The 69,736-nt window shown below is 45.4% G+C and overlaps 25 non-coding genes across 25 annotated transcripts; 3 read left to right on the top strand and 22 right to left on the bottom strand.

The window, feature by feature from the left end:
* Window positions 1-12,461: 12,461 nt before the first annotated feature.
* trnal-cag (transfer RNA leucine (anticodon CAG)) lies at window positions 12,462-12,544 on the bottom strand. The gene has a single exon. It is a non-coding gene; the product is annotated as a tRNA-Leu (tRNA).
* A 1,741-nt stretch (window positions 12,545-14,285) lies between these two features.
* Window positions 14,286-14,368, bottom strand: trnal-cag (transfer RNA leucine (anticodon CAG)). Its single transcript has one exon. It is a non-coding gene; the product is annotated as a tRNA-Leu (tRNA).
* A 580-nt stretch (window positions 14,369-14,948) lies between these two features.
* trnam-cau (transfer RNA methionine (anticodon CAU)) lies at window positions 14,949-15,020 on the bottom strand. The gene has a single exon. It is a non-coding gene; the product is annotated as a tRNA-Met (tRNA).
* Window positions 15,021-16,109: 1,089 nt separating this feature from the next.
* Window positions 16,110-16,192, bottom strand: trnal-cag (transfer RNA leucine (anticodon CAG)). Its single transcript has one exon. It is a non-coding gene; the product is annotated as a tRNA-Leu (tRNA).
* Window positions 16,193-16,772: 580 nt separating this feature from the next.
* On the bottom strand, window positions 16,773-16,844 carry trnam-cau (transfer RNA methionine (anticodon CAU)). The gene has a single exon. It is a non-coding gene; the product is annotated as a tRNA-Met (tRNA).
* A 1,089-nt stretch (window positions 16,845-17,933) lies between these two features.
* Window positions 17,934-18,016, bottom strand: trnal-cag (transfer RNA leucine (anticodon CAG)). The gene has a single exon. It is a non-coding gene; the product is annotated as a tRNA-Leu (tRNA).
* Window positions 18,017-18,596: 580 nt separating this feature from the next.
* On the bottom strand, window positions 18,597-18,668 carry trnam-cau (transfer RNA methionine (anticodon CAU)). Its single transcript has one exon. It is a non-coding gene; the product is annotated as a tRNA-Met (tRNA).
* A 1,089-nt stretch (window positions 18,669-19,757) lies between these two features.
* trnal-cag (transfer RNA leucine (anticodon CAG)) lies at window positions 19,758-19,840 on the bottom strand. The gene has a single exon. It is a non-coding gene; the product is annotated as a tRNA-Leu (tRNA).
* A 580-nt stretch (window positions 19,841-20,420) lies between these two features.
* trnam-cau (transfer RNA methionine (anticodon CAU)) lies at window positions 20,421-20,492 on the bottom strand. Its single transcript has one exon. It is a non-coding gene; the product is annotated as a tRNA-Met (tRNA).
* Window positions 20,493-21,581: 1,089 nt separating this feature from the next.
* On the bottom strand, window positions 21,582-21,664 carry trnal-cag (transfer RNA leucine (anticodon CAG)). Its single transcript has one exon. It is a non-coding gene; the product is annotated as a tRNA-Leu (tRNA).
* Window positions 21,665-22,244: 580 nt separating this feature from the next.
* Window positions 22,245-22,316, bottom strand: trnam-cau (transfer RNA methionine (anticodon CAU)). The gene has a single exon. It is a non-coding gene; the product is annotated as a tRNA-Met (tRNA).
* Window positions 22,317-23,405: 1,089 nt separating this feature from the next.
* On the bottom strand, window positions 23,406-23,488 carry trnal-cag (transfer RNA leucine (anticodon CAG)). The gene has a single exon. It is a non-coding gene; the product is annotated as a tRNA-Leu (tRNA).
* A 580-nt stretch (window positions 23,489-24,068) lies between these two features.
* Window positions 24,069-24,140, bottom strand: trnam-cau (transfer RNA methionine (anticodon CAU)). The gene has a single exon. It is a non-coding gene; the product is annotated as a tRNA-Met (tRNA).
* Window positions 24,141-25,229: 1,089 nt separating this feature from the next.
* trnal-cag (transfer RNA leucine (anticodon CAG)) lies at window positions 25,230-25,312 on the bottom strand. The gene has a single exon. It is a non-coding gene; the product is annotated as a tRNA-Leu (tRNA).
* Window positions 25,313-25,892: 580 nt separating this feature from the next.
* Window positions 25,893-25,964, bottom strand: trnam-cau (transfer RNA methionine (anticodon CAU)). Its single transcript has one exon. It is a non-coding gene; the product is annotated as a tRNA-Met (tRNA).
* A 1,089-nt stretch (window positions 25,965-27,053) lies between these two features.
* trnal-cag (transfer RNA leucine (anticodon CAG)) lies at window positions 27,054-27,136 on the bottom strand. The gene has a single exon. It is a non-coding gene; the product is annotated as a tRNA-Leu (tRNA).
* Window positions 27,137-27,716: 580 nt separating this feature from the next.
* Window positions 27,717-27,788, bottom strand: trnam-cau (transfer RNA methionine (anticodon CAU)). Its single transcript has one exon. It is a non-coding gene; the product is annotated as a tRNA-Met (tRNA).
* A 1,089-nt stretch (window positions 27,789-28,877) lies between these two features.
* Window positions 28,878-28,960, bottom strand: trnal-cag (transfer RNA leucine (anticodon CAG)). Its single transcript has one exon. It is a non-coding gene; the product is annotated as a tRNA-Leu (tRNA).
* Window positions 28,961-29,540: 580 nt separating this feature from the next.
* Window positions 29,541-29,612, bottom strand: trnam-cau (transfer RNA methionine (anticodon CAU)). Its single transcript has one exon. It is a non-coding gene; the product is annotated as a tRNA-Met (tRNA).
* A 1,089-nt stretch (window positions 29,613-30,701) lies between these two features.
* trnal-cag (transfer RNA leucine (anticodon CAG)) lies at window positions 30,702-30,784 on the bottom strand. The gene has a single exon. It is a non-coding gene; the product is annotated as a tRNA-Leu (tRNA).
* A 580-nt stretch (window positions 30,785-31,364) lies between these two features.
* On the bottom strand, window positions 31,365-31,436 carry trnam-cau (transfer RNA methionine (anticodon CAU)). The gene has a single exon. It is a non-coding gene; the product is annotated as a tRNA-Met (tRNA).
* Window positions 31,437-32,525: 1,089 nt separating this feature from the next.
* trnal-cag (transfer RNA leucine (anticodon CAG)) lies at window positions 32,526-32,608 on the bottom strand. The gene has a single exon. It is a non-coding gene; the product is annotated as a tRNA-Leu (tRNA).
* A 7,096-nt stretch (window positions 32,609-39,704) lies between these two features.
* On the top strand, window positions 39,705-39,777 carry trnak-cuu (transfer RNA lysine (anticodon CUU)). Its single transcript has one exon. It is a non-coding gene; the product is annotated as a tRNA-Lys (tRNA).
* Window positions 39,778-56,332: 16,555 nt separating this feature from the next.
* trnar-ucu (transfer RNA arginine (anticodon UCU)) lies at window positions 56,333-56,416 on the top strand. Its single transcript is given in 2 exon segments — window positions 56,333-56,369; window positions 56,381-56,416. It is a non-coding gene; the product is annotated as a tRNA-Arg (tRNA).
* A 2,685-nt stretch (window positions 56,417-59,101) lies between these two features.
* trnag-ucc (transfer RNA glycine (anticodon UCC)) lies at window positions 59,102-59,173 on the top strand. Its single transcript has one exon. It is a non-coding gene; the product is annotated as a tRNA-Gly (tRNA).
* Window positions 59,174-69,736: the final 10,563 nt, after the last annotated feature.

The following is a 69,736-nucleotide window of genomic DNA, read 5'->3' on the forward strand; positions in this document are numbered from 1 at the left end:
CTTCAGGACTGCCTTGACAATCTTTCTTCTTTAACATTTGGTTTTCTCCTGATGGAGTCGCTGTTCTGCTCGGTTTCCGTGTTCAGTCCTTTCCATGACCGAGGGCAGCTATGAGAGCTGACTCGCTGGATGCTGAATTATTACCATTCATAGAGCCCGTTGCGCAGCCTAAGTTTCTACATGACCTTTATTGAAATGTAACTGTTGCTTGCCGACTGTAGCTAATGTAAGCTCCCAGTCTTATTTTGCTTGACAGGTAATACATTTGTTTGGCAGCTAATAAATTTATTTGTTGCTTGGTCAGCAATTTTTCTGATATCTGCCTCTAGTGATGTTTTTCTCAGTGTCAATACTGGGTATGAACTCGTGTTCAACGAAGCAGTTCGCCTCTGCACTTTTACGGTTCAGCTGGTGTCGAAGCCCTCTGTAATTCTAACCTTATCTGTCTTGGACCTATACCCTATGGGCTGATTACTTTCTAAAAGGTTTTTAACGTCAAAAATGTGTAAATTATGTTATAAACGTGCCACCTCATGTGTTTCTTTTGCTGGAAAGCAGTTGTCTCATATTTAACTGGCGTCAGCAGGGTTTCACGCCTAACCTGTATCCCTCAATTTAAACCTAAGATCCTGGCTGTTCCTTTTTGAATTGTTCTATAAAATAATGCACTTCTAAAGAAGTGTGAAGTACTGTTCCCTTTTATATAACTTAAACATTTAAATTGATTGAATGTCTTTTTAACTTGAAAAACAGGATGAGTTGGCTCTCGCTCTGTTCTTTAATGCCTGTGAAGCTATCTGTATTTCAAACAAGTTGCGGCTGTTAACCCTTTGTGGGACCTTTCGCTTTCTTTTAAAATCTCAGGCTTTTCCAGGCTTACTTTCATGGTTCAAATGACATATTGTTCAACTTTTGCATTACACCCCCTCTTGGCATTTGAAACATGGCCCCATTCTTTTAATTCTTATCCCCTACTCATTTTATACCATCGTATCCCATACCTGTGCTTTCAATATTCAATTTTCCTGTTTTCAAATCGTGTCCCAACCCCATCGTGTGATTTTATCCATCGCTTATACCACAGGTGACAGACAGGTCATTCTTTAATTATAATCACCGTGGACTATAGTGGCAGCTGTTCATAAAGGTAACCCAATAGCTATTTTTCGTGTGTTCCACTATCTCCAAAGCATTTTATCTCCTTGGGATAGCAACACCGTACAAGCTGCCTCGTGTCCCTTAGGATCAGTAAGCCACTCAATACATCAGTAACCAAAAAGTTTGTTTACCTGTCACTGGCAGTCGAGTGTCCCATTCCTGTTGCATCCAAATTGCCTTATGTTCCTCATTGGTATCGTAAACGACTTTATCATGTATTAACCACTTACTCCCGTGCATCATCAATTTAAAAGGTGTCTTTGACCCCACTTCCAACCCTGATTTTCTCTCATGGGTAACTAAAATGTCCCTGAACCAAGTACGTCCGGAACCATTTGATATACATGCTATTGTAACTGACTGCCATGTCTCTTCAAGATCCCTTTCCTCCGTTTTCATCTCTTGAAACACATGACGCGTATATTTGCCCTTATAACAGTCGCCACATAACCAACCAAAAATGGTTGACAACCCTGTTTCTATTGCAAGGAGCGATACATTTAATACATCCAACTGGTGGGGGTCCAACTCAATTGAGCCCACTTTCTTCACATCGAATCATCACTTTATCGTCTTCCATATAAACATTATTCCTCCCTGTTGTCAAGTACAAAGTTACAAAAGTAAGCCTTATCTTAACACTTTGCTATGCAACTAATCACACAAACAGTTTGTGTGTTACATCTTCACATATTTTTTAGCAATCACAATCTGTACGACAAAATTTAATATCAACACATCGTTTCCTGGTCTTAACAGAGTGATTTTTAAGCCAGAACATGTGCCCAATAATGAGTGTATATAAATCACACATGGTATTAACAACATCAATATTCCCCGTGATATGATATGTGCTGGTACTTTGGTAAATTACCCACGAGATTACCCTTACTACACTTTAAGTGAACCCTTGTTTAACCCCTTTGTATTAAAACAGTCCCATTTTACAGAAAACTCACACCCTTTGTGGATGTTGAGTAAACAAAATTTGTTCAAACTGTTGCGCAGCTTTAGCTCCGTCATCATCAGACAGACTGAGATTCCCTGCTGGTTTTCGCTATTGTATGACAAGTTGTGCTCCTGTCTCAAGTTCTAATTAACTCTGTCAGATTCTGTGCTGTTGCGTTTAGTTCTAAGCATGTCAATTGTATCTGTAGATGTCACTTGTTCTTTAGAATAATTCATGCTTTTGACAGCATCCAATGCTATCCTAGTTCCAATTGTTCTATTGCCCAGCTATCTGCCGCCCATTGTAGTTTAGTGCGGAAGGCTCCCTCTAACTAAAATCAACTACCAAAATCCTGCATTTGTTCCTTGTCAGTTGGCATCTGTTATCTCAAGCCATGTCAAATTCTTTTTCATACATACATAACAATTCTTAAAAAGATGCACGACATTTTTAAAAAATAATTATCATAATGCCTCAAGGAAACTTCGTTTAAAACATTGGTTGTAAATTTCGCACTGCAACATCAAGCTCAAACAAACAAAAATGTCTTAATACTATTGTCTCGTAAACTGTGGGGGTTCCTCGTCAGTCGCTGCTGTCTGTCGCGACCCTTAAAAAATCCATCATGTAGTACACGTCCCGTGGAGAACTCAGATCATCCATCAGCTGGTGTCCAGGCCACATGTCCAGTCAGAGAAGTGTGACCGAAGGTTTCACTGCTCAGTAATCATTTGATACTTCGGTTTATTCCCAACTCGAAAAGATTTCTTCCTGGCTTTGTCAGTTACGTTCCTCAAATATGTAACCAATTATATCATTTTTCTCTCTTTCCGTTGAGCAATTTTATTTCAACATTTGCAACATAGGTTTTGACATAATTTAAAATTTCCCAATTTCCACAGCAATGCTGCGGCAATTACCCCTCCCGCAATTGATACAAACAAGTACCAATTGTTTTGAACCAAGGTTAACGTAGTCCAAAACCATTTAAATGGACTTGCTATAATTTTAATTGCTGTTTTAAATGTTTCTTTAATTTTTAAGCCCACGTCTATCAAATCGTTTCCCAAATTACTCCTACTTGTGGTTTTGTTTTGCAACGCATTTCTTATCTTAACTTGCCCTTTCTCGGGGTCCCAGTTAGTATCATTAGTTTTCCCCGAATACTGTCTAAAAATCTTTAACCGATCTGATAATTTTAGTACGTATTCCAGGCTGCTTGCATGTGCTCCCAACATTCTACTGAATATGTTATTACTGACACTGTTGCTTGATTCTAACAGACTGCTGTTGAGCCTATGTCCTGGATGATTTGGAAATTAATGATTTCTTCCGTTATATTTAAACATTTGCTTATTCTTATTTTTATTATGTGTTTTATCTGACTGAAGCTGGTATCTATTTTTCCATATCCCATTACTTGACCTGAATCCCCTAATGCAATTAGAATACTAATATTCCGAAACTAATCACGGCAATCCCCATTAACATTGTTGCCCCCCATTTTAACCAATCTAGCTTACTCCTCGTCCTAGCTTCTTCCATTCCTTCTTTAAACCCGATCCTTGTATCCCTCTTGATTGTAGTCCTTTTTCTCCTTCCAAACAAATGTGTCTGTATCATTCTATCTATCTGAAAAATCAAACGAACAGGCCAAGGTTGGAGAGGGCCCTATTTGTTCATTTGTATGTTCTATTCTTGTTTGGATACTCCAGAAGTGCCCTCTCCAGGACCTCCGGATGTCCTTTTTGTTTCTTTTTGGGTTTTTTGCTGGCTTGATTTTTGCTCAATCATGTACATCATACAATTAAGGCCGGTTAAGCCTTCTCCTTCTATCATTGCACCCCTGAGTGAGATTCGAAGAATCTCAAACTCCTCCTCTTTTGCTCGCTCAGTGGTCCAATCTGGTTGAAACTTACCCTGATACATTTCGGATATTGATACTGACTTAACTCCAATTTCTTTTTTTCTGATTATGACAGGATTTTTATGAAAGGTAAGTTCTGAACATGACATTTTATCTTCATCATCTGTCCTATCAATGCTGCTAACAGGTTTTAATTCACTGTCATCCCACTCTACTTCATCACATAATACTAGTGAGTGCAGTAATTCATTGACACTCATAACTAAACATTCCTTTCCTCTAAAGCCTGTCCATTGTCTGGGGGTTTCAATTTATCCACATAAACCCCTTCCCTGTATCGGGAAAGTTTTGGTTCATATTTTTTCCAAATCCATATCCCGGGTCAATCATTAATTTCGTACAACATTCCTTTTCTCCTTGTCCAACCGGTTTGGGGGTATGGTCTACCCTCTGGCACGGCACCATTGCGGTGATACAGTTTCTGAACACTGTTAGGCTAATTTTATGTCCCCGGGTCATCCCAACATCTTTTAAACTATATACTCCCTCACTAATTGGGATAATAAGTTTGTCACTTCTCCACAATCCTGCACATCATTTCAGAATTACATCATCGTTAGCTAGGTTTTCTCTGCAGTAATGACATTTTGTCACTTTCATACCATCCCATATACAATCCTTGCTGATTACGTTTCTTCTTTGCTGCCGAAAGGTTGCCTATGGATTATCATAATCCCTTGGTTATTATTTAGCTGGGTCAGATGTTTCAGTTCTGATATAATTCTTTTTGCTCCAGACGCCATGGTTCTCTAATTCAACTATATGTTCACCCAAATTCTGAACGATCTTTTCTTTACCTTTTACCTAGTTTTAGTTGGTAGCTTCACCCAAACTGCCTCTGTGCTATCGATTGGTATTTAATATCCTAATTTTTCCTGCATCGAATTTTATTGAATATTTCCCTGCCATCAGATTCTCATTTCCTGATACTGAAAGTAATTCTCCTAATCTAACTTCTGGTCTAATATCTTTATTCCCTAAAGCTCCTTCTACCATGTATTTAACATTCTAAACATCATTTTTCCTGCTCCTGACTATCTTTTGAGTCTTCGGGCACTAGGAACCTGCTGGAGCTGTGCCGTGTCAATTTCAACGGGTTAGTTTCAAAGTACTTTCCTGCACAGAGCTCTGACTGCTCCCGAGTAAAACCTCTTTTTGTGTTTATGCTGTGACCAATTTAGTTCTGAACATACTGATTTACTACCTCATAATATTGGTCACATTTCTACCTGCCGTTTATAACTTCTAATTGATGTGAAACTCGGTTTTGCAAAATACAACATTTTAAAAACTTGAAACACCAAAGGGAAATTCACAAATCCTTATTAAACACACACACACTCATTTATCCACCGAGACCTTGGATGTCTATTCCATCTGGTTTTAGGTACTCTAACAAAAATGAGACCCCTCCGTTCTGATAAGCCTCCCTTATCAAGGAGTTTTTTTTGCCTCTTTTAATCTCTTCCACTCTCGCCCCGTACGCTCGCCCCGTTGCTTCACGTCTCTTGACCGTGTTTCAGAGCAAGAGGATTACCCTAATTGCCATTTTCTGGATTCTAAATTTCTGTTCCTGGTTGTCCCTTTCAGGTGCACTCCGACATTCAGGATATGCACCCTATCTGGGACCTATCCAGGGGTACTGAGGCACTGTCTTCTTGTTTTAGTTAAAGGTCGATTGATCTTGGTTTCTAAAGTTTTCTCGGCGTCCCTATTTCTCTAGGCTTTCCCTCACAATCTGCTTGACTCCAAGGAAGATTTATTTTTGTCCTCCTTCTACCAGTAATGGATGCAAGAATCCCAGTACCTTTACTAAGATGTCTTGCAGACCTTTACTCAGGGTCAGTATCTTCTAGTCTTCTGACGCTCGCACCCAACTAAGTTTTAGGTCCCCCCGATCCACAGAATATCCTTCCAAAAGTCAATCACACATCACTTTCCGCATTAAACTCGGCAGGTAAAGTTCGCCTCACACATATACTAGAAACTTCTAATATTCTAGCCTTTGTGCCAGTTAGAAACTTCTAATATTCTAACAATTATTTGGGAACTAGAATCGTCTAATATTCCATTCCCTGTGTAGGTTAGAAACTTCTAATATTCAAACCTCCACCTGCTTAACTAGAAACTTCTAATATTCTAACCTCGCTTTTCCCAGAAACTTCCAACATTCTAGCCCTCCACGTTGCGCGACATGAAGTTAAAACCTTACCACTATTCTTAGAATTCCCCCTGTACCAGAAAAGGGTCAAGATATTCTCAATGATGAACAGGGATTCTCACTCCCTGACTCCTATGCAGACTTAGGTGGGCGCTATTCGGGTCAAACCAGTGTTTCATGTTATCCCACGGCATAACCCATGTCTTCAGAGAAGATTCTGTTTACTTTCCACTCAGGTGCTTCACTCACGGGTCCGGCTTTTCTAAGTAGAGTGAAGTAAACTTTCGAAAAACACTCTTTCAGGTTATCTATTTAAGTTAGTTTAAATTTCAAATTAAAAGATGTAATCGTTTTTACAGAAAAGTAATAAGATATTTTCTTTGCATCTTCCTGGTCAGTTGTTAGACCTTCAAGTCTGCCTTGACAATTATCTCCTGTAACTTTTGTTTTTTCCCTGATGGATTCGCTGTTCTGCTCGGCTTCCGTGTTCAGTCCTTCCCATGACCGAGGGCAGCTATGAGAGCTGGCTGCTGAATTATTAGGTATTATATAGCCCTTTGCGCAGACTTAGTTTCTACATGGCATTTATTGAAATGTAGCTGTTGCTTGCTGACTGTAGCTAATGCAATCTCCCTGTCGTTGAACTAGCTTATTCTGCTTGACATGTAATACTTTTGTTTGGCAGGTAATACATTTATTTGTTGCTTCGCCAGCAACTTTTCTGATATCTGTCTTTACTGATGTGTTTTCTCAGTCTCAATACTAAATATGAACTCGTGTTCAACGAAGCAGTTCGCCTCAGCACTTCTACTGGTCAGCTGGTGTCAACGGCAGGTCGCCCCCTATATTTCTAACCTTATCTGGCTTGGACCTATAACCTATGACCTGATTATTTGCTAAAAGATTTTTAACGTCAAAAATGTGTAAATTATGGTAGAAACGTGCCACTTCATGTGTTTCTTAGCTGGAAAGCAGTTGTCTCATATTTAAGTGGCGTCAGCAAGGTTTCCCGCGTAACCTTCTCCCCCAATTTAAATCTAAGATCCTGGTTGTTCCTTTTTTAATTGTTCAGTAAAATAATGCACTTCTCAGGAAGTGTGAAATACTGTTCCCGTTTATATAACTTAAGATTTTAAATTGATTGAATGTCTTTTTAACTTTAAAACCAGGTTGATTTGTCCATATCTGTTTTCTTTAACGCCTGCGAAGCTATCTGTATTTGAAACAACCTGCGGCTGTTAACCCTTTGTGGGACCTTTCCATTTCATTTCAAATCTCAGTCTTTTCCAGGTTCACATTCATGGTTCAAATGATATATTTTTTCATTATAACCTGTTCCTCACACGAAGGTATTGAGAGACGAAGATCTGAGCGACGTGAAGTATCCAATTGGAGAGATGCATCCTGGCGACTGGAATCTCTCTCCACAGCTGCTTCCGGTGCTGCTTTCACAGCCGAAGAACCCCTCCAGTGTCCAAACAGGTGAAAGTTCATCCAGTAGAGGCGGCAGAAGGGAGTTCTCGGAGAAGTCAACTTAGTCACCTCGACTATACTGTGGGTAGCTGAAGAACAGGTGTCAAGGAGCAGATCATACTGAAAGGAAAATGTTGATACTAATAAAGAAAAAGGCAGATGTGCTGCTGGGAGATAGCGCCTTGTTTGCTTTTGGTGTGAGTGAGAATACAAATAGCAGACGATGGTTTTGTTCCAGCGACTGCTGGGCTATGGGCCCACCACGCTCCCGCTGCGCCAGTCCGCTCGTGGTTGAGCTATTCGCGGTCGGACATAAGACAAAGTTTGAAGTATTCGGTAACAGCTTGATCAACGTTCCCAGGGAGGTGAAACTTCCGCCCCGAACTTCTTTATGTAAAAGTGATGCCAGTCACTCCCCACTTTCCCATCAGAGCAACGTCACAGAAGAAATCACATCACCTTCACAGAACAACCATGCAGCACGAAAGCAAAATATACATTCTTCCTCACGCCAAAAGTAAACATAACGCACGATCCTGTTTGCTTTGCAGCAAATTTCTATTGTAGTCAGAATCTCTATTGTAGTCTCATCCCGACATTAGTCCCAGGAATGAAGGAGACAGCATGACAAATTACAACATTGTAAATGTCACAAATAGGGAACCACAGAGAAAATGCTTTAAAATCTCAGCAAGTCTCCCAGCATCTGTAGGGGGAGAAAAGAGCTAATGTTTCGAGTCCAGGAGAACCTTTGTCAAAGCTGGACTGCAAACGTCATCCAGTAGTACCACACAGAGGGGCAATATAGAGATATAACGATATCCAGTAATACCTCACAGGGGGGCAAAACGTTAATAAAGTATTAACTAGAAATAAATCACAATAGATACCGTGTTCCCAACTTCCCGTCTCGGACGGATGTGAACAAACCAACCAGCCAGACCGATGTACAACAAAAGAAGATTAATTTTAGCCGGAGTCCTGTGATCCATTTGAATTCCTCAACCAGAGTCATTAAGCAGATTATCGAGTCGTTACATGGGCTACTGCCTGGAGGGTATTGCTGAGCGTATTTAAGCAGGAATCGCATGTCCTGAGACCAACACTTTTCCGTTGAATGGGAGGGATTGGATCTTCCTGAGGTTGAAATATTGCGGGGGAAATTTAACCTCGTGGAGGAAAAGTCAATATCAGGAATGGGATTCAAACCCACGCCTCCAGCAGAGACTGCGACCTCAACGCAGACCGCTCGGCCATCCTAATGCGTTGTCTTCGAAGCGAAGATCCGTGCACAAATCGACTTAAAGTCTATCTTCATCGTTATTTCATTTCAAACAAGATATGCTTTTCCTACTTTTGAACACCTGCCAGAGTCCTGTGTCTGAGTGCCATCCTTGTCCAAACCGCTGGAAGTTTAAGGAGCTTCCCATTGCTGTATTGATCAGTTTGCTGTCATCAACAAGGCCCGAATTCCCGCTCTACCTGTTCCTCACACGAAGGTATTGAAAGTCTAAGATCTTAGCGAATGAAGTATCTAATTGGAGAGTTGCGCTCTGGCGACTGCAATTCTCTCCACAGCTTCTTCCGGTTCTGCTTTCACAGACAATTAGCCGAAGAATCCCTCCAGTGCCCAATCAGGTGAACGTTAATCCAGTAGAGGCGGCAGAAGAGTGTGCTGGGAGAGGTCAACTTGGTCACCTCGACTGTACTGTGGTTAGCTGAAGAACAGGTGTCAAAGAGCGGATCAGACTGAAAGCAAAACTTTGATACTAATAAAAAAATTGGCATCTGTGCTGCTGACAAGTAGCATCTTTTTCCGTTTGGTGTGAGTGAGAATACGAATATCAAAGGATGGTTTCGATCCATCGACATCTGGGTTTTGAGCCCAGCACGCTCCCGCGGTGCCATTCGGCTCGTAGCAAATAATTTTCGTGGTCGGACTTGAGGCAACGTTTGAGGAAATCTGTAATAACGTGATCAATGTCCCCAGAGAGGCGAAACTGCCGCCCCGAACTTCAGTTTATGAAGGTGATTCCAGTCACTCCCCACTTTCCCATCAGAACAACGTCCCAGAAGAAATCACATCACCATCACAGAACAACCATTCAGCACGAAAGTAAAGTATCTGAACTATGCTGACCAGAATCAGTGTGCTCAAACGTGTGTTCTTGTTGAAAGAAAAAAATGAGGAAGTGAATAGTTGTGTGGCTACCGCAGGGCAGTAATGTTGTAGCTCCTGGTTTAAGGAGCAGAGTGCCGCAGCGGAAGCGTGCTGGGCCATTAGCCCGAGGTCGAGGATATTCTCTGCTTTGAGCATTCTCCCTCACACCAAAAGTTAACAAAACACACGTTCCTATTTGCTTTGCAGAAAATAGCTATCAGAAACTTTCTTGCAGTCTCATCCCGACATTAGTCCCAAGAATGAAAGAGACAGCATGACACATTACAACATTGTAAAGCTCACACATAGGGAACCACAGAGAAAATGCTTTAAAGTCTCAGCAGATCTGACAGCATCTGGAGAGAGAGAAATGAGCTGACGTTTCGTGTCCAGGTGACTCTTAGTCAAAGTTGCTCGGGAAACGTTATCCAGCAGTACCCCACAGAGGGGCAATATAGATATATAACGATATCCAGTAATAACTCACAGGGGGTCAATAAGGAAATAAAGCTTTATCGAGCAATGAATCACAATAGAAACCGAGTCCCCAACTTCCCCTCTTGGACGGATGTGAACAATCCAACCTGCCAGACTATTTACAAGAGAAGACGAATTTTACCCTTCTCTTGCGATCAATATTAATTCCTCAACCAGAGTCACTGAAGCAGATTATCGAGTCATGAACTGGGCTTCTGCCGGTGGGGTCTTGCTGTGCATATTTAAGCTGGAATCTCATGTCCTGAGACCAACGCTTTTCCATTGAAAGGGAGGTATTGGACCTTCCTGAGGATGAAAATCTTGATGGAGAAATTTAACCTCGTGGAGTAAAAGGCAATATCAGGAGTGGGATTCGAACCCACGCCTCCAGAAGAGACCGCTCGGGTACCCTGATGCGTTGAAACCGAAGCTAATATCCGTGCACAAATCGACTTAAAGTCTGTCTTCATCTTTATTTCATTTCAAACAAGATATGCTTTCCCTACTTTTGAACGACAGCCAGTGTCCTGTATCTGAGTGCCATTCTTGTCCAAACCGCTGATGGTTAAGGAGCTTCTCATTGCTGCATTGTTCAGTTTGCTCGAATCAACAAGGTCCGATATCCGCTCTACCTGTTCCTCAGTCGAAGGTATTGAAAGTCTAAGATCTGAGGACGTGAAGAATCCAATTGGAGAGTTGCATTCTGGCAACTGCAATATGTCTCCACAGCTGCTTCCGGTGCTGCTTTCACAGACAAGTAGCCGAAGAACCCCTTCAGTGTCCAATCAGGTGAACGTTCATCCAGTCCAGGCGGCAGAAGAGTGTTCTGGGAGAAATCAACTTAGTCACCTCGACTGTACTGTGGTTAGCTGAAGACCAGGTGTGAAAGAGCGGATCAGACTGAAAGCAAAACTTTGATACTAATAAAGAAAAAGGCCGATGTGCTGCTGACAAACAGCAACTTGTTTCCGTTTGCTGTGAGTGAGAATACGAATAGCAGAGAATGGTTTCGATCGATCGACCTCTGGGTTATGGGCACAGAACACTCCCGCTATGCTGCGCGGATCGTGGCTCATTCTTTCCGTGGTCGGTATTGAGGCAAAGTTTGAAGAAATCTCTAACAGTGTGATCAATATTCCCAGAGAGGCGAATCCACCGCCCCGAACTTCATTCTATGAAGATGATTCCAGTCACTCCACACTTTCCCATCAGAACAACGTCACAGAAGAAATCACATCACCTTCACATAACAACCATTCCGCACGAAAGTAAAGTATCTGAACTATGCTAACCAGAATCAGTGAGCTCAAACGTGTGTTATTGTTGAAAGAAAAAAATAAGGAAGTGAATAGTTGTGTGGTTACTGCAGGGCAGTAATGTTGTAGCTCCTGGTTTAAGGAGCAGAGTGCGCAGCGGAAGCGTGCTGGGTCATTAGCCCGAGGTCGAGGAATCGAGGGTAATCTCTGCTATTTACATTCTCCCTCACAGCAAAAGTAAACATAACACACGTTCCTGTTTGCTTTGCAGAAAATAGCTATCAGAAACTTTCTTGCAGTCTCATCCCGGCATTAGTCCCAAGAATGAAAGAGACAGCATGACACATTACAACATTGTAAAGCTCACACATAGGGAACCACAGAGAAAATGCTTTAAAGTCTCAGCAGATCTGACAGCATCTGGAGGGAGAGAAATGAGCTGACGTTTCGTGTCCAGGTGACCCTTAGTCAAAGCTGCTCGGGAAACGTTATCCAGTCGTACCCCACAGAGGGGAAATATAGATATATAACGATATCCAGTAATAACTCACAGGGGGCCAATAAGGAAATAAAGCTTTATCGAGCAATGAATCACAATAGAAGCCGAGTCCCCAACTTCCCCTCTTGGACGGATGTGAACAATCCAACCTGCCAGACTATTTACAAGAGAAGACGAATTTTACCCTTCTCTTGGGATCAATATGAATTCCTCAACCAGACTCACCGAAGCAGATTTTCGAGTCATGAGCTGGGCTTTTGCCGGTGGGGTCTTGCTGTGCGTATTTAAGCGGGAATCTCATGTACTGAGACCAACGCTTTTCCATTGAAAGGGAGGGATTGGATCTTCCTGAGGTTGAAAATCTTGCTGGAGGAATTTAACCTCGTGGAGTAAAAGGCAATATCAGGAGTGGGATTCGAACCTACGCCTCCAGAAGAGACTGCGACCTGAACGCAGCGCCTTAGACCGCTCGGCCATCCTGATGCGTTGACGCAAAAACTAAGATCCGTGCACAAATCGACTTAAAGTCTGTCTTCATCTTCATTACATTTCAAACAAGACATGCTTTCCCTACTTTTGAACCCCAGCCAGAATCCTGTATCTGATTGCCATCCTTGTCCAAACCGCTGGTGGTTAAGGAGCTTCTCATTGCTGCATTGATCAGTTTCCTCTAATCAGCAAGGTCCGATATACCGCTCTACCTGTTCCTCAGACGAAGGTTTTGAAAGTCTAAGATCTGAGGGCGTGAAGTATCTAATTGGAGAGTTGCATTCTGGCGACTGCAATCTCTCTCCACAGCTGCTTCCGGTGCTGCTCTCACAGACAAGTAGCCGAAGAACCCCTCCAGTGTCCAATCAGGTGAACGTTCATCCAGTTGAGGCGGCAGAAGAGTGTTCTGGGAGAAGTCAACTTAGTCACCTCGACTGTACTGTGGCTAGCTGAACAACAGGTGTCAAAGAGTGGATAACACTGAAAGCAAAACTTTGGTACCAATAAAGAAAAAGGCAGATGTGCTGCTGACAAATAGCAACTTGTTTCCGTTTGGTGTGATTGAGAGTACGAATCGCAGAGGATGGTTTCAATCCATCGACCTCTGGGTTATAGGCCCAGCACGCTTCCGCTGCGCCACTCTGCTCGGTGCTCCTTTTTTTTGTGGTCGGACTTGAGGCAAAGTTTGAGGAAGTCTGTAACAGCGTGATCAATGTTCCCAGAGAGATGAAACTGCTGCCCCGAACTTCATTTTATAAAGGTGATTCCAGTCACTCCCCACTTTCCCATCAGAACAACGTCACAGAAGAAATCACATCACCTTCCACAGAACAACCATTCCGCACGAAAGTTAATTATCTGAACTGTGCTGACCAGTATCAGTGTGCTCAAACGTCTGTTCTTGTTGAAAGAAAAATTGAGGAAGTGAATAATTGTGTGGTTACCGCAGGGCAGTAATGTTGTAGCTCCTGGTTTAAGGAGCAGAGTGCGCAGCGGAAGCGTGCAGGGCTATTAGCCCTTGGTCGAGGAATCGAGGGTATTCTCTGCTATTTGCATTTTCCCTCACAACAAAAGTAAACATAACACGCGTTCCTGTTTGCTTTGCAGAAAATAGCTATCAGAAACTTTCTTGCAGTCTCATCCCGGCATTAGTCCCAAGAATGAAAGAGACAGCATGACACATTACAACATTGTAAAGCTCACACAGAGGGAACCACAGAGAAAATGCTTTAAAGTCTCAGCAGATCTGACAGCATCTGGAGGGAGAGAAATGAGCTGACGTTTCGTGTCCAGGTGACCCTTAGTCAAAGCTGCTCGGGAAACGTTATCCAATCGTACCCCACAGAGGGGCAATATAGATATATAACGGTATCCAGTAATAACTCACAGGGGGGCAATAAGGAAATAAAGCTTTATCGAGCAATGAATCACAATAGAAACCGAGTCCCCAACTTCCCCTCTTGGACGGATGTGAACAATCCAACCTGCCAGACTATTTACAAGAGAAGACGAATTTTACCCTTCTCTTGGGATCAATATGAATTCCTCAACCAGACTCACCGAAGCAGATTGTCGAGTCATGAGCTGGGCTTTTGCCGGTGAGGTCTTGCTGTGCGTATTTAAGCGGGAATCTCATGTACTGAGACCAACGCTTTTCCATTGAAAGGGAGGTATTGGATCTTCCTGAGGTTGAAAATCGTGCTGGAGAAATTTAACCTCGTGGAGTAAAAGGCAATATCAGGAGTGGGATTCGAACCCACGCCTCCAGAAGAGACTGCGACCTGAACGCAGCGCCTTAGACCGCTCGGCCATCCTGATGCGTTGACGCAAAAACTAAGATCCGTGCACAAATCGACTTAAAGTCTTTCTTCATCTTTATTACATTTCAAACAAGACATGCTTTCCCTACTTTTGAACCCCAGCCAGAGTCCTGTATCTGAGTGCCATCCTTGTCCAAACCGCTGGTGGTTAAGGAGCTTCTCATTGCTGCATTGATCAGTTTCCTCTAATCAGCAAGGTCCGATATACCGCTCTACCTGTTCCTCAGACGAAGGTTTTGAAAGTCTAAGATCTGAGGGCGTGAAGTATCTAATTGGAGAGTTGCATTCTGGCGACTGCAATCTCTCTCCACAGCTGCTTCCGGTGCTGCTCTCACAGACAAGTAGCCGAAGAACCCCTCCAGTGTCCAATCAGGTGAACGTTCATCCAGTTGAGGCGGCAGAAGAGTGTTCTGGGAGAAGTCAACTTAATCACCTCGACTGTACTGTGGCTAGCTGAAGAACAGGTGTCAAAGAGTGGATAAGACTGACAGCAAAACTTTGGTACCAATAAAGAAAAAGGCAGATGTGCTGCTGATAAATAGCAACTTTTTTCCGTTTGGTGTGATTGAGAGCACGAATAGCAGAGGATGGTTTCGATCCATCGACCTCTGGGTTATGGGCCCAGCACGCTCCCGCTGCGCCACTCTGCTCGGTGCTCATTTTTTTTGTGGTCGGACTTGAGGCAAAGTTTGAGGAAGTCTGTAACAGCGTGATCAATGTTCCCAGAGAGATGAAACTGCTGCCCCGAACTTCATTTTATAAAGGTGATTCCAGTCACTCCCCACTTTCCCATCAGAACAACGTCACAGAAGAAATCACATCACCTTCCACAGAACAACCATTCCGCACGAAAGTTAATTATCTGAACTGTGCTGACCAGTATCAGTGTGCTCAAACGTCTGTTCTTGTTGAAAGAAAAATTGAGGAAGTGAATAATTGTGTGGTTACCGCAGGGCAGTAATGTTGTAGCTCCTGGTTTAAGGAGCAGAGTGCGCAGCGGAAGCGTGCAGGGCTATTAGCCCTTGGTCGAGGAATCGAGGGTATTCTCTGCTATTTGCATTTTCCCTCACAACAAAAGTAAACATAACACGCGTTCCTGTTTGCTTTGCAGAAAATAGCTATCAGAAACTTTCTTGCAGTCTCATCCCGACATTAGTCCCAAGAATGAAAGAGACAGCATGACACATTACAACATTGTAAAGCTCACACATAGGGAACCACAGAGAAAATGCTTTAAAGTCTCAGCAGATCTGACAGCATCTGGAGGGAGAGAAATGAGCTGACGTTTCGTGTCCAGGTGACCCTTAGTCAAAGCTGCTCGGGAAACGTTATCCAATCGTACCCCACAGAGGGGCAATATAGATATATAACGGTATCCAGTAATAACTCACAGGGGGCCAATAAGGAAATAAAGCTTTATCGAGCAATGAATCACAATAGAAACCGAGTCCCCAACTTCCCCTCTTGGACGGATGTGAACAATCCAACCTGCCAGACTATTTACAAGAGAAGACGAATTTTACCCTTCTCTTGGGATCAATATGAATTCCTCAACCAGACTCACCGAAGCAGATTGTCGAGTCATGAGCTGGGCTTTTGCCGGTGAGGTCTTGCTGTGCGTATTTAAGTGGGAATCTCATGTACTGAGACCAACGCTTTTCCATTGAAAGGGAGGTATTGGATCTTCCTGAGGTTGAAAATCGTGCTGGAGAAATTTAACCTCGTGGAGTAAAAGGCAATATCAGGAGTGGGATTCGAACCCACGCCTCCAGAAGAGACTGCGACCTGAACGCAGCGCCTTAGACCGCTCGGCCATCCTGATGCGTTGACGCAAAAACTAAGATCCGTGCACAAATCGACTTAAAGTCTTTCTTCATCTTTATTACATTTCAAACAAGACATGCTTTCCCTACTTTTGAACCCCAGCCAGAGTCCTGTATCTGAGTGCCATCCTTGTCCAAACCGCTGGTGGTTAAGGAGCTTCTCATTGCTGCATTGATCAGTTTCCTCTAATCAGCAAGGTCCGATATACCGCTCTACCTGTTCCTCAGACGAAGGTTTTGAAAGTCTAAGATCTGAGGGCGTGAAGTATCTAATTGGAGAGTTGCATTCTGGCGACTGCAATCTCTCTCCACAGCTGCTTCCGGTGCTGCTCTCACAGACAAGTAGCCGAAGAACCCCTCCAGTGTCCAATCAGGTGAACGTTCATCCAGTTGAGGCGGCAGAAGAGTGTTCTGGGAGAAGTCAACTTAATCACCTCGACTGTACTGTGGCTAGCTGAAGAACAGGTGTCAAAGAGTGGATAAGACTGACAGCAAAACTTTGGTACCAATAAAGAAAAAGGCAGATGTGCTGCTGATAAATAGCAACTTTTTTCCGTTTGGAGTGATTGAGAGCACGAATAGCAGAGGATGGTTTCGATCCATCGACCTCTGGGTTATGGGCCCAGCACGCTCCCGCTGCGCCACTCTGCTCGGTGCTCATTTTTTTTGTGGTCGGACTTGAGGCAAAGTTTGAGGAAGTCTGTAACAGCGTGATCAATGTTCCCAGAGAGATGAAACTGCTGCCCCGAACTTCATTTTATAAAGGTGATTCCAGTCACTCCCCACTTTCCCATCAGAACAACGTCACAGAAGAAATCACATCACCTTCCACAGAACAACCATTCCGCACGAAAGTAAATTATCTGAACTGTGCTGACCAGTATCAGTGTGCTCAAACGTCTGTTCTTGTTGAAAGAAAAATTGAGGAAGTGAATAATTGTGTGGTTACCGCAGGGCAGTAATGTTGTAGCTCCTGGTTTAAGGAGCAGAGTGCGCAGCGGAAGCGTGCAGGGCTATTAGCCCTTGGTCGAGGAATCGAGGGTATTCTCTGCTATTTGCATTTTCCCTCACAACAAAAGTAAACATAACACGCGTTCCTGTTTGCTTTGCAGAAAATAGCTATCAGAAACTTTCTTGCAGTCTCATCCCGGCATTAGTCCCAAGAATGAAAGAGACAGCATGACACATTACAACATTGTAAAGCTCACACATAGGGAACCACAGAGAAAATGCTTTAAAGTCTCAGCAGATCTGACAGCATCTGGAGGGAGAGAAATGAGCTGACGTTTCGTGTCCAGGTGACCCTTAGTCAAAGCTGCTCGGGAAACGTTATCCAATCGTACCCCACAGAGGGGCAATATAGATATATAACGGTATCCAGTAATAACTCACAGGGGGGCAATAAGGAAATAAAGCTTTATCGAGCAATGAATCACAATAGAAACCGAGTCCCCAACTTCCCCTCTTGGACGGATGTGAACAATCCAACCTGCCAGACTATTTACAAGAGAAGACGAATTTTACCCTTCTCTTGGGATCAATATGAATTCCTCAACCAGACTCACCGAAGCAGATTGTCGAGTCATGAGCTGGGCTTTTGCCGGTGAGGTCTTGCTGTGCGTATTTAAGCGGGAATCTCATGTACTGAGACCAACGCTTTTCCATTGAAAGGGAGGTATTGGATCTTCCTGAGGTTGAAAATCGTGCTGGAGAAATTTAACCTCGTGGAGTAAAAGGCAATATCAGGAGTGGGATTCGAACCCACGCCTCCAGAAGAGACTGCGACCTGAACGCAGCGCCTTAGACCGCTCGGCCATCCTGATGCGTTGACGCAAAAACTAAGATCCGTGCACAAATCGACTTAAAGTCTTTCTTCATCTTTATTACATTTCAAACAAGACATGCTTTCCCTACTTTTGAACCCCAGCCAGAGTCCTGTATCTGAGTGCCATCCTTGTCCAAACCGCTGGTGGTTAAGGAGCTTCTCATTGCTGCATTGATCAGTTTCCTCTAATCAGCAAGGTTCGATATACCGCTCTACCTGTTCCTCAGACGAAGGTTTTGAAAGTCTAAGATCTGAGGGCGTGAAGTATCTAATTGGAGAGTTGCATTCTGGCGACTGCAATCTCTCTCCACAGCTGCTTCCGGTGCTGCTCTCACAGACAAGTAGCCGAAGAACCCCTCCAGTGTCCAATCAGGTGAACGTTCATCCAGTTGAGGCGGCAGAAGAGTGTTCTGGGAGAAGTCAACTTAATCACCTCGACTGTACTGTGGCTAGCTGAAGAACAGGTGTCAAAGAGTGGATAAGACTGACAGCAAAACTTTGGTACCAATAAAGAAAAAGGCAGATGTGCTGCTGATAAATAGCAACTTTTTTCCGTTTGGTGTGATTGCGAGCACGAATAGCAGAGGATGGTTTCGATCCATCGACCTCTGGGTTATGGGCCCAGCACGCTCCCGCTGCGCCACTCTGCTCGGTGCTCATTTTTTTTGTGGTCGGACTTGAGGCAAAGTTTGAGGAAGTCTGTAACAGCGTGATCAATGTTCCCAGAGAGATGAAACTGCTGCCCCGAACTTCATTTTATAAAGGTGATTCCAGTCACTCCCCACTTTCCCATCAGAACAACGTCACAGAAGAAATCACATCACCTTCCACAGAACAACCATTCCGCACGAAAGTTAATTATCTGAACTGTGCTGACCAGTATCAGTGTGCTCAAACGTCTGTTCTTGTTGAAAGAAAAATTGAGGAAGTGAATAATTGTGTGGTTACCGCAGGGCAGTAATGTTGTAGCTCCTGGTTTAAGGAGCAGAGTGCGCAGCGGAAGCGTGCAGGGCTATTAGCCCTTGGTCGAGGAATCGAGGGTATTCTCTGCTATTTGCATTTTCCCTCACAACAAAAGTAAACATAACACGCGTTCCTGTTTGCTTTGCAGAAAATAGCTATCAGAAACTTTCTTGCAGTCTCATCCCGGCATTAGTCCCAAGAATGAAAGAGACAGCATGACACATTACAACATTGTAAAGCTCACACATAGGGAACCACAGAGAAAATGCTTTAAAGTCTCAGCAGATCTGACAGCATCTGGAGGGAGAGAAATGAGCTGACGTTTCGTGTCCAGGTGACCCTTAGTCAAAGCTGCTCGGGAAACGTTATCCAATCGTACCCCACAGAGGGGCAATATAGATATATAACGGTATCCAGTAATAACTCACAGGGGGGCAATAAGGAAATAAAGCTTTATCGAGCAATGAATCACAATAGAAACCGAGTCCCCAACTTCCCCTCTTGGACGGATGTGAACAATCCAACCTGCCAGACTATTTACAAGAGAAGACGAATTTTACCCTTCTCTTGGGATCAATATGAATTCCTCAACCAGACTCACCGAAGCAGATTGTCGAGTCATGAGCTGGGCTTTTGCCGGTGAGGTCTTGCTGTGCGTATTTAAGCGGGAATCTCATGTACTGAGACCAACGCTTTTCCATTGAAAGGGAGGTATTGGATCTTCCTGAGGTTGAAAATCGTGCTGGAGAAATTTAACCTCGTGGAGTAAAAGGCAATATCAGGAGTGGGATTCGAACCCACGCCTCCAGAAGAGACTGCGACCTGAACGCAGCGCCTTAGACCGCTCGGCCATCCTGATGCGTTGACGCAAAAACTAAGATCCGTGCACAAATCGACTTAAAGTCTTTCTTCATCTTTATTACATTTCAAACAAGACATGCTTTCCCTACTTTTGAACCCCAGCCAGAGTCCTGTATCTGAGTGCCATCCTTGTCCAAACCGCTGGTGGTTAAGGAGCTTCTCATTGCTGCATTGATCAGTTTCCTCTAATCAGCAAGGTCCGATATACCGCTCTACCTGTTCCTCAGACGAAGGTTTTGAAAGTCTAAGATCTGAGGGCGTGAAGTATCTAATTGGAGAGTTGCATTCTGGCGACTGCAATCTCTCTCCACAGCTGCTTCCGGTGCTGCTCTCACAGACAAGTAGCCGAAGAACCCCTCCAGTGTCCAATCAGGTGAACGTTCATCCAGTTGAGGCGGCAGAAGAGTGTTCTGGGAGAAGTCAACTTAATCACCTCGACTGTACTGTGGCTAGCTGAAGAACAGGTGTCAAAGAGTGGATAAGACTGACAGCAAAACTTTGGTACCAATAAAGAAAAAGGCAGATGTGCTGCTGATAAATAGCAACTTTTTTCCGTTTGGTGTGATTGAGAGCACGAATAGCAGAGGATGGTTTCGATCCATCGACCTCTGGGTTATGGGCCCAGCACGCTCCCGCTGCGCCACTCTGCTCGGTGCTCATTTTTTTTGTGGTCGGACTTGAGGCAAAGTTTGAGGAAGTCTGTAACAGCGTGATCAATGTTCCCAGAGAGATGAAACTGCTGCCCCGAACTTCATTTTATAAAGGTGATTCCAGTCACTCCCCACTTTCCCATCAGAACAACGTCACAGAAGAAATCACATCACCTTCCACAGAACAACCATTCCGCACGAAAGTTAATTATCTGAATTGTGCTGACCAGTATCAGTGTGCTCAAACGTCTGTTCTTGTTGAAAGAAAAATTGAGGAAGTGAATAATTGTGTGGTTACCGCAGGGCAGTAATGTTGTAGCTCCTGGTTTAAGGAGCAGAGTGCGCAGCGGAAGCGTGCAGGGCTATTAGCCCTTGGTCGAGGAATCGAGGGTATTCTCTGCTATTTGCATTTTCCCTCACAACAAAAGTAAACATAACACGCGTTCCTGTTTGCTTTGCAGAAAATAGCTATCAGAAACTTTCTTGCAGTCTCATCCCGGCATTAGTCCCAAGAATGAAAGAGACAGCATGACACATTACAACATTGTAAAGCTCACACATAGGGAACCACAGAGAAAATGCTTTAAAGTCTCAGCAGATCTGACAGCATCTGGAGGGAGAGAAATGAGCTGACGTTTCGTGTCCAGGTGACCCTTAGTCAAAGCTGCTCGGGAAACGTTATCCAATCGTACCCCACAGAGGGGCAATATAGATATATAACGGTATCCAGTAATAACTCACAGGGGGGCAATAAGGAAATAAAGCTTTATCGAGCAATGAATCACAATAGAAACCGAGTCCCCAACTTCCCCTCTTGGACGGATGTGAACAATCCAACCTGCCAGACTATTTACAAGAGAAGACGAATTTTACCCTTCTCTTGGGATCAATATGAATTCCTCAACCAGACTCACCGAAGCAGATTGTCGAGTCATGAGCTGGGCTTTTGCCGGTGAGGTCTTGCTGTGCGTATTTAAGCGGGAATCTCATGTACTGAGACCAACGCTTTTCCATTGAAAGGGAGGTATTGGATCTTCCTGAGGTTGAAAATCGTGCTGGAGAAATTTAACCTCGTGGAGTAAAAGGCAATATCAGGAGTGGGATTCGAACCCACGCCTCCAGAAGAGACTGCGACCTGAACGCAGCGCCTTAGACCGCTCGGCCATCCTGATGCGTTGACGCAAAAACTAAGATCCGTGCACAAATCGACTTAAAGTCTTTCTTCATCTTTATTACATTTCAAACAAGACATGCTTTCCCTACTTTTGAACCCCAGCCAGAGTCCTGTATCTGAGTGCCATCCTTGTCCAAACCGCTGGTGGTTAAGGAGCTTCTCATTGCTGCATTGATCAGTTTCCTCTAATCAGCAAGGTCCGATATACCGCTCTACCTGTTCCTCAGACGAAGGTTTTGAAAGTCTAAGATCTGAGGGCGTGAAGTATCTAATTGGAGAGTTGCATTCTGGCGACTGCAATCTCTCTCCACAGCTGCTTCCGGTGCTGCTCTCACAGACAAGTAGCCGAAGAACCCCTCCAGTGTCCAATCAGGTGAACGTTCATCCAGTTGAGGCGGCAGAAGAGTGTTCTGGGAGAAGTCAACTTAATCACCTCGACTGTACTGTGGCTAGCTGAAGAACAGGTGTCAAAGAGTGGATAAGACTGACAGCAAAACTTTGGTACCAATAAAGAAAAAGGCAGATGTGCTGCTGATAAATAGCAACTTTTTTCCGTTTGGTGTGATTGAGAGCACGAATAGCAGAGGATGGTTTCGATCCATCGACCTCTGGGTTATGGGCCCAGCACGCTCCCGCTGCGCCACTCTGCTCGGTGCTCATTTTTTTTGTGGTCGGACTTGAGGCAAAGTTTGAGGAAGTCTGTAACAGCGTGATCAATGTTCCCAGAGAGATGAAACTGCTGCCCCGAACTTCATTTTATAAAGGTGATTCCAGTCACTCCCCACTTTCCCATCAGAACAACGTCACAGAAGAAATCACATCACCTTCCACAGAACAACCATTCCGCACGAAAGTTAATTATCTGAACTGTGCTGACCAGTATCAGTGTGCTCAAACGTCTGTTCTTGTTGAAAGAAAAATTGAGGAAGTGAATAATTGTGTGGTTACCGCAGGGCAGTAATGTTGTAGCTCCTGGTTTAAGGAGCAGAGTGCGCAGCGGAAGCGTGCAGGGCTATTAGCCCTTGGTCGAGGAATCGAGGGTATTCTCTGCTATTTGCATTTTCCCTCACAACAAAAGTAAACATAACACGCGTTCCTGTTTGCTTTGCAGAAAATAGCTATCAGAAACTTTCTTGCAGTCTCATCCCGGCATTAGTCCCAAGAATGAAAGAGACAGCATGACACATTACAACATTGTAAAGCTCACACATAGGGAACCACAGAGAAAATGCTTTAAAGTCTCAGCAGATCTGACAGCATCTGGAGGGAGAGAAATGAGCTGACGTTTCGTGTCCAGGTGACCCTTAGTCAAAGCTGCTCGGGAAACGTTATCCAATCGTACCCCACAGAGGGGCAATATAGATATATAACGGTATCCAGTAATAACTCACAGGGGGGCAATAAGGAAATAAAGCTTTATCGAGCAATGAATCACAATAGAAACCGAGTCCCCAACTTCCCCTCTTGGACGGATGTGAACAATCCAACCTGCCAGACTATTTACAAGAGAAGACGAATTTTACCCTTCTCTTGGGATCAATATGAATTCCTCAACCAGACTCACCGAAGCAGATTGTCGAGTCATGAGCTGGGCTTTTGCCGGTGAGGTCTTGCTGTGCGTATTTAAGCGGGAATCTCATGTACTGAGACCAACGCTTTTCCATTGAAAGGGAGGTATTGGATCTTCCTGAGGTTGAAAATCGTGCTGGAGAAATTTAACCTCGTGGAGTAAAAGGCAATATCAGGAGTGGGATTCGAACCCACGCCTCCAGAAGAGACTGCGACCTGAACGCAGCGCCTTAGACCGCTCGGCCATCCTGATGCGTTGACGCAAAAACTAAGATCCGTGCACAAATCGACTTAAAGTCTTTCTTCATCTTTATTACATTTCAAACAAGACATGCTTTCCCTACTTTTGAACCCCAGCCAGAGTCCTGTATCTGAGTGTCATCCTTGTCCAAACCGCTGGTGGTTAAGGAGCTTCTCATTGCTGCATTGATCAGTTTCCTCTAATCAGCAAGGTCCGATATACCGCTCTACCTGTTCCTCAGACGAAGGTTTTGAAAGTCTAAGATCTGAGGGCGTGAAGTATCTAATTGGAGAGTTGCATTCTGGCGACTGCAATCTCTCTCCACAGCTGCTTCCGGTGCTGCTCTCACAGACAAGTAGCCGAAGAACCCCTCCAGTGTCCAATCAGGTGAACGTTCATCCAGTTGAGGCGGCAGAAGAGTGTTCTGGGAGAAGTCAACTTAATCACCTCGACTGTACTGTGGCTAGCTGAAGAACAGGTGTCAAAGAGTGGATAAGACTGACAGCAAAACTTTGGTACCAATAAAGAAAAAGGCAGATGTGCTGCTGATAAATAGCAACTTTTTTCCGTTTGGTGTGATTGCGAGCACGAATAGCAGAGGATGGTTTCGATCCATCGACCTCTGGGTTATGGGCCCAGCACGCTCCCGCTGCGCCACTCTGCTCGGTGCTCATTTTTTTTGTGGTCGGACTTGAGGCAAAGTTTGAGGAAGTCTGTAACAGCGTGATCAATGTTCCCAGAGAGATGAAACTGCTGCCCCGAACTTCATTTTATAAAGGTGATTCCAGTCACTCCCCACTTTCCCATCAGAACAACGTCACAGAAGAAATCACATCACCTTCCACAGAACAACCATTCCGCACGAAAGTTAATTATCTGAACTGTGCTGACCAGTATCAGTGTGCTCAAACGTCTGTTCTTGTTGAAAGAAAAATTGAGGAAGTGAATAATTGTGTGGTTACCGCAGGGCAGTAATGTTGTAGCTCCTGGTTTAAGGAGCAGAGTGCGCAGCGGAAGCGTGCAGGGCTATTAGCCCTTGGTCGAGGAATCGAGGGTATTCTCTGCTATTTGCATTTTCCCTCACAACAAAAGTAAACATAACACGCGTTCCTGTTTGCTTTGCAGAAAATAGCTATCAGAAACTTTCTTGCAGTCTCATCCCGGCATTAGTCCCAAGAATGAAAGAGACAGCATGACACATTACAACATTGTAAAGCTCACACATAGGGAACCACAGAGAAAATGCTTTAAAGTCTCAGCAGATCTGACAGCATCTGGAGGGAGAGAAATGAGCTGACGTTTCGTGTCCAGGTGACCCTTAGTCAAAGCTGCTCGGGAAACGTTATCCAATCGTACCCCACAGAGGGGCAATATAGATATATAACGGTATCCAGTAATAACTCACAGGGGGGCAATAAGGAAATAAAGCTTTATCGAGCAATGAATCACAATAGAAACCGAGTCCCCAACTTCCCCTCTTGGACGGATGTGAACAATCCAACCTGCCAGACTATTTACAAGAGAAGACGAATTTTACCCTTCTCTTGGGATCAATATGAATTCCTCAACCAGACTCACCGAAGCAGATTGTCGAGTCATGAGCTGGGCTTTTGCCGGTGAGGTCTTGCTGTGCGTATTTAAGCGGGAATCTCATGTACTGAGACCAACGCTTTTCCATTGAAAGGGAGGTATTGGATCTTCCTGAGGTTGAAAATCGTGCTGGAGAAATTTAACCTCGTGGAGTAAAAGGCAATATCAGGAGTGGGATTCGAACCCACGCCTCCAGAAGAGACTGCGACCTGAACGCAGCGCCTTAGACCGCTCGGCCATCCTGATGCGTTGACGCAAAAACTAAGATCCGTGCACAAATCGACTTAAAGTCTTTCTTCATCTTTATTACATTTCAAACAAGACATGCTTTCCCTACTTTTGAACCCCAGCCAGAGTCCTGTATCTGAGTGCCATCCTTGTCCAAACCGCTGGTGGTTAAGGAGCTTCTCATTGCTGCATTGATCAGTTTCCTCTAATCAGCAAGGTCCGATATACCGCTCTACCTGTTCCTCAGACGAAGGTTTTGAAAGTCTAAGATCTGAGGGCGTGAAGTATCTAATTGGAGAGTTGCATTCTGGCGACTGCAATCTCTCTCCACAGCTGCTTCCGGTGCTGCTCTCACAGACAAGTAGCCGAAGAACCCCTCCAGTGTCCAATCAGGTGAACGTTCATCCAGTTGAGGCGGCAGAAGAGTGTTCTGGGAGAAGTCAACTTAATCACCTCGACTGTACTGTGGCTAGCTGAAGAACAGGTGTCAAAGAGTGGATAAGACTGACAGCAAAACTTTGGTACCAATAAAGAAAAAGGCAGATGTGCTGCTGATAAATAGCAACTTTTTTCCGTTTGGTGTGATTGAGAGCACGAATAGCAGAGGATGGTTTCGATCCATCGACCTCTGGGTTATGGGCCCAGCACGCTCCCGCTGCGCCACTCTGCTCGGTGCTCATTTTTTTTGTGGTCGGACTTGAGGCAAAGTTTGAGGAAGTCTGTAACAGCGTGATCAATGTTCCCAGAGAGATGAAACTGCTGCCCCGAACTTCATTTTATAAAGGTGATTCCAGTCACTCCCCACTTTCCCATCAGAACAACGTCACAGAAGAAATCACATCACCTTCCACAGAACAACCATTCCGCACGAAAGTTAATTATCTGAACTGTGCTGACCAGTATCAGTGTGCTCAAACGTCTGTTCTTGTTGAAAGAAAAATTGAGGAAGTGAATAATTGTGTGGTTACCGCAGGGCAGTAATGTTGTAGCTCCTGGTTTAAGGAGCAGAGTGCGCAGCGGAAGCGTGCAGGGCTATTAGCCCTTGGTCGAGGAATCGAGGGTATTCTCTGCTATTTGCATTTTCCCTCACAACAAAAGTAAACATAACACGCGTTCCTGTTTGCTTTGCAGAAAATAGCTATCAGAAACTTTCTTGCAGTCTCATCCCGGCATTAGTCCCAAGAATGAAAGAGACAGCATGACACATTACAACATTGTAAAGCTCACACATAGGGAACCACAGAGAAAATGCTTTAAAGTCTCAGCAGATCTGACAGCATCTGGAGGGAGAGAAATGAGCTGACGTTTCGTGTCCAGGTGACCCTTAGTCAAAGCTGCTCGGGAAACGTTATCCAATCGTACCCCACAGAGGGGCAATATAGATATATAACGGTATCCAGTAATAACTCACAGGGGGGCAATAAGGAAATAAAGCTTTATCGAGCAATGAATCACAATAGAAACCGAGTCCCCAACTTCCCCTCTTGGACGGATGTGAACAATCCAACCTGCCAGACTATTTACAAGAGAAGACGAATTTTACCCTTCTCTTGGGATCAATATGAATTCCTCAACCAGACTCACCGAAGCAGATTGTCGAGTCATGAGCTGGGCTTTTGCCGGTGAGGTCTTGCTGTGCGTATTTAAGCGGGAATCTCATGTACTGAGACCAACGCTTTTCCATTGAAAGGGAGGTATTGGATCTTCCTGAGGTTGAAAATCGTGCTGGAGAAATTTAACCTCGTGGAGTAAAAGGCAATATCAGGAGTGGGATTCGAACCCACGCCTCCAGAAGAGACTGCGACCTGAACGCAGCGCCTTAGACCGCTCGGCCATCCTGATGCGTTGACGCAAAAACTAAGATCCGTGCACAAATCGACTTAAAGTCTTTCTTCATCTTTATTACATTTCAAACAAGACATGCTTTCCCTACTTTTGAACCCCAGCCAGAGTCCTGTATCTGAGTGTCATCCTTGTCCAAACCGCTGGTGGTTAAGGAGCTTCTCATTGCTGCATTGATCAGTTTCCTCTAATCAGCAAGGTCCGATATACCGCTCTACCTGTTCCTCAGACGAAGGTTTTGAAAGTCTAAGATCTGAGGGCGTGAAGTATCTAATTGGAGAGTTGCATTCTGGCGACTGCAATCTCTCTCCACAGCTGCTTCCGGTGCTGCTCTCACAGACAAGTAGCCGAAGAACCCCTCCAGTGTCCAATCAGGTGAACGTTCATCCAGTTGAGGCGGCAGAAGAGTGTTCTGGGAGAAGTCAACTTAATCACCTCGACTGTACTGTGGCTAGCTGAAGAACAGGTGTCAAAGAGTGGATAAGACTGACAGCAAAACTTTGGTACCAATAAAGAAAAAGGCAGATGTGCTGCTGATAAATAGCAACTTTTTTCCGTTTGGTGTGATTGCGAGCACGAATAGCAGAGGATGGTTTCGATCCATCGACCTCTGGGTTATGGGCCCAGCACGCTCCCGCTGCGCCACTCTGCTCGGTGCTCATTTTTTTTGTGGTCGGACTTGAGGCAAAGTTTGAGGAAGTCTGTAACAGCGTGATCAATGTTCCCAGAGAGATGAAACTGCTGCCCCGAACTTCATTTTATAAAGGTGATTCCAGTCACTCCCCACTTTCCCATCAGAACAACGTCACAGAAGAAATCACATCACCTTCCACAGAACAACCATTCCGCACGAAAGTTAATTATCTGAACTGTGCTGACCAGTATCAGTGTGCTCAAACGTCTGTTCTTGTTGAAAGAAAAATTGAGGAAGTGAATAATTGTGTGGTTACCGCAGGGCAGTAATGTTGTAGCTCCTGGTTTAAGGAGCAGAGTGCGCAGCGGAAGCGTGCAGGGCTATTAGCCCTTGGTCGAGGAATCGAGGGTATTCTCTGCTATTTGCATTTTCCCTCACAACAAAAGTAAACATAACACGCGTTCCTGTTTGCTTTGCAGAAAATAGCTATCAGAAACTTTCTTGCAGTCTCATCCCGGCATTAGTCCCAAGAATGAAAGAGACAGCATGACACATTACAACATTGTAAAGCTCACACATAGGGAACCACAGAGAAAATGCTTTAAAGTCTCAGCAGATCTGACAGCATCTGGAGGGAGAGAAATGAGCTGACGTTTCGTGTCCAGGTGACCCTTAGTCAAAGCTGCTCGGGAAACGTTATCCAATCGTACCCCACAGAGGGGCAATATAGATATATAACGGTATCCAGTAATAACTCACAGGGGGGCAATAAGGAAATAAAGCTTTATCGAGCAATGAATCACAATAGAAACCGAGTCCCCAACTTCCCCTCTTGGACGGATGTGAACAATCCAACCTGCCAGACTATTTACAAGAGAAGACGAATTTTACCCTTCTCTTGGGATCAATATGAATTCCTCAACCAGACTCACCGAAGCAGATTGTCGAGTCATGAGCTGGGCTTTTGCCGGTGAGGTCTTGCTGTGCGTATTTAAGCGGGAATCTCATGTACTGAGACCAACGCTTTTCCATTGAAAGGGAGGTATTGGATCTTCCTGAGGTTGAAAATCGTGCTGGAGAAATTTAACCTCGTGGAGTAAAAGGCAATATCAGGAGTGGGATTCGAACCCACGCCTCCAGAAGAGACTGCGACCTGAACGCAGCGCCTTAGACCGCTCGGCCATCCTGATGCGTTGACGCAAAAACTAAGATCCGTGCACAAATCGACTTAAAGTCTTTCTTCATCTTTATTACATTTCAAACAAGACATGCTTTCCCTACTTTTGAACCCCAGCCAGAGTCCTGTATCTGAGTGCCATCCTTGTCCAAACCGCTGGTGGTTAAGGAGCTTCTCATTGCTGCATTGATCAGTTTCCTCTAATCAGCAAGGTCCGATATACCGCTCTACCTGTTCCTCAGACGAAGGTTTTGAAAGTCTAAGATCTGAGGGCGTGAAGTATCTAATTGGAGAGTTGCATTCTGGCGACTGCAATCTCTCTCCACAGCTGCTTCCGGTGCTGCTCTCACAGACAAGTAGCCGAAGAACCCCTCCAGTGTCCAATCAGGTGAACGTTCATCCAGTTGAGGCGGCAGAAGAGTGTTCTGGGAGAAGTCAACTTAATCACCTCGACTGTACTGTGGCTAGCTGAAGAACAGGTGTCAAAGAGTGGATAAGACTGACAGCAAAACTTTGGTACCAATAAAGAAAAAGGCAGATGTGCTGCTGATAAATAGCAACTTTTTTCCGTTTGGTGTGATTGAGAGCACGAATAGCAGAGGATGGTTTCGATCCATCGACCTCTGGGTTATGGGCCCAGCACGCTCCCGCTGCGCCACTCTGCTCGGTGCTCATTTTTTTTGTGGTCGGACTTGAGGCAAAGTTTGAGGAAGTCTGTAACAGCGTGATCAATGTTCCCAGAGAGATGAAACTGCTGCCCCGAACTTCATTTTATAAAGGTGATTCCAGTCACTCCCCACTTTCCCATCAGAACAACGTCACAGAAGAAATCACATCACCTTCCACAGAACAACCATTCCGCACGAAAGTTAATTATCTGAACTGTGCTGACCAGTATCAGTGTGCTCAAACGTCTGTTCTTGTTGAAAGAAAAATTGAGGAAGTGAATAATTGTGTGGTTACCGCAGGGCAGTAATGTTGTAGCTCCTGGTTTAAGGAGCAGAGTGCGCAGCGGAAGCGTGCAGGGCTATTAGCCCTTGGTCGAGGAATCGAGGGTATTCTCTGCTATTTGCATTTTCCCTCACAACAAAAGTAAACATAACACGCGTTCCTGTTTGCTTTGCAGAAAATAGCTATCAGAAACTTTCTTGCAGTCTCATCCCGGCATTAGTCCCAAGAATGAAAGAGACAGCATGACACATTACAACATTGTAAAGCTCACACATAGGGAACCACAGAGAAAATGCTTTAAAGTCTCAGCAGATCTGACAGCATCTGGAGGGAGAGAAATGAGCTGACGTTTCGTGTCCAGGTGACCCTTAGTCAAAGCTGCTCGGGAAACGTTATCCAATCGTACCCCACAGAGGGGCAATATAGATATATAACGGTATCCAGTAATAACTCACAGGGGGGCAATAAGGAAATAAAGCTTTATCGAGCAATGAATCACAATAGAAACCGAGTCCCCAACTTCCCCTCTTGGACGGATGTGAACAATCCAACCTGCCAGACTATTTACAAGAGAAGACGAATTTTACCCTTCTCTTGGGATCAATATGAATTCCTCAACCAGACTCACCGAAGCAGATTGTCGAGTCATGAGCTGGGCTTTTGCCGGTGAGGTCTTGCTGTGCGTATTTAAGCGGGAATCTCATGTACTGAGACCAACGCTTTTCCATTGAAAGGGAGGTATTGGATCTTCCTGAGGTTGAAAATCGTGCTGGAGAAATTTAACCTCGTGGAGTAAAAGGCAATATCAGGAGTGGGATTCGAACCCACGCCTCCAGAAGAGACTGCGACCTGAACGCAGCGCCTTAGACCGCTCGGCCATCCTGATGCGTTGACGCAAAAACTAAGATCCGTGCACAAATCGACTTAAAGTCTTTCTTCATCTTTATTACATTTCAAACAAGACATGCTTTCCCTACTTTTGAACCCCAGCCAGAGTCCTGTATCTGAGTGCCATCCTTGTCCAAACCGCTGGTGGTTAAGGAGCTTCTCATTGCTGCATTGATCAGTTTCCTCTAATCAGCAAGGTCCGATATACCGCTCTACCTGTTCCTCAGACGAAGGTTTTGAAAGTCTAAGATCTGAGGGCGTGAAGTATCTAATTGGAGAGTTGCATTCTGGCGACTGCAATCTCTCTCCACAGCTGCTTCCGGTGCTGCTCTCACAGACAAGTAGCCGAAGAACCCCTCCAGTGTCCAATCAGGTGAACGTTCATCCAGTTGAGGCGGCAGAAGAGTGTTCTGGGAGAAGTCAACTTAATCACCTCGACTGTACTGTGGCTAGCTGAAGAACAGGTGTCAAAGAGTGGATAAGACTGACAGCAAAACTTTGGTACCAATAAAGAAAAAGGCAGATGTGCTGCTGATAAATAGCAACTTTTTTCCGTTTGGTGTGATTGAGAGCACGAATAGCAGAGGATGGTTTCGATCCATCGACCTCTGGGTTATGGGCCCAGCACGCTCCCGCTGCGCCACTCTGCTCGGTGCTCATTTTTTTTGTGGTCGGACTTGAGGCAAAGTTTGAGGAAGTCTGTAACAGCGTGATCAATGTTCCCAGAGAGATGAAACTGCTGCCCCGAACTTCATTTTATAAAGGTGATTCCAGTCACTCCCCACTTTCCCATCAGAACAACGTCACAGAAGAAATCACATCACCTTCCACAGAACAACCATTCCGCACGAAAGTTAATTATCTGAACTGTGCTGACCAGTATCAGTGTGCTCAAACGTCTGTTCTTGTTGAAAGAAAAATTGAGGAAGTGAATAATTGTGTGGTTACCGCAGGGCAGTAATGTTGTAGCTCCTGGTTTAAGGAGCAGAGTGCGCAGCGGAAGCGTGCAGGGCTCTTAGCCCGAGGTCGAGGAATCGAGGGTATTCTCTGCTATTTGCATTCTCCCTCACAACAAAAGTAAACATAACACGCGTTCCTGTTTGCTTTGCAGAAAATAGCTATCAGAAACTTTCTTGCAGTCTCATCCCGGCATTAGTCCCAAGAATGAAAGAGACAGCATGACACATTACAACATTGTAAAGCTCACACATAGGGAACCACAGAGAAAATGCTTTAAAGTCTCAGCAGATCTGACAGCATCTGGAGGGAGAGAAATGAGCTGACGTTTCGTGTCCAGGTGACCCTTAGTCAAAGCTGCTCGGGAAACGTTATCCGGTCGTACCCCACAGAGGGGCAATATAGATATATAACGGTATCCAGTAATAACTCACAGGGGGCCAATAAGGAAATAAAGCTTTATCGAGCAATGAATCACAATAGAAACCGAGTCCCCAACTTCCCCTCTTGGACGGATGTGAACAATCCAACCTGCCAGACTATTTACAAGAGAAGACGAATTTTACCCTTCTCTTGGGATCAATATGAATTCCTCAACCAGACTCACCGAAGCAGATTGTCGAGTCATGAGCTGGGCTTTTGCCCGTGGGGTCTTGCTGTGCGTATTTAAGCGGGAATCTCGTGTACTGAGACCAACGCTTTTCCATTGAAAGGGAGGTATTGGATCTTCCTGAGGTTGAAAATCTTGCTGGAGAAATTTAACCTCGTGGAGTAAAAGACAATATCAGGAGTGGAATTCGAACCCACGCCTCCAGAAGAGACTGCGACCTGAACGCGGCGCCTTAGACCGCTCGGCCATCCTGACGCGTTGACGCAAAAACTAAGATCCGTGCACAAATCGACTTAAAGTCTGTCTTCATCTTTATTACATTTCAAACAAGACATGCTTTCCCTACTTTTGAACCCCAGCCAGAGTCCTGTATCTGAGTGCCATCCTTGTCCAAACCGCTGGTGGTTAAGGAGCTTCTCATTGCTGCATTGATCAGTTTCATCTAATCAGCAAGGTCCGATATGCCGCTCTACCTGTTCCTCAGACGAAGGTTTTGAAAGTCTAAGATCTGAGGGCGTGAAGTATCTAATTGGAGAGTTGCATACTGGCGACTGCAATCTCTCTCCACAGCTGCTTCTGGTGCTGCTCTCACAGACAAGTAGGCGAAGAACCCCTCCAGTGTCCAATCAGGTGAACGTTTATCCAGTCGAGGCGGCAGAAGAGTGTTCTGGGAGAAGTCAACTTAATCACCTCGACTGTACTGTGGCTTGCTGAAGAACAGGCGTCAAAGAGTGGATAAGACTGAAAGCAAAACTTTGGTACCAATAAAGAAAAAGGCAGATGTGCTGCTGACAAATAGCAACTTTTATCCGTTTGGTGCGATTGAGAGTACGAATAGCAGAGGGTGGTTTCAATACATCGACCTCTGAGTTATGGGCACAGCACGCTTCCGCTGCGCCACTCTGCTCGGTGCTCTTTATTTTTGTGGTCGGACTTGAGGCAAAGTTTGAGGAAGTCTGTAACAGCGTGATCAATGTTCCCAGAGAGATGAATTTGCCGCCCCGAACTTCATTTTATAAAGGTGATTCCAGTCACTCCCCACTTTCCCATCAGAACAACGTCACAGAAGAAATCACATCACCTTCCACAGAACAACCATTCCGCACGAAAGTAAATTATCTGAACTGTGCTGACCAGAATCAGTGTGCTCAAACGTGTGTTCTTGTTGAAAGAAAAAAATGAGGAAGTGAATAATTGTGTGGTTACCGCAGGGCAGTAATGTTGTAGCTCCCGGTTTAAGGAGGAGAGTGCGCAGCGGAAGTGCTGGGCCATTAGACCGAGATCGAGGAATCGAGAGTATTCTCTGCTATTTACATTCTCCCTCACGCCAAAAGTAAACATAACACACGTTCCTGTTTGCTTTGCAGCAAATACCTATCAGAAAATTTCTTGCAGTCTCATATCGACATTAGTCCCAAGAATGAAAGAGGCAGCATGACACATTACAACATTGTAAAGCTCACACATAGGGAACCACAGAGAAAATGCTTTAAAGTCTCAGCAGATCTGACAGCATCTGGAGTGAGAGAAATGAGCTAAGGTTTCGAGTCCAGGTGACCCTTAGTCAAAGCTGCACAGGAAACGTTATCCAGTAGTACCCCACAGAGGGGCAATATAGATATAGAACGATATCCAGTAATAACTCACAGGGGGCCAATAGGGAAATAAAGCTTTATCGAGCAATGAATCACAATAGAAACCGAGTTCCCAACTTCCCCACTTGGAGGGATGTGAACAATCCAACCTGCCAGACTATTTACAAGAGAAGACGAATTTTACCCTTCTCTTGGGATCACTATTATTTCCTCAACCAGAGTCACTGAAGCAGATTATCGAGTCATGAACTGGGCTTCTGCCGGTGGGGTCTTGCTGTGCATATTTAAGCTGGAATCTCATGTCCTGAGACCAATGCTTTTCCATTGAAAAGGAGGTATTGGATCTTCCTGTTATAAAGAAGAAGGCAGGTGTGCTGCTGACAAATAGCGACTTGTTTCCGTTTGGTGTGAGTGAGAATATAAATAGGCTTGGAACTTGCTGGCGAGGCCGTCGCCGGTGATGATGACGTGGCGTGGACTCGCTGAACCAGGTTCAGGAGCTCGAGCACCGAGCAGGGACGCTCTATCAGGCCCGACGATTTCAAACCACAGTGTTGCCGTGTCGCCTTGTTGGATACCCCTAGTTGACAGGAACCACTGGCAGCTATGGCATTGCCATTGTAGTCAAGGAACTGGCAGGCCGGTGGAAGAATGCTTGGTCTGGCGCGCATGGTGTCGAGGCCGGATTTTGAGATGAGGTTCGCTGATGCGCCGGTGTGAAGTTTGAATCGGATGCAAGCCTTGTCTCATTTCATTTCATTTCGTTTTCATTTCATTAATTGTGTGGACAGCACACCACTCGTCGATCCACACTGAGGATCGAGAGGCGTTTCTCGTTGTGGTGGAAGGCAGCGCATGTGTAGTTATGATGCCCACCCGGTATGGGGACCTAACGCACTCAGCATCAGGGTCTGTTGGGCTGTCGGGATCGGAATCTGGCGTGCCTTGTTGTATTGAGCGGACACTTCTGCGCCGCAGCTGGGATCGCTGGCTGCTGAGCGGTGGAGCAGATCTGCAAAGGGCTGCATAGTGGCCAAGCTTGCCACACTGTAGACACCGGCGTCCTTTTGCCGGACATTTCCGCTTTAAGTGGTTGGAGCCACAATTCGGAGATGTCATGACGCCGACGGCAGGGCATTTCGTGCGCCATCGTGCATGCGCAGTGCGATCGGTCGACGTACGCACCTGTGCAGTCATGTTTTCGGCCTCGTCGTCCACTCGGTCATGGCGCACATGCGCAGGGACCCGGGAAAAACGCACAAAGCGACCACTCTCCTCGATGCTCAGGCCGTGCATTTGAACAATGGCCTGCACCCGTTCCACCTCATGGGAGGCCAGTTTTGCAGTTTCTGCCGCCCTGATGTGGGAGTAACGATTCTTAGCATGCTCATGGATAACGCATGTCTCGATAGCAACTGAGAGGGTCAACTGTTTGACTTTCAGGAGCTGCTGCCGAAGGGAGTCGGAGTGGACACCGAAAACGATCTGATCCCGGATCATGGAATCTGCCGTCGAGTCATAGTTACATGACTGCGCTAGGATGCGGAGATGGGTCACGCAGGACTGAAAAGTTTCATTCTTACCCTGAAGCCTCTAATGGAAAAAGTACCATTCAAAGCTCTCATTCACCTCAGTGTCGCAGTGGCTGTCAAACATCAGCAGGACTGTTTCAATTTTGTTTTGTCTTCGCCGGCAGCGAATGTAAGGGAGTTGTAGATGTGGATGGCGTGGTCCCCCACGGTGGAGAGAAATAATGTGATCTTCCTGGCATCCGATGCTGCTTCGAGGTCAGAGGCCTCGATCTGCAGGAGGAACTTTTGCTTGAAGATTTTCCAATTGGCGCCAAGGTTGCCGGAGATGCGGAGCTGCGGAGGAGGCTGGTGTTTTCCATTTCACCGGATGGCTGCTTCCTGGTCAATGCTGATTCACTCGAGATAGGTCCGTCAAGATCAGTATCACTCTGGTACCATGATGTGTTAGGCAGGTAGGCTCAATGTGGACTGCACTCGATGCAGGGAAGCTAAAAACAGACGTCGAACACTGGAGAAAATCCAACACTGTTTTATTCAACGATAGAACTGATACACATATTCAGCTGTGGGTCGACACTATACTGAACTGACTGGAGACCTTGTAGTAGCCTGATCAGACTTACTAGCTACCGCATGGTGTTTGCACTTGCTAGCTCGTGGACTCTGACTGTCTCAGTGGCTGGGTCCAGAGAGAGCGGGAAACCTAGTGCCCTCTGGCTTTATAGTGGTACTGTCCTGTTTGGTGATTGGCTGCACTGTGTTGTGCTTACTGGTCATCCTGTGTGTCCATCACTGACTGTCTGCATCTCATTATATACATGAGTGGATATTATGACAGACTCCAAATCCAATGGTCTTTTTCCACGGATATTCTATCCCTTCTCACAGACAGACTGGGAGACCCGTCATCGCATGAAAGCAATAACTTCCTGGAGTGATTCCAGGTTGGGTTTATATCGCATAAATTGTCAATGAATGTCTTGTTAAACGTAGTTCAGTTAGCGGAGTGGCTGTGGCTTGGTACTTGCAGTCAAATGGGGTTCCTCCGCACAGATTCGAAACCTACTCACACTGTAGGCAGCACGGTAGCACAGTGGCTATCACAGTTGTTTCACAGCTCCAGGGAGCTGTCTGTGCAGTGTCTGCGTAGGTTTCCTCCGGGTGCCTCCGGTATCTTTCGGAAGTTCGGTGCAGACTCAAGAGGCCGAATGTCCTGCAGGGATTCTCTGGATAACAAAGTAGAATCGTCAGAACTCCGACATTGACGGGATGTTTAAGGCGTCTGACTGATCTTCATCATGATGCGATCAAATGTTTGTATCTTTCAGTCTTTCCGCGGTGTTTTATTTACAATGTGTAGAAACATGTGAAACATGGTGTTGAAGTGTTTCCCATCAGTCCATTCAGAACAATCCTTCAGCTGATATGATGGAAATGTAATTTGCTGACAGAAACAACATTCCCAACACTTCACATCTGGCTGCACATCTGGACCAATGCACACAGACGACCTTCTTCCGTTAGTTATTGTGCACATTAAATATCCATGAGGTGGTTTGGTGAAGTCAGGTCATATGGCGAGTTGGCCGAGGGGTGATGGCGATGCGCTGCTAATCCATTGTGCTTTCCATCTGCGGGTCTGAATCCATTCTCGTCGATGATCCATTTCCTGCGTCTCCGCGTTGGGCCACTTATTGAGGGTGACCTGATGATTCATTCAGTGTCTCAGGAACTAGGATGGAGTTTAGATTCGGAGTTCAACAGGCCTGAGGAGTGAATCTTCTTGCACCAATCTCTATACCGATATTCCGAATCCTCTGTCTGATAATCGATTTAAATCACGACACCAGCTTTGGGCAGGAGTTGGCACCATGAAAACTTGCGGCTTCAGAAACTCCAAAACAGACGCCAGCTTCATCTGGGGCACTGCTGGCAGATTTTGTCTTTCCAGAACCGGCCGCCCAGCCGTGAAATCAACTTCATCAGATGACCTCATTACACTGTAAGACGGAGGAGCAGAAGTATGCCATTCGGCCAATCGTGTCTGCTCCACCATTCAAAGAGATTATGACTGATCTGATATAATCCTCAAACCCACTTTCCCGCCACATCCCCATAATCCTTGTTTTCTTTACTGATTAAATCTTGAACATATTAACTGACCCATCCTCGACAATCGTATTCGCTTAGAAACGATATTTCCACAGATACACTATCTCCTTAGAGAAGAAATTACTCATCATTTCTGGCTTAACTGGGCGGTCCCTTCCCCTGAGATTAATCCCTCAGGTCCCAGACTCTCCCACATGGAGAATCAAACTCTCAGCATCCCCCCTGTCAACCCCCCTGAAAAGCTATTAAATCAGTGATTTTGAATGCTAGGAATTATTCCCTGTCCCAAAGATTAGGTCAGGCCTCTGGATTCCCAATCCAGTGACATAATCTTTCATCCCTCTGAACAACAGTTGATTCGGCTCATTATTAAACATCTTGGGCCAGTGGGCCGATGAATGGCAGATGGAGTTTAATTTGGATAAATGTGAGGTGATGCATTTTGGTAGGTCAAATCAGTGATTGACCTACTCAGTTACTAGTAGGGAGTTGGGGAGAAATACAGAACCAACAGATCGAGGAGAACAGGTTCACACATCCTTGAAGGTGGTGTCGCAAGTGGAAAGGGTGGGGAAGAAGGCATTCAGCATGCTAGGTTTTAAGGTCAAAATATTGAATACAAGAGTTGTGATGTCTTGTTCAAGTTGTACAATACATGCTGGTAAGACCACAAGGGAAATACTGTGTTCAATTCTTGTCACCCTATTTCGGGAAGGATATTGTTGAACTAGAAAGGGTGCAGAAGTGATTTACAAGGATGCTACCAGGACTTGATGGTGTGAGTGAAAAGTAGAGGCTGGATAGGCTGGGACTTTTTTTTCCTGGAGCGTAGGAGGCTTATGGGTGATGTCATAGAGGTCTATGAAATAATGAAGAGCATAAATAAGGTAATGAGGAGCATCTGGAACGGGCTGCCAGAGACAGGGGCAAAGGCAGTTATCATTTTGTCTTTTAAAAATCAGTTAGACAGTTACATGGGCAGGGTGGGTGTAGATGGATATGGGCCAAATGCGGGCAAGTGGGACTAGCTTAGTGATAGAAACTGGGCGGCATTGACAAGCTGGGACGAAGGGCTGTTTCCATGCTGCCAACATCCAATACTCTTTGACTCTGTCTGTCTTCCTGATGATATTAGAATTTCCTCCACAGAATTGTATTGAACCGATTGATACATAATATTTTATTCTATATTTTATCCAAGTCAAACAGATTCATTAGGGGATAAATAAAATACTAAGATGAAAGCGAATTGAATGAACAATGTTCCAAAAAATTATATTCCAAAAAGAGCCCTGCAACGTTTGGCTGGAAAGGTGAAACTTAGAACGGAGGAAGGAAAACTCGGCTGATAGCAAGTTCCACCGGATTTCTATATCAAACGATCGCGGTGGGACTCGAGCCTCCAATCTTCTGATAGCTTCATTAGGTTCACAGAAATCAGATGCCTTAGCCATTAGGCCACGCGACCACCGCATGGGACATACGGGCTGATGTTTATCGCATGTGAATAAATACTGTGATTCTCTCTGTTTCCCTAGAAACCAGTACAATGCAGAAGGAGGCCATTCGGCCCATCGACTCTGCATGACCCTCCAATCCTGCACCCCACTCATGCTTTAATTTGGATCTAGACTGGGAAGTTCTGTGCTGTTCCATGTAAAGCAAAAATGAACTTCGAGGATATTTCCAATGCAACTGTTTTTCTTACGCAAACAATTGAATTCGTGAAATCGTGCGTTTCGGGAGCTGGGATTTTCGAGTCTCTCAAGGCTTCTCTCCAAATCCAATGGTCATTTTAAGGTAGATTCAACCGCTCCTCACATAAACACCGGGGCACCATTCATCGCAGGAATGCAAGAACTTCCTGGAGTGATTCCAGGCCGGTTTTATAATGTTTTGTATGTTTTATAATGTTTAATGAATGACCTATTGAACACAGCTGCGATTATCGAGTGGTTAAGGTGTTGGACTTTCCCCAGTAGGTTCGAGCCATGCTCCCAACGACTGTGACTGAAGAATTAATCGATTTTTAGCAAACGGTTTGACACAAAGTTCGTTGCTTAGCAAATTCTAATCTCCTCAGGAAGAGGGTTAATGGTAATTTGGACATCAGCCCGGCTAGTTCAGTCGGTGGAGCATGGGACTCTTAATCCCAGGGTCGTGGGTTCCAGACCCACGTTGGGCGCTTCCATATTGTAATCTGAGAGTGTTGAGCTGATCGGACTGATTTGATAACAGGAACACAAGGATATGTTCCTGAACTGGGACTCCAGAGGCCTGAACTGATCTTTCGTGACAAGATTTACTTAATCTGGAATTGAAATTTCGTCTCAGTAATGGCGCAGAAAGGTTCTGCTTCAGACGGATCATATTTCCACAACTGGGAACACATTTACACAACAGGGAATGATCTGACACAATCACAGTGAAGATCTGTCACCGGCACAGTCACGGTTCCAAGAGAGAGAACAGTTACACAGCAGAGAGCTCAGTTACACAGCAGACAGCAGAGAGCACAGTTACACAGCAGGAAAAACATTTAATTGCCTATCTTTGTGGAACAGAAAATCCCTTTTTCCTAAATAACCAGTTTTTCCATTTCAGTACCTTGCTGGTTTGCTCGGCACCTTTTCTGTGTGTCATTGTGTGTGTGTCCTGATAGTCTCTTCCTGCTTTACTGTGTGTCTTTCTCTGTCTGTTACAGCCGTGCTGATGTTCCGTGTTATTGTCCAGCCAAGGTGAGCTTCACAACACGTGGTTCTCGTTTAAGAGTAAAATAGTTATGTGGCTGCCGCAGAACAGCAATTGCGAACACAGTGGGTCTAAAAAGCAGAGTGGCGCAGCGCAGCGTGTTGGGCCCATAACCCAGAGGTCGATGGATCGAAACCATCCTCTGCTATTTATATTCTCAGTCGCCCCAAAATTAAACATGACTCTATCACCCTGCGGCACATCCGCCTTTTATTTTCAGTAGATTAGTATCAAAGTGTTGCATCCAGTGTGAACGGGACATTTTCCCCAGGAATGAAGCAGACAGCATTACATCACTGTGAAGCTCAAAGTAACAAAATAGGGAAGCTCTTCAATTGACTCTCACTGAGGAAAACAGACAACATCTGCTGTGGTGTGTGAGTATTATTGGTGCCAATATCACATCTCCACTGACTGGAATGAGTTATGTTTTATTAACACAGTCATGTCATTTGGTAAAGATCAAACCGGGAGTTTTTTTAGTGTTTTCAAATCCTTTAACAGCGAGAAGGGGAAAAGTTTATATAATAACTTCCAGGAATACCCCACAGAGGGGCAATAAGCATATATAACAATATCCAATAATAAACTACTATAGAAACCGAGATCACACTTTCGCCACTCGGACGGACGTGAACAATCCAACCAGACTATTTAGAACAAGCGAAGATTCCTGCCTCCAGCTACCTCATTTTCTCCAGCTCTCTTCCTCAGCTCGAAACACACGAAATCACGCAAACGCCTCCGATCAAATTATTATTGCGATGGCCGGGAATCGCACCCGGATCAACTGCTTGGAAGGCAGCGATGGTCACCAGTATCCCCCCATCACATACCGCCGAAGGTTGAGTCCTTTTGATGCTTTGCATTAGTTTGATAAATTGTTTCGTAAACGATGTCTTACTATGTTTATGTTATTTCACTCCAATTTGAAATGCTCCTGAAAGAAAGTGTCCGTGTCGCACTGCTCCCTGTCAGCCAGGAGATGGCACCAGTCCACAATAAATGTATTTATTTCTGATGTTCTGTGTGTCATTACATAGGACTCTTGCTCTGGCCTGAGACCTTACCTATTCCTTGTGGCCTGATGCTGCCGTTTGCACCCTGGTTAAGTAATCATAGAATGCCTCCAGTGCAGAAGTAGACCATTCAGCCCATCCAGTCTGCACCGACGCACGGAAAGATCACCCCAACACGGCCCAATCATCTCCGAACCGTTTGGATACATCAGGTGTCAGTCTCGTCTGGAGACCAGGGTTCAATCCCACTCCTGACATTGACATTGATTCTCAGCTGCGATAAAATGCCAGATGTCCCGGGTTCAAAAATCCGGGCGAGCCCGGATGGTGTCACTGACTGAAATCGGGAGGAGGTTTGATCTCCCGGGAAGTTATTGCAGCGAATATATCAGTGCAGAACACGTGAAGAAACGGACAGGGTATTTAAAGGTCGTTTGATCATGGTGTGGGATTCTGAATTTCTCCTCAAGTAAAAGCAGACGCACGCTTTTGAATCCGCGCAGCTGGCTGAATACAATGGTTATTTGTACCTGATAAGCCTTTGATTTGATCAATGCGCTTTCGGGGTGAGGTGGCCGAGTGGTTAAGGGGACGGTCTGCGAATCCATTGTGCTCTGCATGCGTGGGTTCGAAACCCATCATTGTCGATTTTCCATCCTGTTTTCTCCCAGTGGGACTCATTTTTCCAAAGTTTCTGCAATCACCGATGTGACAATCCAGTCCAAGTTTTACCACATCAACCTTCTCAGTGCTTTTCTTCAATCATCAACACTGTGACTTTACATCGCCTAGTTTATCACAGTGAAAACATTTGAAACTTTTCAGTTCTTTTCCAACTTCCTGGATGTCTTTTTTAATCTGAGGTACTCTCTCTTTAGTGTCTGCCATCAGATCACCTTTACCTTTACCACTTGAGTATTTCTCATGTCCCCAGTTTCTATCCCTCACCGGCTGAAACTGATGTCGGAAACCAATCTTTGATTTATGAACAAATTCATAATCATCTGCCGTTTCCGCTGCTAATCTCGCAGTTTTAACCCCCTGTTCTTCCACATGAGTTCTCACTACATCAGGAATTGAATTTTTAAACTCCTTCAAACGTATTATTTCTCTGAGAGCTTCATACGTTTGATCTATTTTCAAAGCCCTTATACACCTATCAAAATTACTCTGTTTCAGCCTTTCAAACTCCATGTATGTTTGACCAAATTCTGTCCTTAAATTTCTAGACATTTGTCTGGAAGCTTCCGGCACTAGCTCATATGCACTCAAGATGGGTTTCTTCATCTCCTCATACGTTCCAGATACCTCCTCCGGGAGTGATGTAAACACTTCACTCGCTCTACCTACCAGCTTTGTTTGAATCAGTAACACCCACATGTCCTGTGGCCATTTCATTTGTTTCGCTACCTTCGCAAATGAAATGAAAAAGGCTTCCACTTCCTTCTCGTCAACGGTTGGTAATGCTTGGACATATTTAAATAGATTCCCACCAAGCCTTCGACTATGACGCTCTTTCTCACTATCCTCGTCGCTATCATCCAACTGTACGTTTCCCTTCACATCTGCCAATTTTTACAGATTGTCAAGTTTCATGGCCATTTTCTGAAGTTCAAACTCCCTATCTTTATCTTTTTCCCTGATCTGTATTTCCCTTTCCTTTTCTTTTTGTTCTGCTAGGGCTATTCTTGCTTTTCTTCTTTCTTCTCGCTCCCTTTCTTTTTCCTTTCACTCTCTTTCTCTTCCTTTTTCCTCTCTCTCACTCTCGTATTCAAGCCGCTTTAATTCGTTCTCATGTTCCATTTGTTTCATTAGCAACTGAATTTTTGCCATTTCCAATGAGTCAAACTCTATCTCAGGCAACTTTAAATGCTTAACCACCGTCATAACTACCTCATCTTTTCGCATTTTGTCAGGTAATGTTAACTGCAATGTTCTTGCCAAATCTAACAGTCTGTTTTTCGTTCCTGTCCGTAAAGTAGTACGTGTGACATTCTCCACATCCAAAAACTTCTGGGCCTCTGAAAGAGCCATGGTTCACAACACTCTCCCCACTTAAACTAAAATACCACAGCGGAAAAGCAACAATCCTTCACTGTCTTTAAGTTCACAAAAGCCAATCCAATAGATAGACTTTTATCCCGGATGAGCCCCCAATTGTTATGGGCGAGGCGTTTTCAGAACACCAAGATGTATTATGAAGTTCAACCAATCTCTCCCTTCAATGGATTTGTTGCTTTTCTTAGCATCTTAGCACATGGCTTTTTCCCTAGGTGTGGGATTACAATTATGGACACGTGGGTTTTTAAACACAAAAAACTGTTTATCCCATGAACTCAACTTAACATCTTAAATAAACATTGGATCTCTTAACACCCCTTACTTCAAAGATCACTCAGAAAATATTGCAATGGTAAATAATTCCTTAAAATGTGCCTTCAAACTTCCAAGCGACTTAACACCTTTAAACAGAATCACATCAGGCTAAAGGCTTTCCAATTATGAATTTAAATCTCCCAAATAATCCAGAGATCGTCCTTTATGTCAGAGGCCCAGATCCCTGCAAACACAGACGCTCCCAAGCTCTTTTCAAACTTGCAGCTCTCTGGAAACACACAGACACACACAAGCTGCTTTTAAACTGAAACTAAAAACCTACAAAATGGCTGACCTAAAGCCCAGCTCCAACCACTCTCTGACATCACTGTTTTCTTCAATGTACATTGCTTAAATGTCCATGTCTTGAAGGTAAAGTCACATAACAGTACATCATGAAACCATGTGATTTATCTACCTTCTGTGTCTGATTCGTCATTGTTTGCGATACGACTTACCACAGTGGTATCATCCACAAACTGAAAGATTGAGTTGGAGGTAAATCCTGCCACACAGGATTTCCCTCCATATTCAGCGGGTCCGTTCATGACAAGACTGAAGAACGATCACTCGTCTATCCAATCAGTGAGGTTTGCCTCACTGTGAGACAAGATTAACAGAGAGAAGACCAGACGAATTAGTTTCAGATCACACGGCTATAATAGAACTGAATCATGAAAACCCCGCCTTCTCACAATTCCCGTTCCAGCCTCCCGGGACAGGCGCCGGAATGTGGCGAGTCGGGCTTTTCACATTAATTCATTGAAGCCGACTTGTGACAATAAGCGATTATTATTATTATTATTGCTCCTCGCCTGAGGTATGGTGATCCTCAGGTTAAACCACCACCAGTCAGATCTTACCCTCAAAGGGCCTATGGTGATCAGGGACTTAATTTACTTTAGGACTGGATCAATGTATGACATTTCCAGGATGTGACTTCCCTCAGATTGGCCAAATGATTGGCAGCCGGGAAATTAACGACAATTGAGGAGTTACTGCTACCTGAGGCTTGGTTGGAATGTTGGTTTTAAAGATTCATCATGAAATGTAGAGAGAAAAAGTCGGGAAAGTGGACATGAGGATTATCATGAAATCATTAAAATGTAAAAGGAGGCCATTCTGCCAATCGACTCTGCAACGATATTCTGAAAGAGCCCCTGTGTCCCCATCACATCCCTGTAACACTACCCACCTTTCTGAAGACTAAGGGGCAATTTAGCATGGACACTCCACCTACCCCGCACACATTTGGACTGTGCGAGGAAATCGCAGCACCCGGAGGAAACCCACACAGACACGGAGAGAAAGTGCAAACTCCACACAGTCAGTGATCAAAGGCTGGAATTGAACCGGATCGCGGGCGCTGTGAGGTCGCCACTGTGACAACGTGCCACCGTATGAGGTCATAACACGTCATATATCAGGTCAAGCATGATCTCATTGAAATACGGAGCATATTCGATGGGCTGAATGGCCTACTTCTGCTCCAACGTCTTATACCCTGATATTGTGTAAATGTGGACCGGGTCTTGTGTAAAACTCTTGTTAAACCAACACAGACACCGCGTGTCGACTGCATCTGATTATCTGGCGCAGAGAAGGTGAGTGTGGAACACGTGTCGTACCCATCAAACTCTGCTACTCACCTGACTGAGATTTGTTCTGTATCTGTAAATCACAGGTAGTGTTCGCGAGTGGGGGGAACACTCTGCACCTCAGTCTCTGGAACAGTTTGTGAGAGCAGGATTCCTTCATTATGAGTCAATATCTGGTACTGTATGTGAGGGCGGGATTCAGTTTCTATCAAACATTGGTACTGAATGTCACTGTGGAAATCTTTCTGTATCTATCAATCACAATTACTGTTTGGGAAAAGTGAGATTAATGCGTAACATCAGCACGGCTGTGACAGACAGAGAAAGACACACAGAAAAGCAGGAAGAGACTATCAGGCCACACACACAATGACACAGAAAAGGTGCCGAGATGGAGAAAAAGGTGATTTAGGAAAATGTGTTTTCTGCTGCACACAGAGAGGCCCTGCTTGTAAATGTATATCCTGCTGTGTAACTGTTCTCTCTGCTGTGTAACTGTGCTCTATGCTGTGTAACCGTGCTCTCTGCTGTGTAACTGTGCTCACTGCTGTGTAACTGTGCCTGCTGCTGTGTACCTGAGCTCTCCGCTGTGTAACTGAGCTCTCTGCTATGTAACTGGGCTCCCTGCTGTGTAACTGTGCTCTTTGCTGTGTAAACGTGCTCTCTGCTTTGTAACTGTGCTCTCTGCTGCGTAACTGTGCCTGCTGCTGTGTAACTGAGCTCTCCGCTGTGTAACTGAGCTCTCTGGTTTGTAACTGAGCTCCCTGCTGTGTAACTGTGCTCTCTGCTGTGTAACTGTGCTCTCTGCTGTGTAACTGTGCTCTCTGCTGCGTAACTCTGCCTGCTGCTGTGTAACTAAGCTCTCTGCTGTGTAACTGTGCTCTCTGTTATGTAACTAAGCTATCTGCTGTACAACCGTGCTCGCTGTTGTGTAACTGAGCTCTCTGCTATGTAACTGAGCTCTCTGCTGTGCAACCGTGCTCTCTGCTTTGTAACTGTGCTCACTGCTGTGTAACTGTGCCTGCTGCTGTGTAACTGAGCTCTCCGCTGTGTAACTGAGCTCTCTGCTGTGTAACTGAGCTCCCTGCTGTATAACTGTGCTCTCTACCGTTTAACCGTGCTCTCTGCTTTGTAACGGTGCTCTCTGCTGCGTAACTGTGCCTGCTGCTGTGTAACTGAGCTCTCCGCTGTGTAACTGAGCTCTCTGCTATGTAACTGAGCTCCCTGCTGTGCAACTGTGCTCTCTGCTGTGTAACTGTGCTCTCTGCTGTGTAACTGTGCTCTCTGCTGCGTAACTCTGCCTGCTGCTGTGTAACTAAGCTCTCTGCTGTGTAACTGAGCTATCTGCTGTGTAAACGTGCTCGCTGTTGTGTAACTGAGCTCTCTGCTATGTAACTGAGCTCTCTGCTGTGCAACCATGCTCTCTGCTTTGTAACTGTGCTCTCGGCTGTGTAACCGGGCTCTCTGCTGTGTAACCGTGCTCGCTGCTGTGTAACCGTGCTCTCTGCTGTGTAACTGTCCTCTCTGCTGTTACTGTGCTCTCTGCTTTGTAACTGTGCTCTCTGATGTGTAACTGGGCTCTCTGCTGTGTAACTGAGCTCTCTGCTGTGTAACCTTGCTCTCTGCTGCGTAACTGTGCTCTCTGTTGTGTAACCGTGCTCTCTCCTATATAACTGACCTCTCTTCTGTGTAACTGTGCTCTCTGCTGTGTAACTGAGCTCTCTGCTGTGTAACAGTGCTCTCTGCTGTGTAACTGAGCTCTCTGCTGTGTAACTGAGCTCTCTGCTGTGTAACTGAGCTCTCTGCTGTGTAACTGAGCTGTCTGCTTTGTAACCGTGCTCGCTGCTGTGTAACTGTGCTCTCTGCTGTGTAACCTTGCTCTCTGCTGTGGAACCGTGCTCTCTGCTGTGTAACCGTGCTCTCTGCTTTGTAACTGTGCTCTCTGCTGTGTAACCGGGCTCTCTGCTGTGTAACTGAGCTCTCTGCTGTGTAACTGAGCTCTCAGCTGTGTAACTGAGCTCTCTGCTTTGTAACCGTGCTCTCTGCTGAGTAACTGAGCACTCTGCTGTGTAACTGAGCTCTCTGCTTTGTAACCGTGCTCTCTGCGGTGTAACTGAGCTCTCTGCTGTGTAACTGAGCTCTCTGCTGTGTAAACGTGCTCGCTGCTGTGTAACTGTGCTCTCTGCTGTGTAACTGAGCTCTCTGCTGTGTAACTGAGCTCTCTGCTGTGTAACCGTGCTCGCTGCTGTGTAACTGAGATCTCTGCTGTGTAACCTTGCTCTCTGCTGTGGAACCGTGCTCTCTGCTGTGTAACCGTGCTCTCTGCTTTGTAACTGTGCTCTCTGCTGTGTAACCGGGCTCTCTGCTGTGTAACTGAGCTCTCTGCTGTGTAACTGAGCTCTCTGCATTGTAACCGTGCTCTCTGCTGAGTAACTGAGCGCTCTGCTGTGTAACTGTGCTCTCTGCTGTGTAACCGTGCTCGCTGCTGTGTAACTGTGCTCTCTGCTGTGTAACCTTGCTCTCTTCTGTGTAACTGAGCTCTCTGCTGTGTAATTGTGCTCACTGCTGTGTAACTGTGCTCTCTGCTGTGTAACTGTGCTCTCTGCTGTGTAACTGTGCTCTCTGCTGTGTAAATGTGCTCTCTGCTGTGTAACCTTGATCTCTGCTGTGTAACTGTGCTCTCTGCTGTGTAACTGGGCTCTCTGCTGTGTAACCGTGCTGGCTGCTGTGTAAATGTGCTCTCTGTTGTGTAACCTTGCTCTCTGCTATGTAACTGCACACTCTGCTGTGTAACGGAGCTCTCTGCTGTGTAACTGTGCTCTCTGCTGTGTAACTGTGCTCTCTGTTGTGTAACTGAGCTTTCTGCTGTGTAACTGTGCTCTCTGCTGTGTAACTGTGCTCTCTGCTGTGTAACTGTGCTCTCTGCTGTGTAACTGTGCTCTCTGCTGTGTAACCGTGCTGGCTGCTGTGTAACTGTACTCTCTGCTGTGTAACTGTGCTCCCTGCTGTATAACTGTGCTCTCTGCTGTGCACTGTGCTCTCTGCTGTGTAACCGTGCAGTCTGCTGTGTAACTCTGCGCTCTGCTGTGTAACAGATCTCTCTGCTGTGTAACTGAGGTCTCTGCTGTTTAACCGTGCTCCCTGCTGTGTAACCGTACTCTCTGCTGTGTAACTGTGCTCTCTGCTGTGTAACTGTGCTCTCTGCTGTGTAACTGAGCTCTCTGCTGTGTAACTGAGCTCCCTGCTGTGTAACTGTTCTCTCTGTCGTGGAACCGTGACTGCCGGTGACAGATCTTCACTGTGGTTGTGACAAATCATTACCTGTTGTGTAAATGTGTTCCCAGTTGTGGAAATATGATCCGTCTGAAGCAGAACCTTTCTCGGCCATTACTGAGACGAAATTTAATTTCCAGAGTTATTAAATGTTGTCACGAAAGGTGAGTTCAGGCCTCTGGATTCCCAGTCCAGCGACATAACCTTGTGTTCCTGTTATGAATACAATTCATTCAGCGTCAATATTTTCATGGAAGCGCCCAACACCCTAGGATTAAGGAACCCATGCTCCACCGACTGAGCTAGCCGGGCTGGTGCTGCACTATCTCTTAAACCTCTTCTGGAAGAGAGTTGCTGCGGTGCTCATTCGGAGTGTCAGTGCTGACTGGTTGGGCCGAATGGCCTACTTCTGAGCTGGATATTCTACGATTCTATGATACAAGGAGGTTGATGCGGTGGTGTCCTTCTGCCATACTGCCCACTCCTGACACCATGTAGAAATGCTGCTCTCTCAATGACTGGCGACCAAGGAGTTGTAATAAAAAATAACTGATTTAATAATTGAGCAGGTCCTCCTGGCTTGTGCTCTGACCGCGATCCGGGGAACTGCCGGAATCCCGACACGTGATCATGTTAGATGCGTCATCAGGTCATCATGTGACCATTCGGCCTGCACAGGTCTCCTTCTGTGCTGTAATTTCTAGATTTCATAATTTTAAATTTCTTCCAGAATGGAAAGTGTGGTCCTGTTCCATTTGAATTTCTAATAGATTTCCAATCAGTGGAATTGTGCGTTTAGTGAGCTGAGGTTTTCGATTCTCTCAAGGCTTCTCTCCAAATCCAATGGCCATTTTCCACGAAGATTCAACCCCTCCTCACGTAAACCACGGGGCCCCGTTGATCGTTTGAATACAACAACTTCCTGGAGTGATTCCAGGCTGGTTTTAGAATGTATTCCATCGACCAAATTATTAATGAATGACACACTGGACCCAGCTGCGATGGCCGAGTGGTTAACGCGTTGGGATTGAAATCTATTGGGATTTCCCCGCGCAGGTTCGAGCTCTGCTCGCAGCGACTGTGATTCGAGATGTTTGTTGAATTCCCCGCGCCAGCCGTTGAGTCGGGAATAAATCGGAATGTTTGTAAATGAACGGTTTGAACCTATATCGAGTTTAGTCAGATATTTAACATTTTTTGGGAAACTGAACGAAATATAAAGAATCTCGCACTCAAAACAACAATCAATAAAGAATAACGTTTCCTGCAACGTTTGGAAGGAGAAGCAGCAACGGCAGCGAATGTAAACGTGGTTTGGTTTCATTCAGGTGAATGTATTTCTGGGAAAAAAGATCGTGGTAGAAATGGAACATATTTTATCTCTCTATCTGTTTCTTTGTTTCTTTCTCTCTCCCTCACTCACTGTTTTTGTGCTTCTCCGGGGACTGATTGGATACAGTGAAACTCAGCCCCATCTCATCCCAACTCTTTTGGACGAATACGTCCTGGTGATGGACGGTCCTGAATCAGTGGAAGAATCGACAAACTATTCCATTCTTGGCTCTGTGAGAAGCTCCATTCCTGGTTGTGAGGTGGTTCTGGGATAAAGGGATCGAGAGAGAATGAGGTGACTGCAGTCTGACTCTTACTCTGAAAACCAGTTAGTGCGCCCTTGTACAAAGTGGATGTGTCTGAGAACAGGAGGAAAGCAGATCATGGGCCTGTGATTGATTTTATTGAGCCGGACCTTGAAAAGTGAAGCTGCCTGTCTGAGAACTGGTAAGGAATTACGGCTGACATTGAAACGGTTCATCTTGAATTAGTTACAGCAAATCGATTCTTTCAGAGGTGTTGGTGTGTTGTTTTCAGAGACACTGTCATAGTTTCTGAAAATATGATTTCTGCTTGTTTTTGTTTTGTTCAGTAATTAGGGGAATCTATTTGGAGCGGGTGCAGTTGGTCAAGATCTGTGCCTCTTGCTTGGCAGCTCCCGGGAAGCAGCAGCTCCATTCCTATCGGGATCTGTGGACACAATCAGGAGACCCAAACTATTGCGCACTGCTGCCATCTCCTGGCTGAAAGCAAGTTGTGCAACAAGGTAACGATGTATTCGTGACACGTTTCAATTGGAGCAAAATAACATTAACATGGTTAAATATTATCATTGTAGTAATCACATTTAAATCCCCAGATATCTGATTTCTGACTGAGCGACCCAGCTCATCCCGATCTATCGGAAAATGAAAGATTCCCATTACAGCCCTATTGGTTACAAGAATATCCAATCTCTGATTTCAAACATTCCCCCGCTTCATTGTTTGTGTATTCGTTCTGTAAATACCGAGGGGGTGACATTACCCGGGGACAGGTGGTGGTATAGTGGGGACTGTCCCAGCATTTGACCCAGCTTCAGTTCCTGGCCATCACAGTGGTGAATTATTTAATTAAATATCGCAGGTCAGGACGGAAAAGGAGGGGACACTCCTCATATAAAATTCACCAACTGTTCTCATCACCCATGGGTTTCTTATCTAATAACCAGCATCAATTTGTTTTGCGTGGAAACATGGTTTAAATAAACAACAATCTTCAACATTAATAACTAAGTTCTCAGTCTGAAACAAGAGTAAATAGGTGGGTTAAACGGGCCAGAATACGAGCCACGCAAAGTTCCGTATACAGAATGAGCTTAAAACACTCCTAGTGGTTGAATAAATAAATCACTAAGTAAGTTACATAATTAATACCAGTAAATAGTTATTACTGAAACAGGATGAAAAGAGCAGCACCAGGACACAAGGACAAGGTAAGGTCTCAGATCAGAGTAAGAGTCCTATGTAATGACACACAGAACATCAGAAATAAATTGCATAAATAAATTTATTGCGGACTGGTGCCATCTCCTGACTGAACGGGAGCCGTGTGACACGGACACTTTCATTCTGGGGCGTTTTAAATTGGAGTGAAATGCACGCAAACAACATGAATTTCTTTCTGCTCACTGTGCCCAGTTATAGTGATCTGTATTAAACAGCAGGAGCGGGACCCGCAGTCTTCCCCTTCTTTTAAAAGAATTTAGAGTAACCAAATCATTTTTCCCAATTAAGTGGCAATTTAGCGTGGCCAATCCACCTGGTTTGCACATCTTTGGATTCTGGGGACGGAACCCACGCAAACACGGGAGAATGTGCAAACTCCTCACGGACAGTGACCCAGAGCTGGGATCGAATCTGGGACCTCGTCGCCGCGAGGCAGTAGTGCTAACCACTGTACCACCGCGCTGCCCTCGCAGTCTTCACCTTCCCGGTGAGTCTGAATTTCAGTTTGGGGGTTTCAGAGAGAGCGGATGGTATTGTGCAAACTGAAGTCACTTTTCCTGTGAATGGAGCCGGTTAAAGAGCCCTGGCCGGCCTGAGAGTCCCCGAACCCTGGGTCAGTGGGATCCTGGAGACAAGGCAGATCCCAGAGAAAGGGAAATAGATTAGAGATAGAGGGCGGATAGGAAAAGCGAGGAAGGGTGAGAGGGGGGGAAAGGAGGTGAGTGACACAATGGGGGATATTGTGAGAGGAACAGATGGAGGGAACTGGAGGTAGGGAGGCAGCTGGAGGCATGATTCCCCTTTATTTATCCTGATCATTACCACTTCAAATAATTCGAAAAGATTGTCATGCATGATGTGCCCTTCTTGAAGCCATGCTGAATCTGTTTCATTATGTTATATATTGCTAAATGTTCTGCTATTATATCCTTTATAATAAGAACATAAGAACTAGGAGCAGGAGTAGGCCATCTGGCCCCTCGAGCCTGCTCCACCATTCAATGAGATCATGGCTGATCTTTTGTGGACTCAGCTCCACTTTCCGGCCCGAACACCATAACCCTTAATCCCTTTATTCTGCAAAAATAATGTACTCTAACAGTTTCCACATGACAGATATTATGCTAACTAGCATTTAGTTATCTGTTTCTGTCTCCCTCCCTTTTCGAATAAGGGTGTTATGTTGGCAGTTTTCCATAAAGAACAGTACAGCACAGGGACAGGCTCTCCGGCACTCCAAGCCTGCGCTCATTGTGATGCCTGTCTGAAGTAAACACGCTGCGATTTTCCAGAATTTAAGGATTCATGGAAGATTTTCACCAGTGCATCCTTTTCATCGATGAGAAGTTGGTAAGAAGGTTCTGAATGTGCAGCCTTGTTTGCAATATTGGAAATACATCTTCCGGAAGCACACTCTTCACCACTGATACCACTCCAGTCAATCTCCACTGCACAATCTCCTCGGTCTTGGCGGTTTTCCAAAGGATTTGTTTGAACCCTCGCAAGGATCTAACAATCCACAGGAATGCCATATGACTCCAATTCTTTGAATCCCATCTATCAAAGCAATTTTGATAAAAGGAGGTAATGACACATTATAGACAACGACATGCTTCCTTCAATGTTAATCTCCTTAATGACATCAAATACAATTGGCCTGAAATCTCTATTGAATAAATAAACAGCAAATTCTGCAGTCAGTCCAGGAACAACCCGTGCCTTCATTCCACATATTGTTACTTTCATTTCCCTAATCCTACTTCTTTATCACAAAGGTTTCTTTAAACTCCCTTCAATAAAAGTGCTCACTGTCCTCATCGACCATTCGTAAATGTTTTCTTTTGTCTCAAACTTATGTCAAAGAGGAACGAGAACGACTGGCTGTAGGTAATGTTCACATGTCATGTGGACGAGATGTGATGCAGCTGAGGATGCTGAGTGATGTAATAGTGGACATTGTGAAGTTACTGGCCAGAAACTTCCGAATTCTATTTGATTTTTTAATGGACAGCTACAATCCACTTGTTTATTCCAGGACACAACAATGAATAAAGTGAATCAGTGCTGAACAGTTTCTAACATCCCAATCCTCCAGCGTGTTCTTATTGACAAACCGGTCCTGGATTGAAGTTTTTTGCTTAAAGAATGAGACCACCACCTCCTGGGAATACAGGAGCGATCCCTCGAGGACCTGAGCTGTAAATGTGAAATTCAGTGAAAGGATTTCACCCTCCGTACGGAATCTGATCACCACCTCAACCCCAACATTCAGCTTGAGTGGGCAGGCAAGACAATTTCCTTCCCCCAGCCCCCCACACAGACTGGGTAATATCCCAAACTCGTATCCTGCTATTATCACATTGCTCCACAACATCGCTCTCTTCCCAAAACTCCAGGAATCTCACCCCAAATCCTCAAACCTATTATTCTGTATTCAAACAACATTTTGTCCCCTGACTAAGTTCATCCTGGGAAGAGAGGTTTGGTATTCCGAGTTCCTCTGCAGATATCCGGTTTTTGTTTAATGACCAAAAGAGGCCTAAAACCTGAAAGAAAGCCTCTATCATAGCCCTGTGAGCATGTCTCAAATAGACGGTGCAGTCAATACCTTCAGAGTAGATAACAATGGAGAGAACTGTGAGGAATTTCAGCGTCAACATTCGGTGGAAATAAAGGATTCAAAAGAAAACATTATTTTAACTACTGAACAGATTCTCTGGGAGCAGGACTGAAGTCAAAGGAAAAAATCCAGCTGATTTCTAGTCGAAAGCATTTACCATTGGACTGAATTCAGTCCTTGTGTTAAAATGTCTGTAAATTATCCACTGGAAAGTGAAGGACAATTTAAACCTGCAATTCTGGAAGAAAGACAGATTTTGCGCTGTTGTATTCTTTGTGGAGAATTACAGAACAACGAGATCTAGGGGTACAAGTTCGGAGCGCCTTGTAGGTAAAGTCGCAGGTGGACAGGTGAAGAAGCCATTCAGCAGGCTCGGTTTTATTGGTCAGGATATTGAATATTGACGCTGTACAATACATTGGTAAGAGCACACACGAAATACTATGTTCAGTTCTAGTCACCCTATTATGGGAAGTATATTGGTAAACTGGAAAGAGTCCCGAAGAGAGTTACGAGGATGCTACCAGGACTTGGTCCCCTGGGTTATAAGGAGAGACTGGACAGGCTTGGATTTTTCCCCTGGAGCGTCGGAGGCTTCGAGGTGAACTGATAGAGGTCTATAAAACAATGAGGAGCATAGATCAGGCAGATAGTCAACATATTTTCCCAAAGGTAGAGGAGCCTAAAGGGCATAGGTTTAAGGTGAGAGGGGAGAGGTGCCAAAGAGACCAGAGAGGATTTGCTTTCACGCGGATGGTGGTGAGCATCCGAAATGGGCTGCCAGAGGCAGTGTAGAATCGGTACAATGTTTTCCTGTAAAATACAATGAGATATTTACCTGGGCAGGGTGGATATAGAGGGACATGGATCAAATATGGGCAAGTGGGACTAACATGGTGATAGAAACTGGGCACCATGGACAAGCTGGGCCGAAGGACCCGTTTCCATGCTGTAAACATCTATGACTCTGTGACTTTATGTAGGAAGTGTTCAATCACACAGATCAGGTCAAACGCAGTGACACTCTGCTGGGATTGATCTAAGCTACAGAGTGTGAGGATGTTTAGCTGAACAAACCGGAATGCTTGAAATATTTTACGGTTCCGTGGTATCACTGACAAGAGAAATAGTTAACATTTCAGATCCTGACCTTTCAATGGAACGACCTATTCCACCGTGCACAGGAGCTGCCGGATCAGCTGAATATTTGCAGCATTTTCTGTCTTTGTTCCAGATTTGCAACATCCGCAGTATTTTCCTGTTGGCCCAAAGGACAATGAGTTGCCTTTCCTGCACTGAGGGTTATTGCAGGTCTCTCTGGCTGTGATTTTCACTGATTATCCATCTCTGGGACCTTTATTAATCAATAGGACTGCCGTTTGTGGAGGGTTTCTGAAATCCTGTCAGGGAGCTGGAGTTAAAATACACGGAGCCCTTACTCAATCTAAATGTAGGGCAGAACAGTCTCGAGGTGCTCAACGACCAGCCCAGTTTGTTTGTTCCTGTGAATACAACAGGATATAAACACAGACAGCTGCAAACACATGTTGCATTTCATTCATAAAGTCATCGAATCAGACAGCAGAGAAATGGCCCTTCAGCCCATCGCATCTGTGCCGGTCAATAACAACCACCGAACCATTCTCATCCCATTCCCCAGCACTTGGAACATCGCCTCGTGTACCCTGGGATCGCAATTGCCCATCTAAACACTTCTTAGATATTATGAGGGTCTCTGCTCCACCAGCCTTTCAGGCAGCGAGTTCCAAACTCCCGCCTCCCTCCAGGGAAAGAGGTTTCCCAACAAACGGTTTCACAAGAAAAGCCTCTGCAGTCAGGAGCTGAAAAGGGAGAGATGACCCCTCTGTCATCTTGTACTCTGTGCCGCTATTAATAAAGTCATGACACTGTTTGATTTATAAACGACTCTTACAGCCTGCTCTGTCAGCTTCAATGATTTGTACACATGTCCCGCTGTTCCTGCACTCTTTCTTGTAAATAGACACTTTATTTTATATTGTTCTCTTCTGTTCTTCCTACAAAAATAAATCACTTCATTCCTTGTCTGCTACATGTCCTCCCATTGCACCAACCTGGCTGTGTCCTTCCGGAGTTTTAGTCGAATTTCTGTCGCGCTTTTTTACAACCATAGGGCGGCCCAAAACATTTCCAGGCAATGAAGTACTTTTGAAATGTCGTCACTGTGCGAATTACTGAACTTTTGAAATGCCTGTTGGACAACTACAGAAATCCTCATATGGGGATGGGAAAGCGCTGCAGGTGTGGCTCTGTGGCGCAACGGATAGCGCGTTGGACTTCTAGTCCATGAGACATTCAAAGGTTGTGGGTTCGAATCCCATCAGAGTCGGATTTTCGGTCTGAAGAAATCAGTAACAGGTTTATCAATGTTCCGAGATAAGTGTAACTGCCGTCCCGAACTTCCTTCTGAAAAGTGACTCCAGTCACTCTCCGCTTTCCCATCTGAGCACAAAATATTTGTAAGCTGCTGACCAGAGTCAGTCTGTTCCCTCCTCAGACAAATATACCCGCGGGCAGTTTGTTCCTCACAGGCAGCTCCAAACAAGGATGATGTGAATCGACACCACTGAATGCTCACACCAACACGTTTATCTCAGCTGCAATGAACAGCTCATGTTGCAGCTTTAGATCAGACAGTGGAGAATTATCACAGGCTCTGTCAGACTGCATGTTCCTTCAGACAGGTTTCCGACTGGACACATGGAATGAGCGGCCGTGTGAACATTAGTGGTTCAGGGGGAGATTTCTCACTTACCAGACTGGAGTTTCGATTCCATTCCCAGACCTTTCTCTTTCCTTGTCCTCTTGCTCATTTGCACTTTTCATTGTTCCATCAATGGTGGCCGCGTCTTCAGCTGTCTGAGCCTTGAGCTCTACAATTCATTCTAGAAAAATCTCCAGCTGTCTCTCCGCCGTCCAAGTGCAAAATGAATGAATGCAATTAGAAGCAAAAGACAAACAAACGGACGGGCAAGACACACTCCAAACAAAATGGAGAGAGATTTTATAATCTAAAATTACTGAGCTCGATGTTGAGGACGGAATTCTGTGGGAGGCTACTTAAATGTTGAGGTGGTTTTACTCGAGTTTCCGTTAATCTATATTGGAACACGGATGACCAAGGACAGAAAGGTGAGAGTGGGCAGGTGGAGAATTGAAATGACAAGTGGCAGGAAACTCAGAGTCAGGATTGTGGATTGACAGAGATTTCTCAAAGCGGTCACAGACTGTTATTTGACCTGTTGAAGTCGATGAGACCAAATTGTGGCAGCAAATACAGGAGCTTAAACTGAAAAGCACAAGTGTCTCACTGGTTCACTTGGGATGAGTGTTTTGGGCCCTTGGATAATGAGGAGGCAGGAGGTAAAAAGGCAGGAGTTGCATCTCCTGCACTTGCAAAGAAAGGTGCAGATAGAAAGTGAGCGGATATTGGCGGTGGAGCAGCGGTCGCGGAGGGGATTGTCCCTTCAGTCTGGTGAATGGGGAGAGCAGGGGAGGGTGTTTTTGATGATGTCATAAATGGTCCCTGCAATACGGAGACTGACGGGCTGCAAGGTGAGAACAAGCGGCACCAAATCAGTTCAGCTCGACTTACACAGGACACAACAATGTCAGTAACGGAAAGATCTTTTGGGATAAGAGCAAGAGTTTTGCAACATCGTTCACTTTTATTTCCATTTCCCACCTTAGCCGCTTTTCCTACAAATGTTGGCAGCGGTTGGATTTCCACCCGCATCCTCGAAGAGACTGAAACCTAAACCCATCTCCTCAGACCGCTCGGCCTCGCTATCCTAAAGGTTCATTGTTTCTGATACTGATGACTGGTGATTGGCATCTTGCTGTTTATCAGCTGAGTCCAGGATTTCACATTGAGAGAGAAGGAAATGATCCAATCACAGAGCTGGAACGCTTCTTCCAGTTTTCTCCCCACAGATGATGTTTCATTTCTGAGCGTTTCCAGCATTTCCTGTGTTTATTATTTATGATGATCAACATTTGAAGTAATTTGCTTTGTGATTTGTGAACATTCTGAGCTGAGTTCAGGGGACTCGGTTTCCAAAATATTTTAAAAGTTATTTGACGGGATGTGGGTGTCGCTGAATCCGTCAACATTTATTGTCCAAAATTAATTACCCTTAAGAATTTGGCGGTGACGTGAATCTTGAGCCACTGCAAGTCCATGTGGTGTATGTACACACACAGTGCTGTTAGGGAGGGAGTTCCGGGATTGTGAGCCAGCCACAGAAAGGGTGATATATTTCCCAGGATGGTATGTGTCTCGGAGTGGAACTTGCAGGTGGTCGCTGTTTCTCTGTATCTGCTCCCCTTGTGTTTCCAGGTGAGAGGTCCCGCGGGTTTGGATGGAGCCTCACGGAGGAAAAGTCAATATTAGGGGTGGGATTCGAACACACGCCTTCAGAAAAGTCTGCGACCTGAACACTCGGCCACACTGGGAAAAACATGGGTAACAGCAAATTCCTGCGGATGCTGGAATCTGAAACGAAAGAGAAAGTGCTGGAAAATGTCAGCAAGTCGAGCAGCATCTGTAGGGAGAGAAAAGAGTTAACGTTTCGAGACCAATGACTCGGCTTTGACAAAGGGTCATTGGACTCGAAAGGTTAGGTCTTTTCTCTCCCTACAGATGCTGCCGGACCTACTGAGATTTTCCAGCATTTTCTCTTCCGGCCACGCTGACACACTGATGTGATCGACCGGTGAAGTGGGGATTGGGCCAAGCCGACTCGATGAGCCTCCTCTTGCACTGGAGGGGCTATGTGATAACTTAAACATGGTGAAAGCGGCAGCGTCCGGACACAAGGACAAGGTAAGGTCTCAGGCCAGAGTAAGTGTCCTATGTGATGACACACAGAACATCAGAATTAAATTGGAGGAATACATTTATGGTGGACTCGTGCCATCTGGTGGCTGAACGGTAGCAGTGCGACACGGATGCATTCATTCAGGAGCATTTTAAATTGGAGGGAAATAAGCTACGCAGAGATTTCGTCAGTGAGCGTTGGTGGTATAGTGGTGAGCATAGCTGCCTTCCAAGCAGTTGACCCGGGCTCGATTCCCGGCCATTGCAGTAGTAATTTGGAAGCGAACTTTTGCGCGACTTCGTGTGTTTCAAACCGAGAAAGAGAAACAGTTTCTAACTCAGAATGTAGGCGCAATTAGGGAGTGGAGTGAAATAAGTAACTTTCTCATCATTTTTAATATTGTTTCAATATGGACAGTGTTCCACTATTCACCCACAAGCCGTCAAACAACAGCTAAAAGCCGCAGCTTTTTCACTTCACCCTCATGAAGTGGACCAAACAGAGACACAACAGACACGTTACAGACCAGGATGGGATTTGAAGCCACGTGTACAGAGCACAATGGATTATTGTGCATCACCTTAACCACGTGGTACAGCTGCTTTACTTCAGGGCCCTTTAATAACCCTCAATCTAACTTCCTTGAGTTTGTTTCGCACAGTTGCTGATGTACAGAACACAGTCAAAGTGTAAATAAATAAAAATAATCTCTGAGTTCATTTGCGCTTGCGGCGCAACGGGAGCGCGCCTGACTCCAGGTCAGAAGGTTGCGTTGAAATCACATCAGGCGCACGGAATTTTTCTGCAGCCGGTTGCAGGAATTTCTCTCTGTGTGGGAATGTTCTCGAAATGACTCCATTCAAAAGCACGATGCAGGTAATATATTTCATATTTACCCGCTTGAGCAAATTTCTCAAATATCAGGAGATTCAAAGTCGTCCTGTTGAAGCAGAATGACAGTGAGTTCAGGAAGAAATGTTGACAAACAACAGCAATTTCTTTCTGCTCACTGTACACAGTTATAGTGATCTGTATTAAACAGCAGGAGCGGGAACCGCAGTCCGCAGTCTTCACCTTCACGGTGAGTCTGAATTTCCGTTTGGGGGTTTCAGAGAGAGTGGATGTCATTCCGGAAACTGAAGTCACTTTTCCTGTGAATGGAGCCGGATAAAGACCCCTGGCCGACCTGAGAGTCCCCGAGCCTCCATGAATCTTCACAGCTCACAGGGTGAAGGGCTTTTCCACTTTGAAAATGACCATGTCCGGCAGCTGGAGCTTTCCCTTGTATTTTCTGGGATCTGGGAAAGAGCGGATCATCAAAAAACAGAAATGAAACACAAATAATCGCAGTATTTTTTCACGTGGGCTAAACATCAGCTCAGATGTTACAGCCGGTGGCCGCGTGGCCTAATGGATAAGGCGTCTGACTTCGGTGGTTCTATTGATGATGTGGAGATGCCGGCGTTGGACTGGGGTGAGCACAGTAAGAAGTCTTACAACACCAGGTTAAAGTCGAACAGGTTTGTTTCGATGTCACTAGCTTTCGGAGCGCTGCTCCTTCCTCAAGTGAATGAAGAGGTATGTTCCAGAAACATACTATCATCTATTGATGATATCAGACGATTGCAGGTTCGAGTCCTTCCGCGGTCGTTTTATACAGAAATCCGGTGGAACTTGTGCTGACAATCCAGTTTTCCCTCCTCTCTCATCTTAGTCTTTCGTTTACCCCCGAATGAATCTACAATATCTGATTGATTTGGATAAAGAATTGAATAAAATATTATGTATCAATCGGTTCAATACAATGCTGTGGAGGGAATTCTAATGTCCTCAGGAAGATGGTTACAGCCATAGATGTTTCAGCATGCACACTGGCCCTTCGGCCCAGCTTGACCATGCCGCCCAGTTTCTATCACGAAGCTAGTCCCACTTGCCCGCATTTAGCCCACATCCCTCTATATCCACCCGGGGGGGGGGAGGGTCTTGACAGGATAAATGCTGAGAAGCTGGTTCACCATGTGGGAGGGTCTAGGACCAGAAGGAATAATCTCAGAGTAACTGGCCGCCCATTTCAACCAGAAATGAGGAGTAGTTTCTTCTCTAGGAGTATAGAGCATCTGTAGAAATGTTTGTATGAACCGAATATGGCTGTAGAGGGTGAACCATAGAATCATAGACGTTTACAGCATGGAAACAGGCCCTTCGGCCCAACCAGTCCATGCCGCCCAGTTTTTACCATTAAGCTAGTCCCAGTTGCCCGCACTTGGCCCATAACCCTCTATACCCATCTTACCCATGTAACTATCTAAATGCTTTTTGAAAGACACAATTGTACCCGCCTCTACTACTACCTCTGGCAGCCCATTCCAGACACTCACTACCCTCTGAGTGAAGAAATTGCCCCTCTGGGCCCTTCTGAATCTCTCCCCTCTCACCTTAAACCTATGCCCTCTAGTTTTAGACTCCCCTAGCTTTGGGAAAAGATGTTGACTATCTACCTTATCTATGCCCCTCATTATTTTATAGACCTCTATAAGATCACCCCTAAGCCTCCTACGCTCCAGGGAAAAAAGTCCCAGTCTATCCAGCCTCTCCTTATAACTCAAACCATCAAGTCCCGGCAACATCCTAGTAAATCTTTTCTGCACTCTTTCTAGTTTAATAATATCCTTTCTATAATAGGGTGACCAGAACTGCACACAGTATTCCAAGTGTGGCCGTACCAATGTCTTGTACAACTTCAACAAGACGTCCCAACTCCTATATTCAATGTTCTGACCAATGAAACCAAGCATGCCGAATGCCTTCTTCACCACCCTGTCCACCTGCGACTCCACCTTCAAGGAGCTATGAACCTGTACTCCTAGATCTCTTTGTTCTATAACTCTCCCCAACGCCATACCATTAACTGAGTAGGTCCTGGCCTGATTCGATCTGCCAAAATGCATCACCTCACATTTATCTAAATTAAACTCCATTTGCCATTCGTCGGCCCACTGGCCTAATTGATCAAGATCCCGTTGCAATCCTAGATAACCTTCTTCACTATCCACTGTGCCACCAATCTTGGTGTCATCTGCAAACTTACTAACCATGCCTCCTAAATTCTCATCCAAATCATTAATATAAATCACAAATAACAGTGGACCCAGCACCGATCCCTGAGGCACACCACTGGTCACAGGCCTCCAGTTTGAAAAACAACCCTCTACAACCACCCTCTGCCTTCTGTCGTCCAGCCAATTTTGAATCCAATTGGCAACCTCACCCTGGATCCCGTGAGCTTTAACCTTCTGCAACAACCTACCATGCGGTACCTTGTCAAAGGCTTTGCTAAAGTCCATGTAGACAACGTCTACTGCACTGCCCTCATCTACCTTCTTGGTCACCCCCTCAAAAAACTCAATCAAATTTGTGAGACATGATTTTCCACGCTTAAAGCCATGCTGACTGCCCCGAATCAGTCCTTGCCTCTCTAAATGCTTGTAGATCCTGTCTCTCAGAATACCTTCTAGCAACTTACCTACTACAGATGTTAGGCTCACCGGTCTGTAGTTCCCAGGCTTTTCCCTGCTGCCCTTCTTAAACAAGGGCACAACATTCGCCACTCTCCAATCTTCAGGCACCTCACCTGTGGCTGCCGATGATTCAAATATCTCGGTTAGGGGACCCGCAATTTCCTCCCTAGCCTCCCACAACATCCTGGGATACATTTCATCAGGTCCCGGGGATTTATCTACCTTGATGCGCTTTAAGACTTCCAGCACCTCCTCCTCTGTAATATGCACACTTCTCAAGACATCACTATTTATTTCCCTTAGTTTCCTAACATCCATGCCTTTCTCTACCGTGAATACCGATGAGAAATATTCATTCAGGATCTCACCCAACTCTTGTGGCTCTACACATAGATGTCCTTGTTGATCCTTAAGAGGCCCGACTCTGTCCCGAGTTACTCTTTTCCCCTTTATGTATCTGTAGAATCTCTTTGGATTCTCCCTTGCATTATTTGCCAAAGCAATTTCATGTCCCCTTTTTGCCCTCCTGATTTCCCTCTTAACTCTATTTCGACAATCTCTATACTCTTCAAGGGATCTACTTGATCCCAGTTGCTTATGTACGTCATATGCCTCCTTCTTCTTTTTGACCAGAGTCTCAATATCTCGAGTCATCCAGGGTTCCCTACTTCTACCAGCCTTGCCCTTCACTCTAAAGGGAATGTGCTTACCCTGCACCCTGGTTAACACATTTTTAAAAGCCTCCCATTTACCAGCCGTCCCTTTGTCTGCCAATAGTCTCCCCCAATCTACGTCTGCAAGTTCCTGTCTGATACCATCAAAATTGGCCTTGCCCCAATTAAGAATTTTAACTCTTGGGCCAGACCTATCATTCTCCATAGCTATCTTAAAACTAATGGAATTATGGTCACTTGTCCCAAAGTGATCCCTCACTAGCACTTCTGTCACTTGCCCTTCCTTATTTCCCAAGACGAGGTCAAGTTTTGCCCCCTCTCTAGTCGGTCCATCCACATACTGAATGAGAAATTCCTCCTGAATACACTCAACAAATTTCCCTCCATCCAAGCCCCTAATGCTATGGCTGTCCCAGTCAATGTTGGGAAAGGTAAAGTCCCCTACTACTACCACCCAATTATTCTTGCAGCTATCTGTAATCTCCTTACATATTTGCTCCTCAATTTCCCGCTGACTATTTGGGGGCCTGTAGTACAGTCCTACCAAGGTGATCTCTCCCTTCTTATTTTTCAGTTCCACCCATATAGACTCAGTGGGCGAACCCTCGGATATATCCCCTCTAATTACTGCCGTGATGTTCTCCCTAATCAAAAACGTCACTCCCCCTCCTCTCTTACCTCCTGTTCTATCCTTTCTATAGCATCTGTACCCCGGAACATTGAGCTGCCAGTCCTGCCCCTCCCTTAGCCATGTTTCAGTCATAGCTATAATATCCCAGTCCCATATGCCCGTCCATGCCCTGAGTTCATCCGCTTTGCCCGTCAGGCCCCTTGCATTGAAATAAATGCAGTTTAATGTCGACCTTCCTTGCTCTCTGCCCTGCTTTCTCTGGTCATGCTTTACACACTCTCCCTTCCTGCCTTTTGTTTCTGTCACCACTGACTTCCTACATCGGTTCCCATCCCCCTGGCACATTAGTTTAAACCCTCCCCAACTGCACTAGCAAACACCCCCCCCGAGAACATTGGTTCCAGTCCCACCCAGATGCAGACCGTCCGATTTGTACAGGTCCCACCTCCCCCAGAATCGGTCCCAATGTCCCAGGAATTTGAAACCCTCCCGCTTGCACCATCTCTCAAGCCACGTATTCATCCTAGCTATCCTGTCATTCCTACTCTGACTATCACGTGGCACTGGTAGCAATCCTGAGATTACTACCTTTGAGGTCCTACTTTTTAGTTTAACTCCTAACTCCCTAAATTCAGCTTGTAGGACCTCATCCCGTTTTTTACCTATATCGTTGGTGCCTATATGCACCACGACAGCTGGCTGTTCACCCTCCCCCTCCAGAATGCCCTGCAGCCGCTCCGAGACATCCTTGACCTTTGCACCAGGGAGGCAACATACCAACCTGGATTCTCATTTGCGTCCGCAGAAACGCCTGCCTATTCCCCTTACAATTGAATCCCCTATCACTATAGCTCTGCCACTCTTTTTCCCGCCCTTCTGTGCAGCAGAGCCAGCCACGGTGCCATGAACCTGGCTGCTGCCACCTTCCCCTGGTGAGCCATCTCCCCCAACAGTTTCCAAAACGGTAAATCTGTTTTGGAGGGAGATGACGGCAGGGCATCCCTGCACTGCCTTCCTACTCTCCCTCTGTCTGTTGGTCACCCATTCCCTATCTGCCTCAGTAATTTTAATCTGCGGTGTGACCAACTCACTGAATGTGCTTTCCACAACTTCCTCAGCATCGCGGATGCTCCAAAGTGAGTCCATCCGCAGCTCCAGAGCCGTCAAGCGGTCAAACAGGAGCTGCAGTTGGACACACTTCTTGCAGATGAAGGAGTCAGGGACACCAGAAGGGTCCCTGACTTGCCACATCTCACAAGAGGAGCATGACACGGGTCTGAGCTCTCCTGCCATGACTTAAACCTGAAGTTAAATATCAACTACACTACACAGCTAAGAGAAAGTCAAAGAGAGAGAAATCACTTACCAGTTACAAGCCAATCACTTACCTGCTGGCTGTGATGTAATTGCTCCAGAGACTCCCTCACAGCTCTGCTTCTCTGCACCTCCTTCAGGTGAGCACCAAATTCCCTTAACTAGTTAATTAATTTACTTAATTAATTTGATTTTTTTTTTTGTCACTCCCCTCTTACCCGAACTCAGCCTTACCCAAACTCAGATACACTCTGTTTGCCTTCAGCACTCCGTTTCTATAGGCACTTCAGCCACACCCTTTGTATCCTTCCTGATTTACAGTCAGCCAATAGGCCTGCTCCCAAAACTGATCTCTCTCCCGAACAGCTGACCTGCAAGGTAAGGAAGTGGTTAATCAGTACTTACCTCACCCACGGCGCGCCCTTTTAAACTGTCCCCTCTGCCTCGCAGCTCCCGCGCTTTTTGAAACTCCCGCGCTGTTTCCAAGGTCCCGGCTCCCTCTCTCTCCCGAACAGCTGACCTGCAAGGTAAGGAAGTGGTTAAGCAGTACTTACCTCACCCACGGCGCGCCCTTTTAAACTGTCCCCTCTGCCTCGCAGCTCCCGCGCTTTTTGAAACTCCCGCGCTGTTTCCAAGGTCCCGGCTCCCTCTCTCTCCCGAACAGCTGACCTGCAAGGTAAGGAAGTGGTTAAGCAGTACTTACCTCACCCACGGCGCGCCCTTTTAAACTGTCCCCTCTGTCTCGCAGCTCCCGCGCTTTTCGAAACTCCCGCGCTGTTTCCAAGGTCCCGGCTCCCTCTCTCTCCCGAACAGCTGACCTGCAAGGTAAGGAAGTGGTTAATCAGTACTTACCTCACCCACGGCGCGCCCTTTTAAACTGTCCCCTCTGCCTCGCAGCTCCCGCGCTTTTTGAAACTCCCGCGCTGTTTCCAAGGTCCGGGCTCTCTCTCTCTCCCGAACAGCTGACCTGCAAGGTAAGGAAGTGGTTAAGCAGTGGATCAGTTAATTTGTTGAAGGCTGCCACAGACAGATTTTTTTTAAATTTAGAGTACCCAAACATTTTTTCCAACTAAGGGGCAATTTTGCAACCAATCCACCGACCCTGCACATCTTTTGGTTGTGGGAGCGAAACGCACCCAAACACAGGGAGAATATGCAAACTCGACGCAGATAGTGACCCAGAGCTGGGATCGAACATGGCCCTTCGGTGCCGTGAGGCAGCTGTATAAACTACTGAACCACCGTGCTGCCCTTGAGACAGATTTTTAATCAGTAAAGGAAAGCAAGGATTATGGGGATAAGGCGGGATACTGGGTTTGAGGATTATATCAGTTCAGACATAACCTCTTTGAATGGTGGAGCAGACACGATTGGCCGAATGGGCCACTTCTGCTCCTCCGTCTTACAGTGTAATGAGATCTTCTGATGAACTTGATTTCACGGCTGGGCGGCCGGTTCTGGAAAGACAAAATCTGCCAGCAGTGCCCCAAATGAAGCTGGCGTCTGTTTTGGAGTTTCTGAAGCCGCAAGTTTTCATGGTGCCAAACTCCTGCCCAAAACTGGTGTCGTGATTTAAATCGATTATCAGACAGAGGATTAGGAATATCGGTATAGAGAATGGTGCAAGAAGATTCACTCCTCAGTGCATTCCAGACCCGAAGCACTCGTTGTGCAAAAGTGCTTCTTTTTCAAACATCACATCTGCTTCCTTTGCAAATCAACGGAAATCTGTGCCCTCTCATTCTTGCTCTTTTTACTCGGGGGAACTGTTTCTCTCTAGTTACTCCGCCTAGCCCCCTCCTGATTTTGAACATCTCCATCATATCTCCTCTCTGCCTTATCCTCTCCAAGGAGAACGTTCCCAATATCTCCAATCTAGCCTCCTAAATGGAATCAATCCTGTAAACCTCTTCTGCACGCTGCCCAATACGTCCACAGCCTTCCAATATTGTGGCTCCCAGAGCTGTGCAAAATATTCCATCTGATGTCTAACTGGTGCCTTGTACAGATTCAGCATAACCTCCTTGCTCTTGTTCTCTTTTCCACTCGTAAATAAGCATAAGATTTGCTTTATTACCTGCTCTCTCCACCTGTCCACCTTCAATGATCTATCCACATACACACCCAGCTCTGTCTGCTCCTTCATCCCATAAATAGTTGAGGGGCAGCACGGTAACATAGTGGTTAGCACTATGGCTTCACAGCGTCGGGTCTCAGGTTCGATTCCCGCTTGGTGTTCTCCGTGGGTTTCGGCTGGGAGCTCCGGTTTCCTCCCACACTCCAAAGATGTGCAGATTAGGTGGATCGGCCATGCTAAATTGCCCTTAGGTTAGATGGGGTTGCTGGGATGTGGGGATAGGGTGGAGGTGTGGGCTTCATGGGGGTGCTCTTTGAAAAACCGGTGCAGATGCTATCGTCCGAATGGCCACCTTCTGCACTGTAAATTGTGTGATTCTATACTTCCCTACCAAAATGCATCATCTCACACGTCTCCAGATTGAAAATCATCTTTTGTTGTTTGAAGTTCTAGACTGTCCGCGTCTCAGTTTTCAAAATTTCCAAGTCTGTACCATCCCCAAATTTGAAACTGTTCCCTGTACACCATGATCTACAAATTGTTATATATCAGGGAAAGCAAATGTTCCAGTAGGAACCCATGTGAAACACTACAAACCTTCTTCCAGTCCGAAAAGTCTCTATTGACCATTATATTCTGTTTCTGATTATTCAACCACATTTATATCCATATTGCTACTGTCCCTTTTATTCCAGGAGCTACACATTTCGCTAATTCTGTGCAGTTTTGGTTTCCTTATTTAGGGAAAGATGTAAATACGTTGGAAACGGTTCAGGAAGGTTTCCTCGATTGGTGGAGAGAATCCTTCGAGACAGGATATACTCCCATTTGGAAGCAAATGGACGTATTAGTGAGAGGCAGCATGGTTTTGTGTCTCACTAACTTGATAGAGTTTTTCGAAGAGGTCACAAAGATGATTGATGCAGGTAGGGCAGTGGATGTTGTCTATATGGACTTCAGTAAGGCCTTTGACAAGGTCCCTTATGGTAGAGTAGTATAAAAGGTGAAGTCACACCGGATCAGGGGTGAGCTGGCAAGGTGGATACAGAACTGGCTAGGTCATAGAAGGCAGAGAGTAGCAATGGAAGGGTGCTTTTCCAATTGGAGGGCTGGGACTAGTGTTGTTCTGCAGGGATCAGTGCTGGGACCTTTGCTGTTTGTAGTGTGTATAAATGATTTGGAGGGAAATGTAACTGGTCTGATTAGCAAGTTTGCAGATGACACAAAGGTTGGGGGAATTGCAGATAGCGACGAGGTCTGTCAGAGGATACAGTAGGATTTAGCCCGTTTGCCGACTTGGGCGGAGAGATGGCAGATGGAGTTTAATCCGGACAAATGTGAGGTAATGCATTTTGGAAGGTCTAATGCAGGTAGGGAATATACAGTATTGAAAGTCAGAGCGATGTATGTCTACAGGTCCAGAGGTCACTGAAAGGGGCAACACAGGTGGAGAAGGTAGTCAGAACGGCATACGGCATGCTTGCCTTCATTGACCGGGGCATTTAGTACAAGAATTGGCAAGTCATGTTGCAGCTGTGTAGAACCTTAGTTAGGCCACACTTGGCGTATCGTGTTCAATTCTGGTCGCCGCACTACCAGAAGGATGTGGAGGCTTTCGAGAGGGTGCAGAAGAGATTTACCAGGATGTTGCCTGTTATGGAGGGCATTAGCTATGAGGAGCGTTTGAATAAACTCGGTTTGTTCTCACTGGAACGACGGACGTTGAGGGGCGACCTGATAGAGGTCTACAAAACTATGAGGGGCATAGACAGAGTGGATAGTCAGAGGCTTTTCCCCAGGGTAGAGGGGTCAATTACTAGGGGGCATAGGTTTAAGGTGCGAGGGGCAAGGTTTGGAGTAGATGTACGAGGCAAATTTTTAACACAAAGGGTAGTGGGTTCCTGGAACTCGCTACCGGAGGAGGTGGTGGAAGCAGGGACGATAGTGATATTTAAGGGGCATCTTGACAAATACATTAATAGGATGGGAATCGAGGGATACGGACCCAGGAAGTGTAGAAGATTTTAATTTAGTCGGGCAGCATGGTCGGCACACGCTTGGAGGGCCGAAGGGCCTCTTCCTGTGCTTTACTTTTCTTTGTTCTTTGTTGGTCTTTGAGCGGATTTGCTATTGAGGAAAGGTGAGACAGACTGCACTTGTTTCCAGTGGAGATGTGAAGTGTGACAGTTGATCAGATTGAAGTACAACAGATTTTGAATGGTCTTGACAAAGTGGACGTTGAATGGATGTCACTGCTTGTGGGTGAGAGCAGAACTACTGGGCAGCGAATAACAAGCAATTAACACGGTTTCGATTCCCGGCCATCGCAATAATGGTTTGATCGGAAGCGTTTGCGTGATTTCGTGGGTTTCACACTGAGGAAACAGAGCTGGAAGAAGAGGCTGGAGGGAGGACTCCGGGTAAAATTCCTCTTCTCTTGTAGTAAATAGTCTGGATGGATTGTTCACATCCGTCCGAGAGTGGAATCTGGGATCTCCGCTCTTATTCTGGTTTATTATTGGATATTGTTAAATATCCTTATTGCCCCTCTGTGGGATATTCCATAAGACCATAAGACATAGGAGTGGAAGTAAGGCCATTCGGCCCATCGAGTC

This window comes from Scyliorhinus torazame, chromosome 24, assembly GCF_047496885.1.
Source record: "Scyliorhinus torazame isolate Kashiwa2021f chromosome 24, sScyTor2.1, whole genome shotgun sequence".
NCBI lineage: Eukaryota > Metazoa > Chordata > Chondrichthyes > Carcharhiniformes > Scyliorhinidae > Scyliorhinus > Scyliorhinus torazame.